General features: G+C 38.1%; 2 long non-coding RNA genes and 1 pseudogene across 4 annotated transcripts; all 3 read left to right on the plus strand.

Annotated features, from left to right (window-relative positions):
- Positions 1–314: 314 nt before the first annotated feature.
- Positions 315–1,200, plus strand: LOC109405192 (small ribosomal subunit protein eS4-like; annotated as a pseudogene).
- A 16,969-nt stretch (positions 1,201–18,169) lies between these two features.
- Positions 18,170–18,657, plus strand: LOC109429008 (uncharacterized). Of its 2 annotated transcripts, none has more exons than XR_003892319.2 (3): positions 18,170–18,264; positions 18,349–18,458; positions 18,530–18,657. It is a non-coding gene; the product is annotated as an uncharacterized LOC109429008 (long non-coding RNA). The 2 variants fall into 2 exon arrangements; XR_003892318.2 differs by having other exon boundaries at positions 18,171–18,264; positions 18,333–18,458.
- Positions 18,658–20,549: 1,892 nt separating this feature from the next.
- On the plus strand, positions 20,550–22,429 carry LOC115255769 (uncharacterized). Of its 2 annotated transcripts, none has more exons than XR_003892315.2 (3): positions 20,550–20,759; positions 20,827–20,979; positions 21,960–22,429. It is a non-coding gene; the product is annotated as an uncharacterized LOC115255769 (long non-coding RNA). The 2 variants fall into 2 exon arrangements; XR_003892316.2 differs by having other exon boundaries at positions 20,830–20,979.
- The last annotated feature ends 49,660 nt before the right edge of the window (positions 22,430–72,089 follow it).

Below are 72,089 nucleotides of genomic sequence, written 5' to 3' on the forward strand. Positions count from 1 at the left end.
GATTCTACACCAAAAATGATCATTAGCTTACCGAGTTCAAAAATCCTGTAAACTAGTGTTATCGAGGAGCTCCTGAAAAAAAATGCCCAGGAACTACTGTAAGAATTCCAGAGGAACTCCCGGAGATATTCCTGAGAAACTCCCCCTCTTTTTTAATTATTGATCTATTTCTAATACATAATTGATTGTTAATCATGTTTATATGTTTATAATGTTTATTTCCAGGATGGCTACGCAGCCATATTCGAGTCAGTGTTGTATTATCCCTGGCGCCGGCGGGAACAATCGTTTCCTTTTTCTTCTAAAGTATCAAGATGGCTCGCGTACCAAAAAAAAAACATTTGAAGCGTTTGAACGCCTCCAGGGTTACCTTTGCCCCGCGTCGATCCACTGGCCCAAACTGCTTGAGTTGTCAGAAACACGTCTTGACCGAGGTCACCAAGATCTGCAGCGTCACATCTAAATCGATGTCAAGGTTCGCATTGACCCCAACTACCCGGCCGGATTAATGGATGTCATCAATCTTTAATGTACGGCATCGTTTTAATGTTCACCGTACTACCCCGGAGGAAGCCAAGCACAAGCTCCTGAAGGTGAAATGCGTCCAGATAGGCCTAAACAAGGTGCCGTTTATCATAACCCACTTTCCGGATCTGAGCATCCACCAGAATGATTCGCTACGATATCGCCACGGGTGATGGACGTGCTCAAGCTCGAACCCGATATGTGCATGCATGGCCATCTATCCGAATTTTGTTCGTTGCGGAACTAGGATCCAGCGTGACAAGCCTTGGGATCGTGAGAAATCGTGTACTTCGAGAATGCCAACGAACACGTATTCGCCACCCGTCTGACCAACGTTTTGATCATCGACAAACCCACCAAGGCTTTCATATCGCTGCCAAGAAGCAAGGTTGTCAAGCGATTGGCCAGCAAGGCTGCTCACTATTAAGGCCGGACGGGACGGTGGTTGAATCGTCCGCCATTGCTCTGTTGCTAGTAAGATGCAAATCTCAACTTCTACTTCATATTATTGACTAGAAATTTGATCGTTCATTTGCTCACTTGTGGTGCACAATCGACTAAAGTTTTAGCTACGTCGGTGCAGTGGAAATTCATATTTGGTTCTTCAAAATCGCGAGGCAAATTGTTAGAAAGAGAGGGAAGATAGGAAAAATTACACGTCGTCCCGTGCGGCCTTAAGAAAGATGGAATACAAGTGTACAAAGGCCCGCATAACCAAAGCGAGATTCGCAATTTCCGATTGGTTTATATTTTGGATTTTCTCGAGATATATAGGTAGTGGTAGTATTGTCCTGCATGCAAAGAAAGCTCTCATTTCATTTGTAAATGCTAATAAAACATTAAGATCATGTGCAGGCTCTATCCATAGACTAATTTCTATCCCGCTTGGGACAAAAATAATAAAAAAGCAATGAACTTTATAGTTCAACGCTTAGTTGTTTTAGTGTTTATTGATTGTTCATTGCCGTCTCTTCTATTGCTGATTAAATTGTGTTTTTAACTTGAATTTAATATAGATCTAGTATCATAGATTTACTTCAGCTATATAACATTCTAAGCGAAAAAGAATGAAAATGCAATTTAATCGGCTATAGAAGGGCCTTTGAAATCGTTTCCATTTTACATCGCTTCATTCACGTCGTATAAATGTACGTCGAATAAATTACATCGCAAGATTTACATCGGATCTGTTTATTACATCAACAGCCGTCGAGCACATCAGGCTGTGTAATAATTATCAATCGATGTAACGACCTGGTTGCAGCGATTTCGATGTAATATTCAACAACTTTTTTTGCTGTGTAACAATAATTTAATTTTTGTTTTCCAAGTAAAACCACCACATTCTCTTGGTGGAACTATACTAGGGTGCACACTTGGTGACACTAGCGCCAAAAGGTAAAACAACGGCAAATTTGTACCCCGATTCGAAATTTGACAGCGCGCGTAATGGCCACATTTTCAGTTATTTCAAAACAACCGTTGCAATTCTTTACAAAACTGCACTACATGAGCTTGGACGTCTGTTCTCTGTGCTGTGGTGCAGTTGTGTAAAGAATTGCAACGGTTGTTTTGAAATGACTGGCAATGTGGCCATTACGCGGCGCTGTCACATTTCGAATCGCGGTACAAATTCTCCGACACGGTCAGAAAATTCACACAAAACTGAGCTAAAGTGGGACAACTCAAAATTGAGTAAATTTTTTTTCCAGCGCTAGCGCTGGCCCAAGTGCGAAAATCTCATAATTTTAAGGCGTATAATATTCTTGTTGATGCGAAGAATATTATACGGCTTAAACCAGTTGGATTTTTGCACTTGGGCCTGCGCTATCGCTGGAAATGCAATTTACTCGTTTTTTGAGCTGTTCCAGTTTAGCTCAGTTTTGTGTGCACGGTCAGAAAATTCACTCATTTTGGAGCTAAAGTGGGACAACTCAAAATTGAGTAAATTTTTCTTCCAGCGATAGCGCTGGCCCAAGTGCGAAAATCTCATCAGTTTAAGTCGTATAATATTCTTGCCGATGTGAAGAATATTATACGGCCTAAATTGGTTGGATTTTTACACTTGGGCCAGCGCTATCGCTGGAAATGCAATTTACTCATTTTTTGAGCTGTTCCAGTTTAGCTCAGTTTTGTGTGAATCTTACTCATTTTAGAGTAACATTTTCTTAGCGTGCACAAAACTGTGCTAAACTGGAACAGCTCAAAAAATGAGTAAATTGCATTTCCAGCGATAGCGTTGGCCCAAGTGCAAAAATCCAACTGGTTTAAGGCGTATAATATTCTTCACATCAGCAAGAATATTATACAGCTTAAACTGATGAGATTTTCGCACTTGGGCCAGCGCTAGCGCTGGAAAAAAAAATTACTCAATTTTGAGTTGTCCTACTTTAGCTCAGTTTTGTGTGAATTTTCTGACCGTGTACTCATTTTAGAGTAACTTTTTCTTAGCGTGGCCGGCAAACTTTTTGCTTTTTTCTACACCGTGTATTTTAAATGGGTGCTGGGAAAAGATATTATAGTATCTATCCGGTTGGAATCAAGACCGACATTCAAGCAAAAATTGCAATTTTCTTGGTCCACAAGTGTCGCAACTGTTTCGCATCTAGTGCGCTGTGTTGCTGACAACAACGGGAAGAATGCGCACTACATTTGACATGATTCAAAAACGTCGCGAGTTGGGTCGCGTCGCGACTTGATTGTGCGAAGTCCGGTTTGGTGGCGGCCCGACAATACATATATAAATATACATATACATATAGTACAAGATACAGATTGTCGCTCTCGTCGCTGTCCGCAACTTCCTGGGGCCACGTCTGTCAAACGATTTGTTTATCACGCTAACCCTCAGCTACCCAGATTTACGTCAAAGCGACCCAGATCGAGCAAAACTGCAGTTACTCTAAAGTGGGTAAAGGTACCTTTACTCAAATCTGGGTTATCAATATTGGCTGCCAAATCTGGGTAAAGGTTACCCTGATATTGACGTTGGTCATCAGGGTATTTTCTACCCTTTTTAAAATAAATGAGTTGCAGAGCATGAACCATATGAGATTCCCCATAACTATTTTCAAACCAAACAAAAATAAAATAAAAAAGTTTATGATTCGGAACACGTTTTTTTCAGAAATTCATTTTGAAATCACATCACAGCCGAATCACTATTTGTTTATGACTAGAAATGTTGTCCCGGCCAAAGTTCCAGCACCCTCGCCTCGCCCTGAGACGAGACCGGACAACTGGCTTCTTATTATTCTTCTTCTCTTTCAATATGTTTGCTGTTTATTTTCATTTTGCTTCGTTCGTCGCTCGGTCCAGTGTTGCCAAAAACTTTGTTTCGCTTTTTGTTTCCCATTTTTTACGATAAATATCATTTTATAATTTTTAGGCAAAGTGAGAGATAGGACAGATACATAAATACGGAGATCTCATGAAGGTCGTAACGTTTTTGGGATGACAGAGGTGCTTTGAAAAGTAAGGTAATGCGATTGAAAACAGATTCCGTTAACTGAAATATAGAAATATGTTTCAATGTACGAGCTCGCTATGGACGTGCACCATTTGTTTTTTTTTTTTATATAAAGATTTCTAGATTGAGTTTTAAGAAGACGCCGTCCACAAAATGCGTGACGCCCCTAGAGAGGGGTCAAAAATTGTCGTTTTAGCGTTACGTAATAAATAAATGCTTCTTAAGGGTGAAAGTAATATGTTCGATTCTCTCCTCTTCAAATTGAAATGACAAGATGCAAGTTTGATAGTGCTCTAAACTCAATCATGATTTATTATTGTTTGTGAAAATAGCTTAAAATGAAAATCTGAAATTTGCATAAGTTCAACTCTTCCTCTGTTTTTTTCATTATTCATTACGATTGCAATAAAACTTAAGATTTCGATGCTTTGTACTGCTGTGGAAACAGAAACGCCTTGCACTTCATGATATTCACACAGATGGAAACTACTACGGCACTTCAAAATAATTTGTGTTCGACGCAAACCGACTCGATTGAAACAAATAAACAAACAAACAAACGCGAACGAAACAAAACGCACGGCGTCTGAACAGCTGACGCCAAACCTGCTGCAGATTAGTATTTTCAATTGCTTTTGCCAACACTGCCCACACGCGCTCGGGTGCGATCGGGTGGTGGTTTCAATTCTGTGCTTTTTTTAATGTATGTAGGTAGCCACCATCCTAGCTTGAGTCTTGCTCTGCATGCAGTTCCACTTAACAGTAAAAATTGAATTGCATTACCACTTTGAATTCAACATACCGCTGTATGAAGGGCCAAAAGGGGGTGTGGCGGACCCGTAAGTAGAGTCACTTACGCGAAATCCGCGGGATAAAGAGAATCTCCTTCCAACAGTATGATCCAACAAGGTGCATAATGAAATTCCCATTACTTGTCAAGCTTTCTATGGGATGGTTTGTTTCAAGAAGGGCGCGTCAAATCCATTGCAACTGTTGGGATAGAAGAACCCATCTTCAAGGATGTAATAGTTACTTCTCACCTCACTCCGGCTGGCACTCCACTCCGTCGTACAGTTACAACTTCAATGATGCCCTGATGCACCCTCCCAACCCCATATGGTTATATAGTCAATAATCTGATTTATTATAATGATATATAATATTGAAATATGGTATAAATAATATAATGAAATAATAAAATATTTTGCAACGAAATTTAACGGAACGGAAATAAAGTATCATTGTAGATTATTTGAATTAATATTATTCGCTGGTCTGTCCTTTCACAACCTGGCTGGTAGGATAGACAATTGTTCTAGTAATAATGTATTAGTAAAAGAATACAGTATAAGGAATTGAAGGAATTAAAGTTGAAGAATCCATCTACAAGGATGTAATAGTGTCTTCTCTCACTTTACTCTGTCAGGAAATCCACTCCATCGTCTGGATGTAAGTCCAATGATGCCCTGATGCACACTTCCCACCCCACATAGTTATGTGGCTCATATTATGATTTTTTAGGATGAAATATTATATTGAAATATGTTAATATAAATACAATATGGTATAAATAAATATGGCAAATCAATGATCAATAAAATATGGTACATTCAATAATCTGTCGGACGTATAAATGTCTCATGTTACAATTCGACATTTTTAAGGTTTTTATGTCAAACATCATATTTGGATATAAACTTTTGAAATATTTTGTCAAGATAAGAATTTATATATATTTGACGTCAAACAAATGCGATAAAAGCCAAAGTTTATTTTGAAACTCCACTTGCGTTTTTAGGTGTTTTTCTATTGAAACATGCGACATTTAAGCGTCCGTAGTTAGTGTGCTGAAATAAAATATACTGTACATATACTGTAGTGAAATAAAAAAAGGTATCAATTCGTACTTAATCTGGATGTTTAAATAATATACAATTAGGGAAATATGCAACAATATATTAAATAATGAATATTAATACAAATAATTTCAAGATGCCCTGATGCACCCTCCCTACCCCATAAAACTGACATAAACAATAATGCAATGAAATATATACAACGAAGTGAAATATACACGGAGAAAAACTAGGCTGGTTTGAAACAACAAATCTGTTAGTTGTTTTTCTATCTTCACTGTTTGTTATTTCAATCTAGAAATTTGTTGTTTCGAAACTAAAAATGGCGGTTGAAACAAACTGGCTTGTTTGTTGTTTCTAATATTGGTTAGTAAAATCCTTTCCGGTAGAAACAAATTTGGAAATTTGTTGTTTTCTACAAACATCATGGTTTGTTTTTTCTAATCTTTGGGTTGACTGTTTCATGTGTTTGTAATAAAAAAACAAACCACAATTTTGGTTTGTTACAACAAACAGCCGGGTAAAATCAAACCGAGTTTTTGTTTGAGGAAAATTTAACTGGAAGTTTAGTTTGAAACAAACCGAAATAGTAGTTTGTTTCATTAGAACCATCCCAGAAGCCTCGCCACTAGCTCTTTTCGTTCAGCCATTTGAAGAGTCTTTGCGGACATCATACACTCCCTGTCTGCTCTTCTGTACTGATGCTGCCGTTGCAACCCGAAGTTTGTGATAAAAAAAAAGTCTCATTTTTACAAGGTAAGATTATTAAAAAATATTTTTCTGTGATTTTGTAAATCAAATTATGTTGCTTCTTCAAATTTCAGATACACCAGGAAAAAATCTCGAAAAACCTCGCATATTTCCAACACCAAGTAAAAGACGCAACCTTCTTGAAGGGCCACACCGTTTCTCCCGAGGTTTCACCGCACTCGGGACTGAAGAAGCTATGATGGCGGAATTGCGACCGTAGCTGAAGAAACCAAGCCAGGATGAGAAGGAACAATGGAAAAACCAAGCTGAGCACTCGGCCAGGGCTTCAACCAGGACCACAAACTAGCAATCATTTCCCGTAAAAGATTCCCACAATAGAAAACGCTTGCTAGCCGGCCGCATCACCAGCTCCTTCCAAAAGCAATGAATATCAGGTTAATTATGGAAGCCGCTCTGGAGCACCCCAAATCTCGCCGGAAATCAATCGATCGAACGGTCAGCATAAGCAGATTGTTACATCGGTATTGGGAGGAGGCTGTTCCTGGGAGTACAACTGTAAATATCGGCAATCTGGAGGTTGGTCTTCCGCTGAAAGGTTCAGTCTTGGGTAAATAAATAAAAAAATAAAAATATTGTTTATTTTTTCAAATTTTTCGTTTTTTTTTCGTAGACATATACAAATACAAAAAAGAGGGGCAAAGCAAAAGCAATTTTAACAAACCCGTTAGTTTATTTCAAACGGAAGTTCCGGTTAAATCAAACTTAAATTTGGTAAAGACAAACCGTGAGTATTAGTTGAAACAACTACCGACATCGTTTGTTTTCTAACCTGTCAAAATAAAACAACTGGCATATTGGTAATTTCAAACAAAAGTTTGTTGATAATAACGGCAAATTGACAAAATCTACAACTGCCAACTTTGGTTAGTTTCAACTACCGCGATAAGTAAATTCAAACCAATATTTGGTTTGTGCCAAATTCAACCTGAAATTCCGGTTGAATCAAACTGAAATTCGTTTGTGTTTACTAATATTTTTTCTCCGTGTAAATGTAAATGTATATAACGAAGTGAAATATAATATAGCAAAAATAAATAAGATAAATGATAATAAAGAAAAAAATAAACATTATTCGCTAACGGGTACCTATATCGGGTTGGAAGAGTAGAAATGTATTATAATAAACTATGTAGGTAGCCATCATCATAGGTCGAGTCTTGCTCTGCATGCAGTTCCACTTAACATTGAAGGTTAATTTAATTACCACTCCTAATTCAACTCACCGCTGTTTCTAAGTGATTGTTAGTAAAAAGATTGGTGCGTCAAATACATTGCAATTATTGGGAAAGAATAACATATCTACAGTAGACGTTCGCTCGGTGCAAACGCTTTAACTGCAATGCTTTTTAACTGCGAGTCCGCTAAGTGCAACAATTTTGCAGTTATCGCACCGCTATCCGTCAAAATGAAATGTCAACAGCGATGCGATGTTTTTCGCATGCACTTTTGCTGCAATGCGATGTTTTCCGTATGCACATTGACTGCATTCTGCAGTAACTGACAGTTCTTTGACGTCTGTCAGTTGTTGCAGTTATCGAATTTCATTCGGTAACTGAAACGTAAACATGTTGCAGTTAGCGAACGTCTACTGTACACGAAAAGAAATTTAATAATTTTCTTCATAAGTTTCAATTTATGTTTTTCATTAGATACGCCTTAATTACTTTTATAACATCATCTTATTGCACTCATGTTAGAACTTAATATCATTAATAACATATCCTTATACCATGTATAAGTTTTGTGTTATGGTCAAAATGTATAAGTTTTAACTAATAATTTTGTTAAGATCAGGCTTTGAAAAATAACCCCTTCATAAACAAAACGGTACCGTCGAATTTTCGAACGGAGGAAGCCATTGTGGCTCGTTTTCTTTCGGCGCAAGCAAATAAAAGTGATTTAGAGGTGTGTAGCGACATCAAAGACAAAGAGTACTTGTAGATTACGGTAGGTACTAATAATTAATTATCTTTTTCAGTGATATAGCTTATGAAATTTTCCTCTTCGACAGAGTTGAAGCCGACGGAGTTGATCCCGGCAGGAATCATGAAAGCACTGGCTGAATCGCTGCTGTCTTCCATCTCCATAGTTCCGTCTTCGTCTCGAAGAATTTCTTCAGCCGAATCCTTAAACGCTTGCGGCATTGTACGTCCGTCGCTGTCTGAGTGGATCAGGCAAGAGCTCAAACTTTCTCTTAAATTCGCCATGAGATGCCTAGAACACGATTTCAAGAAGGCTCGTTCGCTCCCCAGATGATTAGTCGGGACCAAGATCCAGACTATTTTTTTTCCAATGCTGAAGTGATTTTATCGAATAAATAAATATTACGCCAGACTCAATGCTAAATCTATTCCCTTTTATTCTTATTTTTGAAAATGAAGAAAAAAAATTAGAACCAATAATCAAAACATACGATAGTAAATTTCATTGGATATGATAAATAAATACTATAACACTTCTAATACTAGTCATTACGATTAGTGAATAACATTCATAAGCTAAACTTATAATTTTTATTTATTGTTCGTTATGCATTATATTACACTTTTCAATACACACTATTAGGAAAACGAAATGGCAAAAATGTATAACATTTTCTTATACATTCGATATGGAAATTTCTTTTCGTGTACCAGGATGTTACAGAATCTCCTCGCCATATTCTGGCTGGTAATCCACTTCGTTGTACAGTTTCAACTTCAATGATGACCTGACTCACCTTTCAAAGCCTATATAGTTATATAGTTAATGGTATAATCAATGAACAATGGTATGCATGGTATAATAAGTATGTGTGTGCTGCAATAAGCCAAACACTTGTCTAACAAAGCCTTGACCGCTACAGGTTAAGGTGAAACGGGACGCCGTGTTATTTTTCCTATCTTGCCTCTCTTTCTAACAATTTTCCTCGCGATTTTGAAGATGGTAATCTCAAGTTCTATTGCACTGAAGATGATGAAAAACAATCAGCATGTGCAGTGCAAGTGAGCATACACAATGATAGGTTTTTGTTGCAAAATATGAAGTAGAATCTGAGATTACCATCTTAGTAGCAACAGAGCAATGGCGGATATTTACCCGACCGTCCCGTCCGCCCTTAAAATGGCAGTATAGATATAGTACAATACAATAAATCGTGCTAACATACCGATAATTAGAGAAAATATACATACTAGAGTCAAGAGAAAAAATATAGGTAATTATAAGAAATATTCTTTGCCTAGAAGTAGTATTATTTCCATCGACCTGTGAATATTGTAATAGTAGTAATAAATATAGTATACAATAAGGTGAATTATCTATCTATATATATAAAAATGCAGTGGCATACGTGGGACCGCGCATAACTTGCGAACGGAAGGTCCGATTTTGATCGTCTTAGTTCTGTTCTGTTAGTTTTCACCCATGGAAGGTTTATGAGGCAAAAAACATGGGTAAATTGAGAGTTTTTGAAAATCGGGTTTTCATGCATTTTGAACGGGGACTTGGGCGCTTGGCTAGGGACTTGAAACGTCAATAAACGCAGTAGGCAAGACAAAGTTTGCCGGGTACAGCTAGTAAAATACTAAAAGAACAAATAAATAAATATGAAATGAAACATATTTTAAATAATCACGGAGCTGTAACTATCTCTATAAAAAAAATTAAATATATGTTAAAACCTGTCCATGGCATACATATAACATGGACGATACTAATATGCATTTTCAATCAATATATTAATGTCATGTATGTAAAATATTCAAGTAATCCTATATTAAATAAACATTAAATTCTTTGTTTTAAACTACTCTATTCAAGGCTGCTCACGGCGGTGATGTACTTAATGTATGTTATTTTTGAATACTCGGCTGAAAAACTAGTATGTTACTAGTATTGCAACTAAAGCAGGAGATTATTTAAGAAAAATACAGATATCGAGCTGCAAATTATAGTCACATTCTAAATAATTAAGACCAAACTAAAAACCCCCTCCCAGATGGTTCCAGTTACCTATACGTATGACAAAATTACATTTCCTCATCCATTTGTAAATCGCCCGCGAAATAAACAAACCCCGAATGCGGCTAAAAAGGAAGAAACTCCTCTATCCCAACTGCGACACGTTTTTTGTATGACCCTGAAAGAAACGGGAAACCCACCCCCCTAACGGCCAGTCAAACCCAACCACACGATCGACCATCACCCGAGAATCCCGACACCTGAGCGGGATCTCCTCCAATCAGAATTGGACAATTTCTGATTAGACACGGTTCCGCTCCAGTGTCAAAATCATGGGACCGAGCGAACTCCACTCATCGGTGGTGCACGCTAACCCTCAGTTACCCAGATTGATGTCAAAGCGACCCAGACTGAGCAAAACTGCAGTTACTCTAAACTGAGTAAAGGCACCTTTACTCAAATCTGGGTTACCGATGATGGTGGCAAAATCTGGGTAAACGATACCCAGCTCCTCCGGGGCCTCGATTTTGTTAATTTATTTCCAATTTAGATTTTGATTAAAAAGCTCTCAGTTGCCACGTGCTATTCACTTACCTGATGCTGGAAAACAGTTCCCCGGAATAATTACACTGTTTTCCCGTCATTTATCGGCATATTTATTGCGAAAATATTCATAGTTTCCAGCGTTCTCCTGACCGCTGCCATATTCTCAAGCCGAAAAGTGACAAAGTGCCGATTACCCAGATCTTTACCCAAATTCAGCGAATCTGGGTTTTCGGGTTACCCGGATTTTGACAACTGCTAACAACATGAAAATCCGGGTCGAATCGACCCAGTCGATGGGTAGTTTCAGGTTAGCGTGTGGATAAGTCCATGCTCAGCACACATGATCAAACACACACAAAGAGAGCTGCCAAGTTGCGCGGCCAGACCCAACCAACCGTCTATGCGGTGTGTACATAGTAAGACATACTGACATATCCGCTCATTTACAAACGGGCAGTATGTACGACTGCCCCACACCACCACCAAACAGCAGAGCAGACTAACCCGGTCACACTATCGAAAAATTTGTTCAGACAGACGCTATGCTTTCATACGCACCAAGATCAGATACAATACGAGGGATTCACGCGGCCAGGTCCGACCTGGCGCCTAAGCGTGTGGACAGTGCCAAACACATACTCTCCCATAAGCCCATATCATGCACACCATGTTTCATTATAATAAACTAATCCTTCATCCGCGCAACTCAAACCAGACCGGCGGCACTGTGTGTACCAAAAATGCATCTGTTTTCCATAGACGAGTGCACCGATGAACTGAATTCATCGCGGTCCGAGAATTTTGACACTACAGCGGGGTCGTTCCCAATCAGAATTGTTCAATTCTGATTGGAAATCTTTCACTTCTGATTGGAAGCGACCCCGCTCTAGTGTCAAAATTCTGGGACCGCGATGAATTCAGTTCATCGGTGCACTCGTCTATAATCAACCATCCTCCGATGAACAAAATTCACTTGGTCCGAGAACCCCGACTCCAGAGCGGGGCCGCCACCAATCAGAATCGATCAATTCTGACTGGAAACGACAACGCTCCAGCGTCAAAACTCTCGGACCGAGTAAACCCTCCTCATGATGGATAAGACCGTACGTGCTTGCACACTATCAAAGAATTCGTTCTAAGTCAAGAGGGAGACAAGATCTATAGTGGTTTCGCAGCGCGGCGTCACGAACACTAATGCAAATTTACTGGTTGAAAATATGCCCATTTGATTTTGCTGGGATCAGCTGATTTTTGTTTACTATTTTCAACCAGTAACTCAGGTAGTGTTCGTGTATTGCAACGTGTACGTACAAGCAACACCACTTAAAGCAGAAACCACTATGGGAGAGCAAGACAACACGCGATTCTAAACTGCATCTGCACAATCACTGGGAGGGGAGGTATCAACATTGTCTATGGACTTATCCACCGATGAACCAAATTCATCGCGGTCCGAGAATTTTGACACTAGAGCGGGGCCGTTTCCAATCAGAGTTTAACGATTCTGATTGGAATGGCCCCGCTCTAGTGTCAAAATTCCCGGACCGCGATGAATTTGGTTCATCGGTGGATAAGTCCATTAATGCTTTCCGACTAACACAACTGTAAACGTGGGTGAACCAAAATACCACGTAAGCACCACCAATTCATTAACGCCAATGTCTCACTTTCAAAACAAACAGATGAGCCCATGTATATGAGTTCAATAAATTATCCCCCTGCTCCTTAATCCTACTATCGCCAGAAAAATACTTAGCTGAGTTAGCAGTCAACGATCCCCATCTCCGTGTTGCAGCATAACCATTTCCATGGCTCATCATGCATTCCCTTGGTACGTATTCACTTCACACATGTCGCCATCACTTAACCAACTGCACGCTGTATCCACGGTGTTTTTATGTTTTTTTGGTATTCGTTCACTCTATCACAACATTATGACATAGGGTGTGGTATTTTCACTGAGGCATATGCAGCGTTCTTACACACACACACACACACACACACACACACACACACACACACACACACACACACACACACACACACACACACACACACACACACACACACACACACACACACACACACACACACACACACACACACACACACACACACACACACACACACACACACACACACATTGAACTAGAAAACCGCATCACGACTATGAGATCTAACATGGAACAAAATGGCTAATGGCTAACAGACCGAATCATGAAAAGAAAAAAAACAATCACTTTTGCTCTTTCACGGGCACTTTCTGGAGAAAATTTAAATTTCAGCAATCAAGGGTGACCACACTTTCACAGAAAACACTCAACTTTGCAATAATTATCACAAAAAAACGCCAAAATTCCAACGAATTATCGGACCGACCACAAAATCACGACTGCTTCTTCGCAGTGCTGCCACTCGACTATGCAATTCTGTGCTTTTTTTTAATGGCATAAAATCAACCAATCAGTTGGCCCCATATCGAGCTACGGTATTGACCGGTCTCGTTTCAGGCCTCCCCGCATAGAAAAATACAGTTTGCATTAAGGTCCAAACAGTATGTCTCCTTTAACTGTCACTGTTACTGTATCACGAACAGGTGCTTTTCTGTTGAAAACTATGAAACTCCAGCATTCGATCATAAAGAACGGTCTACGTAACGCATACCAAGTTGTAACAATATGTCATATTGTGTAGAAATTGTCAAAACATATAGCGATGAAACCTAGTGAAACATGGTGGCAAACTGGAATGACCATTTGTCAAATGGTTTGTGATTATATTTGCGCAACACACTCACACATGGGTATTACACTGTATGCCACTTAAACTCAACAGTTTGCCAAATAGTTGCACACATTGGTGTATGTACCAATCAAACGCCACAGTTTGCAGTTTTGTAGAAAAAACGAAAAAATCTTTTCTGTTATCCACGACGTTATCCACCTGAGTGAAAACAAACGAAAAACTCAAACGAATCACTTCGCGGTAAGCAATTTGAAATAACTGGAGAAAGAAAATGGTAAGTTTTGAATGATAATTCTATTTTGTTTTTTGGTGCTTTATCTCATACATGAATAATATTTTACAGAATTCACGAACTGGAATTCAAAGGAATTCAATAGCATCCTGCCCGAAATTGCAACTGCAGAATGTTTCGCACAATCCGGGAGAAGCGAAGGATTCGTCTTGATGCCGGTGGAAATTGTGTCTCTTTCCATTAGAAATCCGCTGCCGCCCAGGAATGTTCACAACTTTAATCGCCGTATGTGCTGCCGGGCGTACGATAAGATGCGTCGCGAGTCGGAGAACTTCAGCAGTCATCACTGCTTTCGGAATGACCCGGATGCGCTGGATGATGCGAGGATGTCTTTGCATGAAGGTAAATCGTCTTGTTCATCCACAATATAAATATGATGGCAAATATGTATTGTATAATAAATAAATCATCAGTTAACACATAACCGCCTTTTTATTTTTAAATGGTTCAAATGCACTAGACCCATATATCATTTGCTTAAAAAACCATGGAAAACCTTAAATCAATAGTAACACATATAGTGTGCGTTTTTCCTGCAGATTTATTGTTAAATTGTTCTCTAACCATTTGCCATGCAGTGAGTTGTCTTAAAAACTGGATAATACATTGACTGTTTCCTTTACTGTATTGCGAAAAATTTGTTCGAGAAAACGAGCGATTTTTTATGGTAACCTATCTTAACCGCCTATTCCACATACTGTAATTTGGCGGCTTACCATTTGTCAAACTGGCAAATCTGTACATGGAATGGTTATCTTACTGTTATCTCAAACAGTCTGAGAATTGGTTAAATGATAATTGTTTATGGTCATCTACAGTATGAAAAACGTTCAATTTACAGTTCGTGATTATGCGGGTCGCCGGCATCGAACTGAATCAGCTGAGCAGCAGCAAAGAATATCTGAAAATATTCATCATGTGTATAGAATCATTTTGAAAAACAAAACGAGAAAACTTACCGATTTATTAGTGTTTAGCTTTCGCCGCCCATAACATCCAGGAATTCCTCGATAGGCCGAAACATCTAATTTTTCGCAGTTAAACAGATCGCTGGAACCGCCACCACTTAGTACCTGAGACCTTAGTACCGTGACCAATGAGAATTTTTTTCGCAAGTCTGATTTACTCAGATGTTTACCCAGATTGTGACAGCGACAACCAACTGAAAAGAATGGGTATCTGGATTTTTTCAAAAACCGGTTTACCCAGAATCAGGGTGAATCTTACTCTTCTGGTGTGAGATCGATTACCCGGATTTTGACATCTGCTAATAGCATGAAAATCCGGGTAGAATAGACCCAGCCGATGGGTAGTTTCAGGTTAGCGTGTACACGATCAGCTGCTGGCGATGAAAGGCTAATGTGAAAGCGTCTGAAATAGAATATTTCAATCTCCATACTAAGTGACAAAATCTTATGAATTTTCAATACTAAAATAGATGCTGCAAGAAATCTGAACAGAGTATTAATTATGCATTTTTTAAATTGATCATTTAACAACTATTAATGAACAAATATTTTATTTAGTTTAATGAAACCACAGAGAACAGACGTCCAAGCTCATGTAGTGCTATTGTGTAAAGCATTGCAACGGTTGTTTTGAAGTAACTGGGAATGTGGCCATTACGCGGCGCTGTCAAATTTCGAATCGGGGTACAAATTTGCCGTTGTTTTACCTTTTGGCGCTAGTGTCACCAAGTGTGCACCCTAGTATAGTTCCACCAAGAGAATGTGGTGGTTTTACTTGGAAAACAAAAATTGAATTATTGTTCAACTTGTTTTTAATTGAAAATAATGAAACTAATAATCAATGAGTTGCTCAAATGTTGTAGCTGGATTGATGAAATAATCATAAACATCTTGTTATTTGAGCAAATACAGCTCAGAATTTGAGTAGGAAAATTTGAAGGTGCGCTAGTGAAATATTTCTTTAGAAAACGCCATCATGGTGTCGAAACAAGTTTTTGGGTGGGAAAGTCACCGTCGATGTCGCTACTGAACTTGTTTTTTCTTTACACAAGATTTTCAAGCAATTTTGTTCGAGCATGTTCGTCTGTTCTCTGTGGTCCAAGCTCATGTAGTGCAGTTGTGTAAAGCATTGCAACGGTTGTTTTGAAATAACGGGATGTGGCCATTACGCGGCGCTGTCAAATTTCGAATCGGGGTACAAATTTGCCGTTGTTTTACCTTTTGACGCTAGTGTCACCAAGTGTGCACCCTAGTCACAGAGAACAGACGAACATGCTCGAACAAAATTGCTTGAAAATCTTGTGTAAAGAAAAAACAAGCTCAGTAGCGACATCGACGGTGACTTTCCCACACGCTAAGAAAAAGTTACTCTAAAATGAGTAAGATTCACACAAAACTGAGCTAAACTGGAACAGCTCAAAAAATGAGTAAATTGCATTTCCAGCGATAGCGCTAGCCCAAGTGCAAAAATCCAACTGGTTTAAGCCGTATAATATTCTTCACATCAGCAAGAATATTATACAGCTTAAACTGATGAGATTTTCGCACTTGGGCCAGCGCTAGCGCTGGAAAAAAAATTTACTCAATTTTGAGTTGTCCCACTTTAGCTCAGTTTTGTGTGAATTTTCTGACCGTGCACTCAAAAACTTGTTTTGACACCATGATGGTGCTTTCTGAAGAAATATTTCACTAGCGCACCTTTAAATTTTCCTACTCAGATTCTGAGCTATATTTGCTTAAATAACAAGATGTTTATGATTATTTCACTACTCCAGCAACAAAATTTGAGCAACCCATTGATAATTAGCACAGAGAACAGACGAACATGCTCGAACAAAATTGCTTGAAAATCTTGTGTAAAGAAAAAAACAAGCTCAGTAGCGACATCGACGGTGACTTTCCCACTCAAAAACTTGTTTCGACACCATGATGGCGTTTTCTAAAGAAATATTTCACTAGCGCACCTTTAAATTTTCCTACCCAGATTCTGAGCTGTATTTGCTCAAATAACAAGATGTTTATGATTATTTCATTAATCCAGCTACAAAATTTGAGCAACCCATTGATAATTTGTTTCATTATTTTCAATTAGAAACAAGTTGAACAATAATTTAATTTTTGTTTTCCAAGTAAAACCACCACATTCTCTTGGTGGAACTATACTAGGGTGCACACTTGGTGACACTAGCGCCAAAAGGTAAAACAACGGCAAATTTGTACCCCGATTCGAAATTTGACAGCGCCGCGTAATGGCCACATTCCCAGTTATTTCAAAACAACCGTTGCAATGCTTTACACAATAGCACTACATGAGCTTGGACGTCTGTTCTCTGTGACTCAGATGAGTTGCATTGACTGATTTTGGGTAGCACTCACGCATTTAAGTGTTCTGATTTTTAAGCGTGTTTGTTGTGATCGCAGCGGCACCCGTTCGGAAGGAAGTCTACTTGTCGAGTTCATATCTACCTCGCTAAGACGCACACCCTAAATTTCTTTAGGATTTTTGTCTGGTTCTGGCCTTGACTACACCACAGAGAACAGACGTCCAAGCTCATGTAGTGCTATTGTGTAAAGCATTGCAACGGTTGTTTTGAAATAACTGGGAATGTGGCCATTACGCGGCGCTGTCAATTTTCGAATCGGGGTACAAATTTGCCGTTGTTTTACCTTTTGGCGCTAGTGTCACCAAGTGTGCACCCTAGTATAGTTCCACCAAGAGAATGTGGTGGTTTTACTTGGAAAACAAAAATTGAATTATTGTTCAACTTGTTTCTAATTGAAAATAATGAAACTAATAATCAATGAGTTGCTCAAATGTTGTAGCTGGATTGATGAAATAATCATAAACATCTTGTTATTTGAGCAAATACAGCTCAGAATTTGAGTAAGAAAATTTGAAGGTGCGCTAGTGAAATATTTCTTTAGAAAACGCCATCATGGTGTCGAAACAAGTTTTTGAGTGGGAAAGTCACCGTCAATGCCGCTACTGAGCTTGTTTTTTCTTTACACAAGATTTTCAAGCAATTTTGTTCGAGCATGTTCGTCTGTTCTCTGTGACTACACCCATGACATTTGACCATGTGCACGATTGTCAGGAAAAAAACGCGCCGAAAAACTTTCGTGTCATGTTTTATCAAGTTCTGTGAGAAAGTGAGTTTGTTGAAGAATTTGGACCAATTTTGCCGAGTTCAGTGATTTTTAACTAAAAATAATCTTAGAATGTATTCGTTGCAGCTGTGAGCGATCAATCTCCGATGGAGTTATAGAGTTTCCTGATGGAATTTTGAAACTGCCGGACATCGAATAATTGTTGCTGCTACCGTCTATTCTGCCTGCTTCTGCTGGTAAGTTCTTTGCTCTTACGTGAAGGTCGAGCTGAAAATCTAGAATTTCACCAGAAATCTTTAATTTGTAGGAAATTACGCAAGCATCTGTCGGAACCCCTTGATGTCGAAACTGCCGGATGAAGCAAGCTGCCGTAGATCCCGAAGTTTCTAGAGCTTCCGTTTGCTGTAAGAATTTCCGGCTTTTGTTATGTTTTAACCCTTTATAAGGCAGTGGCAACTATATTGCCACCTACTGCTTGGATTTTTTCTGTTTTATAACAATTTATTTCGAACTTTTTTTTTGTTTACGCGAAATTGGGACTACTAACAACGTCTGGTATTTTTTTGGTACTAAACAAAGGTTTAACAACCATTTAGGAGCCATTTGTAGTCTCAAAAATGGCTAATTTTGACCGCGTGAAGAAAATTAGCTCAAACTTATTGTAAAATTATAGATTTGGTAAATATTTTAAGAAATAATCATATTCTGGGTTAACATGAGCTGAACTACATAGTTTATATTATGGGTTAAGCCCCAATCCACTCTAAAATCTCTTTTCCGGCTTTTTGTCGAAGTCAAAAGAAGAAAAGTACCCTAAACGGGCAGTGGCAAGAATATTGCCACCAGCGCTGGTGGCCTAAACGGGCAGTGGCAGTTTATTGCCACCTCAAAAGCTCGTTTTTGGGGTTAACGGGCAGTGGCAACTATATTGCCACCAGCGTTTTTGGCCTAAACGGGCAGTGGCAACTATATTGCCACCTAGATTTTTGAGAGTTTCTTTCAAACAAAAATTATTTTGTACATGTAATCATGTATATAATCATTTCCATAATAGTATGCGATGACAACTCTTTTAGTTTTCTCGGCCTTATAAAGGGTTAAGTTATAATCGTGGATGTTTTCGTTTCTGATAAATAAATAAGGGGGAAGGGTTAGGGATTGAGGCACAGTTTCAGCGGCGTCGTACAGAGATCCTCCCGCGTATCGTCCGAGCTGCGTCGTAAGGTAATTCGTCCAAGAACGTCCAGGAATTTCCGGAGAGTTCACCAAGGAGATCCATCTACATGTCGTCCCTGCTGCGTCGAAAGGAGATACATCCGGGAGTTGCTGGAGAGTCCTCCAAGGAAATAAGCTCGCGTGTTTTCCCAACTGCGTCGTAAGCTGATCCATCCAGGAGTTGCTGAAGAACTCCCCAAGGAGTTCCGCTCGCGTGTCATCCCAGTTACTTTGTAATGAGATTGATTGGTCCAGGAGTTGCTGGAGCATCTTCCAATAAGATTCGCCAGTGTGTTGTCCCAGCGTCGTCGGGTGACTAGTCCACATGGGTTTATCCACATATTGAAGGATCCATCCAGGAGTTCCGTCAGTGATTTATAGAGTAAGTCATCCAGTAAAAGTAATGCGATAACACACTCCTAATGTATTTATTAATAAGTTTAGCATTTAGGTTTTGTTTTAAATATTTATTTAATTTGTAAGAAAATAAAATTTATGAACATAGCAATTTGTTCACAGAGAACAGACATCCAGGCTAGAACAAATTTCATTCAGAAAGTTGTGTAAGGCTTTGAGTCTTCACTTGAGTAAGGTTGCAAACCAATATACGATGACAACACTAACGCCGCCAAACACCATATTGCCACAGTCAGTGGTGAATTGAAACATTTCAAGTGGTGAATTAAATTAGTATGGGAAATTAACCGATTGCAGCGCCACGCTATTGCCACTTGTGTTGCCGATTTCAAATGGCCGTTAAATTCCTTACACAGTTTCGGAACTGGACTTGGATGTCTGTTCTCTGTGATTTGTTGTTGTTTCTTGCTTTTGAAAAACAAAAAAATTAAATAAAAGAAAGAAAAAGAAGATTTTTAACGTATCGATGTCTGCTAGATATCAGCTAGATGTCTAATACCCAATGTCTAGTAGATATCTGAAAGATAACTAGTAGATATCATCTGTCATCCACATTTTGAGGTAGACAAAATGTTGCATTGGAAGGAGATTTCTAGTCGACTTGTAGGAGATATCTACTTCAATATCTACTAGACATTATTTTTTATCTAGTAGACTTTTACTCGATTTCTACCAGGCATTTCCAAGCGGGCAGCAGAAAAAAAGTAGCAACCTCCGCGTAGTTATCGTCTTCCCGGGGGCCTTTCATCGAACCTGCACTGACGCCGCAGGGGATCCCTTGCAGTGGGATCCGGTGGACCAGTGATAAACGTTACCCGGTGGTATCGCACTTCCATGGGCCGAAACAGGATTGTTTCCCGTTGGAAGCAAAGGATGTGCAGTGGTGCAGTGATGGCGGGGCTTGAGTAAGTAGTGTTGACCAACTATTTTGGAGGAATTTGAAAGTGTTTAACCGATTCGATTGCTTTCTAGCAGGACGGAAAGTTTGGTGGGGATGGTGGCTGTTCGTGTTCCGGAGAAGTTGGCGAATTTTCGAGCAAAGCAACGGAAGCTTCTGTAAGGGCATAGTAGTGTTTCCAGCGGGGGAGCTGCAGGTGAAACGAACCGCAATGTCATTGCACGAAGGTAGGATCTTTTAGTTTTTGCTAGTTTATAGGAAGTAATCAGCTGCGTTTTTGCTAGAGTGCCGGTAGAGGCGCTTTTCTGATAAATGCGGTAAACGTGATAATAGTGTAAACAAGCAGAAAAGTTTGCGCTACGGAATCATAGATGGCGCTCGTGTTCCACGTGTTTTTCACATATACAGCGGCGCCGCCTGCACCTATCCACTCGGAAACATCATGCGCAGCACGGGTGGAAAATGCCAGTCAGAAAAAAAGAAGTAAACAGCTTGCAATTTGTATGGTGGCGTAATAAATTCTCTATTACTGTAAAGAATCCGGAAGAAACGCGTAGGCATAATGATTTTGTTTCTAATTTGCAACTTTTTGCCCCAGGGTACAAATCGCTGCGATGCGGAACAAGTGCAAGCCAGCGATTTGTCCATACAAGAAAAATGATTTTACTTTTAATGTGGTGGCGCCATCTCTGAGAAAAACAACCTTTGATTTCTTACTATTGGATCTGTTGAATTACTTAGGTGCCGTCCACAAATTACGTAACGCTCTAGGCCCATATAAACATTTCATACAAAAAAGCGTTACGGAGGGGGGAGGTGGTTCAAAAAATGTAGATTTTAGCGTTACGTAATGAATGGATGCTGCCTTATGCGTGAAAATGATTCACGAAGTAAATAAGATTTTGACATGTTCGAAATTTACATCTAGTTGTGCAGTTACCGTAAAATGGGGTTTGTAGGTATGTTTATAGTTTGTGTGAGCGGAAATCACTTTCCTTTTGTGATAACTTTTTAATGACCTGAAAATGTCATTGTATCTTCAAATGATTCAGGACTGTACAATTAGGGCTCGTTCAAATATTACGTAACGCAAATGGGAGAGGGAGGAGGTCTAGCGTTGTGTTACGCTTCATACAAAATTTCAAAATGTAAAATCTTCATGGTTCTTAAGTAAGTGTCCAACTAACCATCTTTTCTTATTCCTCAGCAAGGACGTGAAGCCAATGCAGGAGCAGTTAACCCAGAACTTGTTCGATCACATCCTGAGGTGACATCGACGGGAATCTTTCCGATGAAATAGAATTAGAATTAGCATTGTTTGACTCATTTATACCAAACTCTTGGTGAAGCTTGTTACTGAAATTGAATTATTGTTTTGTATTTGGCCACTTTGCTAGGTCTTCTTATATAGGTTCGCTCTTTCAGCCTGGAAAGCATGCATGCTGTTGAGTCCAATTTAATAGTTTTCTCATGAGACAACTATTAAATTTGACTCAATTGTATGGTTGTTCTCCAAGCTGCAGTTTATTTAATGTCTAGAAGTGCTAGAATAATGGTTAGGCACGCTGTAATGCTACTTTTGTACCTCATCACCCACTAAATGCAACTACATTAGTGGTCTAATAACACTTAGCGCGCTTCGGCACGGTTCCATCATGCCGCTTATAGTGTTGCCACAGAGAACAGACGAACATGCTCGAACAAAATTGCTTGAAAATCTTGTGTAAAGAAAAATCAAGCGCAGTAGCGACATCGACGGTGACTTTCCCACCTAAAAACTCCTTCCGACACCATGATGGCGCTAAATTAAGAAATATTTCACTCGCGCACCTTTGAATATTCCTACTCAGAGATTAAGCTGCATTTGCTCAAATAACAAGATGTGTATGATTATTTCATTAATTCAGCAACGAAATTTGAGCAAACTATTGAAAATCAGTTTTACCACTTTCAATTAGAAATGACTTAAACAACAATACAATTTTTATTTCCCTATAGTAAATTAGCACATTCTCTCGTTGGAACTATATTGGGGTGCACACTTGGTGACACTAGCGCCAAAAGATAAAACATCGGCGAATTTGCACCGCGATTCGAAATGTGACAGCGCCGCGTTATGGCCACATTGCCAGTTATTTCAAAACAACCGTTGCAATTCTTTACACAACTGCACTGCATGAACTAAGACGTCTGTTCTCTGTGGTGTTGCCACATATAATGCTTAGTTTGCTAAACCCAGTTATCTGGCTGGTGGGACATGGGAGCCCAAGCTTCAACCATTAATGCAATTAGACGTTTCTTGAACAATAAAATGAGCGATTCGAGTATTTGAAGAACTATTCAAACTACATAGAAGCTTGTGTCACAGAGAACAGACGTCCAAGCTCATGTAGTGCTATTGTGTAAAGCATTGCAACGGTTGTTTTGAAATAACTGGGAATGTGGCCATTACGCGGCGCTGTCAAATTTCGAATCGGGGTACAAATTTGCCGTTGTTTTACCTTTTGGCGCTAGTGTCACCAAGTGTGCACCCTAGTATAGTTCCACCAAGAGAATGTGGTGGTTTTACTTGGAAAACAAAAATTGAATTATTGTTCAACTTGTTTCTAATTGAAAATAATGAAACTAATAATCAATGAGTTGCTCAAATGTTGTAGCTGGATTGATGAAATAATCATAAACATCTTGTTATTTGAGCAAATACAGCTCAGAATTTGAGTAGGAAAATTTGAAGGTGCGCTAGTGAAATATTTCTTTAGAAAACGCCATCATGGTGTCGAAACAAGTTTTTGAGTGGGAAAGTCACCGTCGATGTCGCTACTGAGCTTGTTTTTTCTTTACACAAGATTTTCAAGCAATTTTGTTCGAGCATGTTCGTCTGTTCTCTGTGCTTGTGTATAGTCAACATTTAACGAACTTAATCTATGCAATATTTTGCATTTTAACGCTTCGAACGATCTTCAAGTATAGGTTCAAGTTGTAGTATATCAAGTATATTTAAGTTCTAGAATAATGGCGAGGCACGCTGTAATGCTACTTTTGTACCTCATCACCCACTAAATGCAACTACATTAGTGGTCTAATAACACTAGCGCGCTTCGGCACGGTTCCAACATGCCGCTTACAGTGTTGCCACATATAATGCTAAGTCTGCTAAACCCAGTTATCTGGCCAGTGGGGCATGGGAGCCTAAGCTTCAATCATTAATGCAATTAAACATTACTCGATTTATAACATGATTGATCCAAATATTAGATAATTGTTCGATCTGTGTTTTTGAAATGTAGCCTAACACAAGCTTCTAGACCAAATGCATAATGATAATTTAGTGTCGCTTTGTTCAGGATTTGTTCAAGCAGTTCAAGAATTTCCTGATTTACAATAGAAAACAATTTCCAAACCAATGGATTTGATGTAAAAATATTATGTTCTGTATCACAATAGAAAATAATTCCAAAACAATTGAATCTAACGTGGAACCAGTAATAAAATCACTACTAATACAATATGTTTACCGTACATTCCACTGTTAAGAACAATATAAAAACATAAAAATCTTCTGTATTACAGTAGAAAACAATTCCCAAGCCATTGAATCGAATGTGGGACCAGCTATAAAATCACTACCCAATACAATACGTTAACAGTGCACTGAAATAAATTTTGTTGTCGAAACTACCGATTCCATAGTGAAATTACTAACCGTACCTATGATTCTCAACCGACAACAAAATCTGTTAAGGTAACTGAAATATGCTTGAAATTACAATGCATTGTAGTAAATTCAACTAAAAGCATAGTCGTCTCAACAACAAAACATTGTTAATTTTTCCAGGACACGGATTTTACAACACAGTATGGTTAAAAATACAATGCTCATTTGTTAAATTAAGACTATTTTTGGTAATGTTAACTGCACTGCTAGTTAAGTTGACAATGTTTTAGTGGAATTAACTGGAAATTGTTGTCGGTTGAGAATCATAGGTACGGTTAGTAATTTTACTATGGAATCGGTAGTTTCCACAACAAAATTTATTTCAGTGTGCATTTCACTGTTTAATACCATTCGAAAACTTAAGAATTTTCTGTATCACAATAGAAAACTCTGTAACACAATACTCAAACCACAGAGAACAGACGTCCAAGCTCATGCACTGCAGTTGTGTAAAGCATTGCAACGGTTGTTTTGAAATAACTGGGAATGTGGCCATTACGCGGCGCTGTCAAATTTCGAATCGGGGTACAAATTTGCCGTTGTTTCACCTTTTGGCGCTAGTGTCACCAAGTGTGCACCCTAGTATAGTTCCACCAAGAGAATGTGGTGGTTTTACTTGGAAAACATTAATTGAATTTTTGTTCAACTTGTTTCTTATTGAAAATAATGAAACTAATTATCAATGGGTTCCTCAAATTTTGTAGCTGGATTAGTGAAATAATTATAAACTTCTTGTTATTTAAGCATATACAGCTTAGAATCTGAATAGGAAAATTTAAAGGTGCGCTAGTGAAATATTTCTTCAGAAAGCGCCATCATGGTGTCGAAACAAGTTTTTGAGTGGGAAAGTCACCGTCGATGTCGCTACTGAGCTTGTTTTTTCTTTACACATAATTTTCAAGCAATTTTGTTCGAGCATGTTCGTCTGTTCTCTGTGCTCAAACCATTGACTTCATTGTAAAAACAGTACAAACAGTATGCTTCACATTAGAAAACAATTTCAAAACAATTGAATCGAATGTGGAACTAGCAATAAAATCACTACTAAAACAGTACGTTTACCGTACATTTCACTGTTTGCAACAATTCGAAAGCATAAGAATCATCTGTATCACAATAGAAAACCATCCCCAAACCATTGAATCTAATGTAAATTCACGGTTCAAAACAGACAGTTCTCGGCATATTTAACTGTTCAAAACAATACAAATACATAAAAATCTACGGTATATTCCATTTCACGTATCGGCATTTACAACATTTCATTAACATTGGAATTTTCTGTTTTGTGAAAAAAGTTGTATGGAAAAAAGCCTTTTTTTGTATTGTTACGATACTTCACAACCTATACAATTCAATGTGAAATGCTCATTCACATTTGATTCTATTGTTAGAAACATTTGATTCAATTGTTTTTCTATTGTTATTTTAACATTGAATTCTATTGTAAGAGCATTGTTTTCAATGGTTCAGTTACACATTGGCGTAACTAGAGGGGGGGCCAGGGGGGCCAGGCCCCCCCCAGAATCCGCCAGGCCCCCCCCAGAAATTTTTCATGACTTTTTATATGGAAATTAGAAAAAAATCTGAAAACCACTGTCGTGGTGACGAACATAGATCTATATTCTCAATTCAGTTGAAAATCGGAGTTTTCGACTAGCGAAGTTGGATTTTTCTGCAAACAGCTATACAGCGCACCACTTCCGAAGTTAGGTCCTATGCAGGATTTGGAGAAAAATCCAACTTCGCTAGTCGAAAATTCCGGGTTTCAACTGCACGTACAGTAATAGAAATTTATTCGGCATAATATGTGCTTAAATTGACAGTTATTGGAGACAATTCTCAACTTGTCACTCCTTACAAGATCATTGTCCAAAATGGTCTATGTAATTAGTTAGTTTTGTTTGGAAATATTATATAATCAGAATTATATAAAAAGCAATACTTTGTACATCTTCGCTTGGAAATTAATTCTAAATGATAACTTCCAGGAATTCCTGGATGGGTATCTTTAAGAATCTTTGAATTTTCTAGCAGCATTACTGCAAAATATGGTTAAGTGCTTCTTTATGGAAATCAAATACCATGTGGGAAAAAACTCTGGTTGAATATGCAATGGAATTCCAGCAAAAGTTTGTGAATTCCTAGTGAGAATAGATGTACGTAAACGCGAGTGTATTCATTAAAACCATGCTGGAGGTGATTTCTAGTCGGTCACTATTAATTTCTTTTATTTCGTCCGCACAAATTCAAATGGTCATTGAGGAAGTTTTAATATATTTAAAAGCTGGTGCTGCAAGATGAAATCGTAAGTTTGAAGGTATTCATGATTGGACTTGTAAAAGACTTGGTATTCATGAGATAATTGCGAAAGAATTCCTGGATGACTTCTTGGAGAATTTCTTGGCTTCTATGTCCCTCTAAAATTATCTAAAAGAATTTCAATACAAATCGCTGGAGGAATGCCTCTAGAAATCCTTCAAATTATTCAAAAAATCTACAAGTAATTCTAAAAAAAACCCTGGGGTGAATCCCTGAAAAACATTATGAACGGAATACTGTTTTTTTTTAACTAACCGCTGAATAAATTTTCAAAAAAATCCCAAGAGAAATTTCGGTAGAAATCATTACAAGAATTCTCGGAGCAATACCTGCAGGAATCCCTGGAGTGATTTGTGAAAGTATACCTGGAGGAATCCTTGGATTAATTCCTGGAGGAATCCGAAGAGCAATTATGCTAGGAATTTCAGGAAAAAAAAAAATCTGAAGAATCCGCATCAGAAATCCCTGTAGAAATTACTAGAAATTTTTTTTAGATGAATCCTTGGAGGAATTTCTGGATGCATTCCTGGAGGAATCCTTAGAGGAATTCTTCAAGAAATCATAGGAGGAGTTCCTAGATGTATTTCTGGAGGATATCTGGGAGAACCTTCTGGAAAAATTCCATGCTGAATCTCTGGAAAATTTCTTGGGCTAATGCCTGGAGCATTAGGGGATTTTTTTTTATTATCGTACAAATTGATATGAAGTTTCTGAAGGTTAATGAAATTAGGTAGGGATTATATATATTTGAAAAACTAATTTGAAAAAAATCAGGGTCGCTTGATTTTCCGGAAAACTCCAGTAAAATCAAACATTTTCCACAGACACCACCTACTTTGAAAAATCATAGAACGAAGCATCATAGGCACATTTTTTTTTGTGAAATCATAAGCAAATTTTCTCAGCAATTCCAAGATGGATTTCTTGAGGAAATCCTAGAAAGTTTTTTGGACGCATTCCTGACGGATTCCCTGGAAAAGTTAATGGATTGATTGATTGATTTGTCTTTTTTAAAGAGACTTTCAGCCCTTGGCTCCAAAGTTAATGGATACATTTCTGAAGGAGGCATCCCTGGAGAAGTTCCTAGAGTAATGCCTGGCGCATTAGACAAATTTCTGATAAAATTCCAAGATAAATTTCTAGAAGAATTCCCAGAGGAATTTCTGGAGGAATTCCAGGAGGAATTCTTGGAGGAATCTCATGGAAGAATCCTTAAAGGAATCCCTGCAGGAATTTCTGGTATATTGTTGGAGGAATTCCTGGTGGAATTTCTAGAAGAATCCGTGAAATAACTCCTGGACGGATATCTAGAGGAATCCCTGGAGTTGAAATTCAAGGATTAATTCCTAGAGGAAACCTGAAAGAATTTCCGGAGGAATCTCTTGGAAAAATTCATATAGAATTTCCTGAAGAATCTCATGAAAGAATATCGGAAGCAATCTCTAAAGGATTTCCTGCAGAAATTCCTGGAGGAATGCTGTAGGAATTCCCGAAGAAATTCCTGGAGGGATTCCTGGATCAATTTCTGAAGAAATTCCTGTAGGAATTTCTGAAGAAATACCTACAGTAAATCTTGGTGGAATTTCTTGAGGAGCCCCTGGAGACACTGCGGTAGTAATTTCTGAGGAATTCCTGAAGGAATTCCTGTATGAATTCCTGAAGGACTTTCTGAAGGAATTCCTGGGGTATTTCTGAAGAAACCTCATAAGGAATTCCCGCAAAATTTCTTAGAGAAATTTCTTAGAGAAATTCTTGAAAGAATCCCTGGAGATATTCTTGGAAAGAACCCTGGAGAAATCCCTGAAACAAATTTCTGGAGGAACCTTAGGAGGGATTCCTGGAGGAACTTCCGGACAAGCTCCAGGTGGAATTTCAGGATGAATTTCTGGACAAATCTTTATAGGAAATCTTGGGGAAATTCCATGGAACTATTCATGGATGAATTCCAGGAGGAATCCTTCAATGAATTCCTGGAAGAATCTCTAGAGGAATTCTGGAAGGAATCCATGGAGAAATTTCCGAATATATTCATAGCGAAATTCCTAAAGAAATTCCTGGAAATTCCTAGAGGAATTCTGAGAGGAATTTCTAATGGAGTTCCAGGAGAAATTTCCAGAGGAACTTCTGGAGGACTTACAGGAGCAATTTCAGAAGGAATTTCTGGAAATCATCGGAGGAATTTCTGGAGGAATCCATGAAATAATTCCTGGAGGAATGTGTAGAGGAAACCGCGGAGAAGAAATTCCTGGATTAATTCTTGGGGGAAACCCTGGAAGGATTTCTGGAGGAACTCCTGGAACAATTCCTGAAGGAATTGCTGTACGAATTTCCGAAGAAATTCCTGGAGGAATTCCTGGATCCATTCCTGAATAAATTACCGAAAGTATTCCTGAAGAAATACCTGGGGTAAATTTTGGTGAAATTCGTGGTAGAACTCCTGGAGGAGTCCCTGGAGAAATGCCTGGATGAAATCCTGGAAGAATGCCAGGAGGAATACCTGGAATAATTCTTGAATAAATTCCAGAAAGAATTTGTGGGGAAATTTTTAAAAGAACCCCTTGAGGATTTCCTGGAGGATTCCTGAAAAAATATTTGAAGGAATTCCAAGAGATATCTCAGGAGGAAATTATTCAGGAATCCCAGGAAGAATTATTGGAATATTTCTTGGATAAACTCCGGGAGGAATTCTTGGGGTAATTTCTAAATAAATCCCTGGAGGATTTTCTAGATAAATTCTTGGAGAAATCGCGGTAGTAATTTCTGAAGAATCCTGGATTAATGCCTTAAGGAATCCCTATAGAAATCTCTGGAGGAATGCCTGGAGTAACCCCTGCATAAATTCCTGAAAACATGCCTGTATCAGTTCCTGGAGGAATCTCTCGAGAAATTCCTTAAGAAATCCCTGGAGGAAACCCTGGGGAATTTCCTTGAAAAATCCCTGGAGAAATTCCTGGACTAATGCCTGGAGTAATCTTTGGATACATTTCTAGATAGAGTGGAGTTTTCAGAAGAATTCTGGGAGCAATCTAGTGGAGTTTGGAGTTTTTAGAAGAACTCCCGAAGCAATCTCTAGATGATTTGCTGGAGAAATCCCGGGATGAGTCCATGGAGAAACTCCCAGGAGAAATTTCTAAAGAAACCTCTTGAAAAATTCCTAGAGGAATCCTTAGAGAAATTTCTAAAGAAATTCTTGGAAGAATCCCTGGGAAAATTCTTTGAAAAATCTCTGGAGGAATCCCTGAAGCAATTTCTGGAGAAACCTCAGGAGGAATGCCTGGAAAGTTCTGGACAAATTCCTGCAGGAAGTTCTGGATAAATTCCATGTTGAATCCCAGGAAGAATTCCTGGATTGATCTGTAAGGGATTTTTTGTGGAAATTCCTTGGAACTATTCCTGGAAGAATTATTGAATGAATTCCTGGAGGAATCTCGAAAGAAATTCTGGAAGCAGTTAATGGAGGAATTTCGGAAGAAATTCCAAAAGAAATTTCTGAAGAAATTCCAAGAGAAATTTCTGAAGAAACTCCAAAAGAAATTTCTGAAGAAAATCCAAGAGAAATTTCTAGAGGAATTCCTAGAGGAATTTTTGGAGGAATTCCAGGAGGAATTCCTGAAGGAATTGCGGTAGTAATTTCTGAGGGAATTCTTATGGGAGCTCCTGGATCAATTCCTGGAGGACTTTCTGAAGGGATTCTTGGGGTAATACTTAAGTAACCTCTTGAGGAATTCGTGGAGGCATCCTTAGAGGAATTTCTAGAGAATTACTTGGAAGAATCCCTGGGGGAATTCTTGCAAAAAAAACCTGAAGGAATCCCTGAAACAATTTCTGGGAGAACCTCAGGAGGAATTCCTGGACAAATCTCTATAGGAAATCTTGGAAAAAATCCGTGGAACTATTCATGGAAGAACTGTAGGAGGAATCCCTAAATGAATATCTTGAGAATCTCTGAATGAATTCCTGGAAGAATCTCTAGAGGAATTCTGAAAGGAATCCATGGAGAAATTTCAGAAGGAATTACTGCTGGAATCATCGGTGGAATTCCTGGAGGGATCCATGAAATAAATCCTGGAGGAATGTGCAGAGGAAACCCTAGAGAAGAAATTCCTGGAAGAATTTTCGGATGAATTCATAGAAGAATTCCTGGATCCAAACTTGAATAAATTCCTGGAGTAATTCCTGAGGAAATACCTGGAGAAATTCTTGGTAGAACTCTTGCAGAAGTCTCTGGAGAAATGCCTGCATGAAATCCTTGAGGCACGCCAGGAGGAATAACTGGAATAATTCTTGAAAAAAAAAATCCTGGAGGAGTTTCCGAAGGAGTTCCTGGAGGAATCTCAAGATTCATTCCTGATGAAATACAAAGTTCAATTTCTGAGGGAATTCCAGGAGGATTTTCTGAAGAATTCTCAGGGGAAATACTGAAGAAACCGCTGAAATTCCTGAGGAAATCCTGAAATCCTGGATTAATTCCTGCGGGAGTTTCTGAAGGAATCCCTATAAGAGTTCTTCTAGAAATGTTTAAAATAATCTCGGAATTCGTTTTTGTAAGAATAACAGAAGAAATTTCCGGTGAATCCCTGGAGAAACTCTTGAAGTAATTTCTGAAGAAACCCTATGAGGAATCCCGGAAGCAAGCCCCATTAGGAACTCTTCATGGAATCTCAGGAGAACTTTCTTAGCGAATACCTGGAAGAATTTTTGTAGGAATATTCCTGGATAAAAAAATGAAGAAATCAATGTCTGCAGTAATTGTTGAAGGAATACAAGGATCCCTAGTGGAGCGGACCTGGTGGGATGGTTAGAACACTTGACTATCACGCCGAGGACCTGGGATCGAATCCCACTCCCGATAAACTCGCAAAATGTGAGTTCTTCCTTCGGAAGGGAACTAAAGCGTGGGTCCAGAGATGAACTAGCCTAGGGCTCAAAATCTCGTTAATACAGATAAAAAAAACTAGGATCCCTAAAGGTTTTTTGTACAAATTTTTCAAGCAATTCTTGGAGTGTTTTTCAAGAATCTGTAAGTAAAATTTTCTAAAAGAATTTCTGGAGTACATTCCTGCAGAAATACTTCGAATCATTCCAGATGTAATAATTAGAGCAATCTCTAGTGGATTTTTGGAAGGCATATATGGAGATATCCCTGTAGAAATCTCTGAATACCTGCAGAAATACCTTAAAGGATCTCTGGAGAAATTCCTGAAGGAAACTTCGAAAAAAGCACTGGAACAATTACTAGAGGAACCTCTAAAGATATCCCAGGACAAATCCCCGGAAAAATGTCTAGTGGAATCCCTAGATGAATTCTTGATTGAATTTCTGGAAGAAGCCAAGGTTCATTTTTTTTTCATTTATTTAGTTAACATCAAATTCATGATAATACTGAAGCCAAGGTGGAATCACTGAATTAAGCTATGGAAAAAAAATCTAGGAGGAATTGTTCGTACTCAAATAGTTTACAAAACTATGAACAAATCTGAAACAGTCATTTTGATTACTCAAAATTACAATACTGATTTGCATATTTACATATCGGGCGCCCATCCCGCTTAAAATTCATCTCAGGTCAGGGCCCCCCCTGGGCCCCCTCCAGGAAAAAATCCTAGTTACGCCAATGCAGTTACATTAGAATCCTATGTTTTTCTATTGTATTTTTTATCCGGGCACCCAGCGAATGTGTGAATTTACTAGGGAAATAATAATTGTATTATTGTTCAACTAATTTCTAATTGAAGCAGTGAAATTAATTTTCAATGGTTTGCTCAAATTTTGTTGCTAACTAAATGAAATAATCATACACATCTTGTTATTTGAGCAAATACAGCATAATCTCTCAGTAGGAATATTTAAAGATGCGCCAGTGAAATATTTCTTAATTTAGCGTCATCATGGTGTCGGAAGGAGCTTTTAGGTGGGAAAATCACCGTCGATGTCGCTACTGCGCTTGATTTTTCTTTACACAAAATTTTCAAGCAATTTTGTTCGAGCATGTTCGTCTGTTCTCTGTGATTTAGCTTTGACAGATATGTACCTGGCATGTTGCGACGCCGGAACAATGGGTACGCTAGCTGTGTGGGTGTGAAACAGCCCTTATATCAAAGTGTATACTTTGCTGAGCATTCTGTATTCACGCCTGTCACGAGCGGACGGCGACAGCACACGAAACCATCTAAGCAGGCGACGCCACTCTCGTCCTCTTGTTCGTCGACAGCCGGTCAGGTAAGACGTGCCACTGCGTGGTTCCTTTCCAGTGGATATTTAGTGTCACACACTAGCGACAATCTTTATCTTGTACTATAATATCTTTTGTGCTGGGTACCCAGGTACCCTGCCGGCCACATAAGGGTTAATCACAGAGAACAGACGTCCAAGCTCATGTAGTGCTATTGTGTAAAGCATTGCAACGGTTGTTTTGAAATAACTGGGAATGTGGCCATTACGCGGCGCTGTCAAATTTCGAATCGGGGTAAAAATTTGCCGTTGTTTTACCTTTTGGCGCTAGTGTCACCAAGTGTGCACCCTAGTATAGTTCCACCAAGAGAATGTGGTGATTTTACTTGGAAAACGAAAATTAAATTATTGTTCAACTTGTTTCTAATTGAAAATAATGAAACTAATTATCAATGGATTGCTCAAATTTTGTAGCTGGATTAATGAAATAATCATAAACATCTTGTTATTTGAGCAAATACAGCTCAGAATCTGGGTAGGAAAATTTAAAGGTGCGCTAGTGAAATATTTCTTTAGAAAACGCCATCACAGAGAACAGACGAACATGCTCGAACAAAATTGCTTGAAAATCTTGTGTAAAGAAAAAACAAGCTCAGTAGCGACATCGACGGTGACTTTCCCACTCAAAAACTTGTTTCGACACCATGATGGCGTTTTCTAAAGAAATATTTCACTAGCGCACCTTCAAATTTTCCTACTCAAATTCTGAGCTGTATTTGCTCAAATAACAAGATGTTTATGATTATTTCATCAATCCAGCTACAACATTTGAGCAACTCATTGATTATTAGTTTCATTATTTTCAATTAGAAACAAGTTGAACAATAATTCAATTTTTGTTTTCCAAGTAAAACCACCACATTCTCTTGGTGGAACTATACTAGGGTGCACACTTGGTGACACTAGCGCCAAAAGGTAAAACAACGGCAAATTTGTACCCCGATTCGAAATTTGACAGCGCCGCGTAATGGCCACATTCCCAGTTATTTCAAAACAACCGTTGCAATGCTTTACACAATAGCACTACATGAGCTTGGACGTCTGTTCTCTGTGACGCCATCTTGGTGTCGAAACAAGTTATTGAGTGGGAAAGTCACCGTCGATGTCGCTACTGAGCTTGTTTTTTTATTTACACAAGATTTGCAAGCAATTTTGTTCGAGCATGTTCGTCTGTTCTCTGTGGGTTAATTAAACACGCCGAAACAAGTTGAAACGCATCAATGTTTCATATTTCTTCGAAATTGTTAATCCAAATCTAGCATTGTATACTTATCGTAAATATTTAGATAAAGTAGATAAGATATTGTGAACCCCCGAGGAATTGACCGCTTTTAATCTGAACGGTTTTAAACTTCTTCGAATTCTTCCTGAAGCAGGGAGGGTGCAGCCACGTCAAACTCGAACAAACTACGCCTACCTACCATGCATCGAGCGGGCCTTCCCAAGCAACACAATGCGATTTCGTGGGCCATCCCCATCGGCAAAATAAACCGATTTCCAAGCTAACACTAACACACTCGCAAAAGATGAGCAGTAGGCCTACCTTGCCGCTTGCGGGTCCCCTGTCCTGAAGCAACCTCAAAAAGAATGTTATTTAAATAACATCAAAAATGATAAAGACAGACGAAGAACCGGAATGTACGTTGCCCATAAAAAAACCATATTTCGCTAAAACTGATAAGTTCAGCCACGTCCGGGTCATGCAGGGTGACCGTTCCAGCTGTTCAGCGAAAATGAAGCGTTGTTTGTGTTGATCGTTTATTTTTGTACTTTTTGAACAGAGAACAGACGTCCAAGCTGATGATGCACAGTTGTGTAAACAATTATTGTCTATCCGGTTGGAATCAAGACCGACATTCAATCGAAAATTGCCATTTTCTTGGTCCACAAGTGTCGCAACTGTTTCGCATCTAGTGCGTTGTGTTGCTGACAACAACGGGAAGGATGCGCACTACTGACATGATTAAAAAACGTCGCGAGTTGGGTCGCATCGCGACTTGATTGTGCGAAGTCCGGTTTGGTGGCGGCCCGACAATACAACGATGGAAGAGACGAACCAGCCAGTTCTTGAAAATTCGAGCTGTGGCTTCGTTATATATTCACCTTAAAGTCTTTCTCAAAGAGGAACATAATAGGTAGCTACAAGTTTTCAACATTGTTTTAATTGAGCATGAACGTGGGAGTGTGGGTTCGATTCCCGCTCCAGTCGGTAAAAATTTTCGTCAAACGGAAAATTCCCCACTGGATCATTGGGTGTTTCGTGTGATGTCCATCGCCTATGTTAATGATTGCTCAGTCTGTTCAATCGGACAGCAAGCAATAGCTCGGTAAATTGCAATCATAGTTACGCAAGTTTTTCAGTCGTTTCAGTCATATAAGCACAGATAACAGACGTCTAAGCTCATGAAGTGCAGTTGTGTAAAGAATTGCAACGGTTGTTTTGAAATAACTGGCAATGTGGCCATTACGCGGCGCTGTCACATTTCGAATCGCGGTATAAATTCTCCGATGTTTCACCTTTTGGCGCTAGTGTCACCAAGTGTGCACCCCAATATAGTTTCACCCAGAGAATGTATGAATTTACTAGGGATATAATTATTGTATTTTCGTGCTACTCATTTCTAATTGAAAGTGGTGAAACTAATTTTCAATGGTTTGCTCAAATTTTGTTGCTGACTTAGTGAAATAATCATACACATCTTGTTATTTGAGCAAATACAGCTCAATCTCTCAGTAGGAATATTCAAAGGTGCACTAGTGAAATATTTCCTAATTTAGCGCCATCATGGTGTCGGAAGGAGTTTTTAGGTGGGAAAGTCACCGTCGATGTCGCTACTGCGCTTGATTTTTCTTTACACAAGATTTTCAAGCAATTTTGTACGAGCATGTTCGTCTGTTCTCTGTGATATAAGTGCGATTCAGCATTTCACCCAGCCAACAAATTGATTCACATAACTCAGTTACAACTGTGCTGAGTCACAGATAACAGACGTCTATGCTCATGAAGTGCAGATGTGTAAAGATTTGCAACGGTTGTTTTGAAATAACTGGCAATGTGGCCATTACGCGGCGCTGTCACATTTCGAATCGCGGTATAAATTCTCCGATGTTTCACCTTTTGGCGCTAGTGTCACCAAGTGTGCATCGCAATATAGTTCCACCCAGAGAATGTATGAATTTACTAGGGAAATAATAATTGTATTTTCGTGCTACTCATTTCTAATTGAAAGTGGTGAAACTAATTTTCAATGGTTTGCTCAAATTTTGTTGCTGACTTAGTGAAACAATCATACACATCTTGTTATTTGAGCAAATACAGCTCAATCTCTCAGTAGGAATATTCAAAGGTGCACTAGTGAAATATTTCTTAATTTAGCGCCATCATGGTGTCGCAAGGAGTTTTTAGGTGGGAAAGTCACCGTCGATGTCGCTACTGCGCTTGATTTTTCCACAGAGAACAGACGAACATGCTCGAACAAAATTGCTTGAAAATCTTGTGTAAAGAAAAAACAAGCTCAGTAGCGACATCGACGGTGACTTTCCCACTCAAAAACTTGTTTCGACACCATGATGGCGCTTTCTGAAGAAATATTTCACTAGCGCACCTTTAAATTTTCCTACTCAGATTCTGAGCTGTATTTGCTTAAATAACAAGATGTTTATGACTATTTCACTAATCCAGCAACAAAATTTAAGCGACCTGTTGATAATTAGTTTCATTATTTTCAATAAGAAATAAGTTGAACAAGAATTCAATTAACGTTTTCCAAGCAAAACCAACATATTCTCTTGGTGCAACTATACTAGGGTGCACTCTTGGTGACACTAGCGCCAAAAGGTAAAACAACGGCAAATTTGTACCCCGATTCGAAATTTGACAGCGCCGCGTAATGGCCACATTCCCAGTTATTTCAAAACAACCGTTGCAACGCTTTACACAACTGCACTACATGAGCTTGGACGTCTGTTCTCTGTGATTTTTCTTTACACAAGATTTTCAAGCAATTTTGTACGAGCATGTTCGTCTGTTCTCTGTGGCTGAGTGAACTCTTATCCGTCCAAAATACATTGTATAAGATGCACCAAATATGCTCTATTCGCACAAATTTAGAGGCCATATATGTACGTTTTGAGAAAACCACTTTGAGTGTTACAACTTTAGACGAACTCATTTGGCATGTTACATAACTTGTTTTTATAACTTTGCTTGGCAATATATCCCTTTCGTGACGAACCAGCACAATTGTGTTGTTGAGCGGTAATAACACCACAGAGAACAGACGAACATGCTCGAACAAAATTGCTTGAAAATCTTGTGTAAAGAAAAAAACAAGCTCAGTAGCGACATCGACGGTGACTTTCCCACTCAAAAACTTGTTTCGACACCATGATGGCGTTTTCTAAAGAAATATTTCACTAGCGCACCTTCAAATTTTCCTACTCAAACTCTGAGCTGTATTTGCTCAAATAACAAGATGTTTATGATTATTTCATTAATCCAGCTACAACATTTGAGCAACTCATTGATTATTAGTTTCATTATTTTCAATTAGAAACAAGTTGAACAATAATTCAATTTTTGTTTCCCAAGTAAAACCACCACATTCTCTTGGTAGAACTATATTAGGGTGCATACTTGGTGACACTAGCGCCAAAAGGTATAACAACGGCAAATTTGTACCCCGATTCGAAAATTGACAGCGCCGCGTAATGGCCACATTCCCAGTTATTTCAAAACCGAGGGGAATGGCAGATCAGGATTTTGTGCAAGTTTTACCTCATTTCGTCCAAACCCCTGCATAATAGTTTGCAAGAAAACATATTTCTCCATATCCTTTCTAGTTTCTAATCTATCCGTCGCTATCCGCTTCCAACCGTATCCAACCTTTCGACGGTTTTCAAGCGCTCACGAAATTTTCATCGTGAACGCACTCCAATTTAATGAGGAGGACCGGAGAAACGTCAAAATAGAAAAAAAAATTATAACGAGTTTTATAATCAAAGCAGAAATCAGATTCATTGGAAGTCAGTGAAAACAGAAAAAATGGGGAATCAGATTTTCGTTTAAATTTTTTCAGTATTTGGAATTAAAAACAAGCTTGGTAAGACTCGTATAATAAAATATGTGTATCAGTTATTTACATAGTATCTTGCCTAGTCTACCACCAACCCAAACACACCACTCTTAGGCGGGTAGTGGAAGAAGCAGCGGTAGCAACAACTGCCTCAATAGGAGACAACTACCAGGACCGAGACCAGGACTTCAACTAACGAACTATTACAATAAGTAAAATGTTATAGAAGTAGGAAGAAACTGTGAGGACCTTTCCGGATCGGATGTTTTCCCATTTTTTAGACAAGACTGGGCCTGGCCTGAGAACCAATCCAGTTGTGAAAGGAAAATAAATATGACTACTAAACGAAAATATTTGGTCGTGAACGTAATATCTATTTCCCACTCTCGAACTTTCCGAAACCTCATTTGAAAATCATTGCAAACATCATAACATATTCTACACGATCATCCACAAGAAAAGTACACAATCTTGCCGTTTTCAAGGTCACAATCTTTTTTGTAATCTGTAAAAATAATTCAACAATGTCGCATTCATTATTGCTAAAAAGCGTAAGAACAATTCGCTTTTTCATTGAATGTTTGTGAACAATCGTTGTATTTTTCGACTGAACTACTTCTCGGATGGACAACAACATTATTTGCTTTCTATTTCCATCTGACAGGAAATTGACTTTTCGCTGACAGCATGAAGAGCAGTGAACGAAAATATCCGCCCATATCCGTTTCTAACCGTTCTATCCTCTTTGAAAGCGTTCACAGTCTTCTCCATCCCATACCAAATACACCGAAAGAAATCATTTCGACGATATCCTCTGAGGGCTTTTCAAAAGACATGGTAAGATTTTTGGAAAACGGCTGCTGCCATTCCCCTCGTTCAAAACAACCGTTGCAATGCTTTACACAATAGCACTACATGAGCTTGGACGTCTGTTCTCTGTGATAACACAGAGAACAGACGTCTAAGCTCATGAAGTGCAGTTGTGTAAAGAATTGCAACGGTTGTTTTGAAATAACTGGCAATGTGGCCATTACGCGGCGCTGTCACATTTCGAATCGCGATGCAAATTCTCCGATGTTTTATATTTTGGCGCTAGTGTCGCCAAGTGTTCACCCCAATATAGTTTTACCCAGAGAACCCGCTCAGACTGATTTCTACTTGTCGAGTTCAAGTCTACCTAGTCTAGACACCTCCGGTTTTTTTTACCATGGACTTTCACCTGGTGTTCAACTTGGCTAGGATATTGACGTTTGGTTTCGCCTCGACGTCCATCAGCGACACAAGCGAGAGAAACTTCATTTTTTTTTTCTTAAGAGCCGCATGGTTGTTGACTCGCTTGTTGCAGATAGTTTTCTAGTTTTTAGTGTAAAAATCACACAATTTTAATAAAATTCTGGAGTGGAACCAATGAAACTCGGCTTTGAGGTAAATATTCTCACTATAATTAAGCTGTGGGTGTGATAACTATAGTTTATAATGATAAATATTATGTTGTTGTTTTTCTAGCTGCACTTTGTTTGCCGGCAAGTTGTGCAGCTATACAGTGCGATGCGATCTATAATCCGGTGGATAAGCAGAATACGATTTCCGATTCGAAAAGGTAAGCTGTTCATCTTTTACATTTTCCGGAAGTCAGTGAGTAGCTATTGATTTGACCCGCTAGCAAAAATATCGTGCATCTCGCTGGAAACCTACACAGCACTGAATCTTGGACGATGATGAAGGTCTGGATGACGAGAAAGAAGGGCATCTTGCAAAACGACGACAATCTATGACTATTCGGAGTGCATTCGACGGATTCATACGGTCAACGAGGCAGCCAAATGAAAAAGGATACTGTTCCGCCAGGGGATACGTCGATATGCGTACGGACTGCAGGATAAATAGTATCTGGAGGAGCAAAGTACCCCTTCTTCGAAACCACCGGATCCTGTCGAACCCGCTCCATAAGATGATGATCCTGATGCCATTATGTCCGCTATTCCTTTATCAATGATAATACTTTTGGCAGCACAGCACCATCAGTCGATACTTGCTGCTACAGAAGTTTGATCTCAGCGGTCGAGTCCGGCTGCGGATCGATCGAATCAAGTTATCGTTCGATTGGGTTTTGGTAAGTTTTTGGAGAAGCTGAGAAAACAGCTGTTTCATGTTTAATTATTTTTAAGCAAATTGTTATCATTCTTCTTCTTGGCGTATCGTCCCAACTGGGACAATGCCTGCTTCTCAGCTTATGTTCTATGAGCATGCAAAGCTCCCTCTGCCAATGACCACATTTTTGCATGTGTATATCGTGTGCCAGGCACGACGATATTCTGCCCAAGGAAGTCAATGAAATTTCCTTTACGGAAAGTTCCTAGATCGAACGGGAATCAAATCCGTCACCCTCAGCATGGTCTCGCTGAACACCCGTATCGACCATATGATCCCAACAGCAAATTTGGTTGGCCACCCCTCCCCTTCCAGGAGATTGAGTCCAACGGATAGTTTATAGTACTAGCCTGGACCCAATCTTCCAGGGGAGAGATATCAACATAAGGCGGTAGCTAATGGTACCAATAGATAGTACTCATGTACGGTCCCCCCTTTTATTTTGAAGAAGTTCTTCCTGGCGTTACATCCCAACTGGAACAGAGCCAGCTTCTCTGCTGTTTTGCCAATGACCATGTTCCTTCTGTAGGTCGTGTGGCAGGTATTATTATATGATGGTGCTAAAGGAAGTCAAGAATATTCCGTAACGAAAAGATCCTGGACCGTCCGATAATCAAATCCGTCACCCGCAGCATCGTTTTGCTGAATATCCGACAAGGCTACCTATATAGGTATGCCAAGTTTTCGAAAGTGTACTTTGAATCAATGAGTTTTTCGGCTATCGTGTACAATTCCATGGATGTGTCCTTAAACTTAATGCCCTTCACCGGATTGCTACCGGACTGGTATTTTCATGGGTATTTCTGTTGATACTGCTAGTTGATTTGTATAGGAACTCCCGTGGCAATTGTCACGTTATAGCCATTATTATTGACATCAACTGCTTTCGATAAATGATTGATTTACAAAAAAACATCTCAATATTTTACGAGAAGGTACTGACTTCTAAGAATGATAGAGGACATTTTTAATAACATTTAGAATGTTATTATTACTATTACTATTTGTTAACGGAACTTCACCATTATTGTAGTATTCGTGTCAAATTTAGAATGTATCCAAGGAATTTTTGATAATCTGCGAATTTTCAAAAATCATTTAAAATATTTGAGATGTATCACAGGTAATTAGGGATTTCTGAGAATCATTATGGATGTTTAGAAAACTAAAGAATATATTGTGATGCAACTGATTTCTATGAATGATAGAGGACATTATTATATTATTTAGAATTTACCCGAAAACTATTTTATGAGTTTTCAGGAATTATATAAATATATTCTATAACGCTACGGATTCCTATAAAATTTAATGATTGAGAATATTTCTATAGCTTTCTCAGAAATTATTTCAATGTATTACTTGATACTACTGATTTCTACAAATGATTGAGAATATTTCTATAGTTTTTAGAATACATCCCAGATGTATGGAAATTTCGGAGTCTTTAGAGATTCTCACGAATTATTTAAATATATTCCATGATGCTACGGAATCCTATAAATGATCGATAATATTTCCTATAGATTTGAAAAACTTTCCTGATCATTGCAAATTTCTGATAATTTTTAAGGATTCTCAGGAACTATTTTAATATAATTACTGATGCTACGGATTCCTAATAAAGGATTGAGAATTTTTTCTATACTTTTTAGAATATTTTCCAGATTACTGAAAATTTCTGACAATCTTGGGGGATTCTCAGGAGTTATTTAAATATATTCCGTGATATTATCGATTACTTAAAATGATTGAGATTATTTTATAGTTTTAAGAATACATTCCAGATAACTGGGAATTTCTGAGAATCTTAAGAGATTCTCAGAAATTATTTAAATATATTCTGTTATTCTACGGATTCCTATAAATGATTGAGAATAGTTTCTTTAGTTTTTAGAATACTTTTCAAATCATTGGGAATTTCCAAGAATCTTTAGGTGTTCTCAGGAATTATTTAAATATATTATTTACTGATGCTACGGATTCCAGTAAAAGATTGAGAATTATTTCTATACTTTTTAAAGAATTTTCCAGATCACTCAAAGTTTTTGAGAATGTGGATGGATTTTCAGGAATTATTTCAATATATTTAGTGATGCAACGGATTCCCATAAACCATTGAAAATATTTTCTATAGTTTTTAGAATACATCCCAAATTACTGGGAATTTCTGAGAATCTTTAGGGATTCTCAGGAGCTATTTTCGTATTTTTAGTGATGCTACGGATTCACATAAATGATTGAGGAAAATTTCTATAGTTTTTATAATACGTTCCAAATCACTGGAAATTTCTGAAAATCTTTAGGGATTTTCAGGAATTATTTTAATATATTTAGTGATGCTACGGATTCACATAAAAGATTGAGAATATTTTCTATAGTTTTCAGAATATATCCCAAATCAATATCTGAAAATTTCTGATAATCTTTAGGAATTCACAGGAACTATTTTCATATATTTAGTGATGCTACCGATTCCTATAAATGATTGATAATATTTTCTATAGGTTTTAGAATACTTTCCAGATTACTGGGAATCTTAAGGAATTCTCAAGAATTATTGAAATGTATTACTGATTCCTCTCTCACTCTCTCTTCTTGGCGTAACGTCCTCATTGGGACAAAGCCTGCTTCTCAGCTTAGTGTTCTATGAGCACTTCCACAGTTATTAACTGAGAGCTTCCTCTGCCAATGACCATTTTGCATGTGTATATCGTGTGGCAGGCACGAAGATACTCTATGCCCAAGGAAGTCAAGGAAATTTCCTTTACGAAAAGATCCTGGACCGACCGGGAATCGAACCCGTCACCCTCAGCATGGTCATGCTGAATACCCGTGCGTTTACCGCCTCGGCTATATGGGCCCTTATTCCTATAAAGTTTTAAAATACTTTGCAGATCACTGGAAATTTCTGAGAATCTGTAGGGATTCTCAGAAATTATTTAAATATATTTACTGATGCTACGGATTTTTTATAAATGATGGAGAATTTTTTCTATACTTTTTTAAATATTTTCCACATTACTGAAAATTTATGAGAATCTTGAGGGATTCTCAGGAGTTATTCAAATATATTCTGTGATATTACCGATTACTATAAATAATTGAGATTATTTTATAGTTTTAAAAATACATCCCACCAAACTGGGAATTTTTGAGAATCTTAAGAGATTCTTAGAAATTATTTAAATATACATACATATTCTGTTATGCTACGGATTCCTATAAATGGTTGAGAATATGTTCTATAGTTTTTAGAATACTTTTCAGATCACTAGAAATTTCTTAGAATCTTAAGGCACAGAGAACAGACGTCTATCTTTGCTTTCTGCCTTGTGTAAAACTTTGTAACGGTCATTTTAAAGTATGTGGTTATGCTCCCGTTGCGTGGCGCTAGCGTCCCATTACTTACATTGTTGTGTTGCCATTTTTGTTACCAGTGCTCGCCGTTTTTGGCCGTTTGGCGCTAGTGTCACTTTGTGGGTTAGTGTAGTTTAACGATGAACACTGCCATCGTGTGGTCAAATCGACTTTATATGTGGGGCAGTCTCTGTTGGTGGCATTGAGGTACACTTAAATCCTTTACACACGATTTCGACGTATTTTTGTTCGAGCTTAAATGTCTGTTCTCTGTGCTTAAGGGATTCTCAGGAATTATTTAAATATATTCTGTTATGCTACGGATTCCTATAAATCATCGAGAATATTTTCTATAGTTTTCAGAAAACATCCCAAAACACTTGTAATTTCTAAGAATCTTTAGGGATTCTCAGGAGCTATTTTCATATTTTTAGTTATGCTACGGATTCCTGTAAATGATTGAGAATTATTTCTATAGTTTTTAGAATACATTCCAGCTCACTGATAATTTCTGATAATCTTTAGGGATTCTCAGGAATTATTCCAATATATTTAGTGATGCTACGGATTCCTATAAATGGTTGAGAATATTTTCTATTGTTTTCAGAATACATCCCAAATCACTGGGAATATCTGAGAATCTTTAGGGATTCTCAGAAATTATTTAAATAAATTCCGTTATATTACTGATTCCTATAAATGATTGAGAATATTTTCTATCGATTTTAAAATACTTTTCAGATCACTGAAATTTTCTGATAATCTTTAGGGATTCTCAGGAGCTATTTTCATATTTTTGGTGATGCTACGGATTCCTATAAATGATTGAGAATATTTTCTATACTTTTTAGAATTCTTTACAGATCACTGGAAATCTCTGAAAATTTTTAGGAATTCTCAAGAATTATTTAAATACATCCCAACTAACAATCACTCATTTAACAGGCACCATTATGACGAATTAATTCAGCATAATGTTGAATAACATTTGAATTATTTTCACGTACAACCTATGTTCGGGTTTTGTTCACACAAATTTGGAGAAGTTATAAAGCATCATGTTGTGCACTAACTTAATTTTTTGTTGTTCAAAGCGTTTTACAAATGTACAAGAAAGTTGTTATTCAGCTTTGGCAAAAATGACTGAAAATAAATAAAATGCAAAAATGTTGAACTCTCACGAGAGTAATTATTTGCTATCATGTCGAGAACACCTATTATGAAATAAGAATTACATATAAAATTACCTAAATCCGGATTAGAACTCGAGACCTGTCGATTGCCAGCCGCATGCCTTCCTATCTGCGCCATCCTAGAGATGGTGAGATGCAACACCCAAAGCAAAACATAATCTTCCCATGACTCAATAATGATCACTCCTGAACTTGTGTTCAGCAGTGGTGAATTAGCACAGCACGTGGTAATCAACTGAACAACGCCTCAACTTCAACAGCTGTTCAGCCCAAAACACGTGTTTTCCATTCTGATTTAGCAGTCAGTATTTTTATCGCACGGTGAGAAAACTTGTATCGAATGTGGCCAAAAAATGTTGGTCTTTATTGAAGATATTGTTTCCAGACGTACTAATTGCGATATGAATATGTTTTTAATTTTATTTTTAAAAATCGATCTTTAAAAATGTATGACAATATGTGGTGCGGTATGGCCTTGGACGTGGTGCATTCACAGCATCTGTTCAGGTAATCTACTCATGCTCAGTCGAAGATCCGTCAAGCATTTTTTTTTTATTTATGCTTTTGTCATGGAATCTTGATATTATGTTCAATAAAGAGTGCATAAGGATGTTTATCATTATTTTTTTTTTAATTTTTATTAATGTGAAAAGGATGTTCAGGGATACTTGAAATTTGTCGATTTCTGAATGCTGTTTGATTATCTAGGTGACTGTGGGGACAATATTCAGTAAACACGACAGCACTGAAATGTCAAATGCATCGATCCAAGCGTCCCGTACAATCGAACTGCTGCGGAAGATAAAAAAAATATAATAACCATTTTACAAAATATCTTGTTACATACTAATAATAATAATAAATAAATGCCTCATTTTTATGTTGATTACGTCTCTTGGCACTCAATGTTGAGCTACATAATTCTATTCTGTTTTATTTTATGTGATTCGTTTAAAATTTTGGTTCTTTAATAACTTGGTTGTCTAAACAGTTTTAGCCATGATTTATCCCATAATCCGGACAAAGTTCCGAGTCAAACTATGACGGGCTGAAGGCGTTTATTTGACAAGTGAAAAGCACATTGTTCAGGAGCATATGCTTATCGATACATCAGCTTAATAAGATGCAGACAAATGTTTTGTTAAACTCTTTTGTTAAAGAATCAATGCTTGTCGAATAAATTTCTTGTTAAACTTTTGAAAAGTGTTTTAATTTATCATTGTTGATACCGATGAGGAAAGTCGAACATTGACTATTTTCCCCATTGAAAAATCATTTAAACAGTAATGTGTTGAGCATAATTTTAGTTCAGCTATCATTACCATTATTAAGCCACAATTCAGCAAGCTTGCTTGTTTGTGACTTGCAATTGTTAGTTGGGATTACTGATTCCTATAAATAATCTATATAAATAAAAATAGAATGGTGTTTGTATGTCACGAATAGGCTCGGGAACGGGCCAACGGATTCAAAAAATTCTTTCATTATCGCATTTGTGCAAGGCTCCGACGTGCTTGTACGGAAAATAATTATAAAATTCGACCGGGAAAGTAATGGAAACGGGGAAATAAGAAACTTCATTTTCGGGGCTTTTTCCCACCGACCCACATGTCAAAAAACTTAGTAGGCAGGCAGTACGACGTTTGCCGGGACAGCTAGTTAAGAATATTTTCTATTGTTTTAAGAGTACATCCCAGATGACTGGGAATTTCTGAAATTTTCTCAGAAATTCTCAGGAATTATTTAAATATACGGATTCACATAAATGATTGAGTATATTTTCTATAGTTTTTAGAATACTTTTCAGATCACTGGGAATTAAATTTATTCTGAGAGTCTCTAGGGATGAAGAGTGAAGCTATTCACTTCTACAAATTGTTGAGAATATTTTCTATACTTGTTAGAATAAATTCCAGATGACTGGGAATTTCTGAGAATCTTAAGGGATTTTCAGGAATTATTTAAATATTTTTCTGTGAAGCTATTCACTTCTACAAATTGTTGAGAATATTTTCTATACTTGTTAGAATAAATTTCAGATGACTGGGAATTTCTGAGAATCTCTAGAGATTCTCAGGAATTATTCTAATATCTTTAGTAATTCTAATTTCTAAAAATGAATGAGAATATTTTTTGAAGTTCCTGGAATACATCTCAAATAACTGGGAATTTCTAAGAATCTCTAGGGATTCTCAGGAATTATTTTAATATTTTCCGTTATTCTTCTAGTTTCTAGAAATGATTGAGAATAGTTTCTGTAGTTCCTAGAATACATCTCAGATGACTGGGAATTTCTGAGAATCCCTAGGGATTCTCAAGAATTATTTTAATATTTTTCGTTATTCTGCTGATTTCTAAAAATGATTGAAAATGTTTTCTGCAGTTCCTAGAATACATCCCACATAACTGGGAATTTCTGAGAATCTCTAGAGATTCTCAGGAATTATTTAAATGTTTTTCTGTGAAGCTATTCACTTCTACAAATTGTTGAGGATATTTTCTATACTTATTAGAATAAATTCCAGATGACTGGGAATTTCTGAGAAGCTCTAGAGGTTCTCAGGAATTATTTTAATATTTTCCGTTATTCTTCTAGTTTCTATAAATGATTGAGAATATTTTTTGCAGTTCCTAGAATACATCTCAGATGACTGGGAATTTCTGAGAATCTTTAGGGATTTTCAGGAATTATTTAAATATTTTTTCCGTGAAGCTATTCACTTCTACAAATTGTAGAGAATATTTTCTATACTTGTTAGAATAAATTCCAGATGACTGGGAATTACTGAGAATCTCTAGAGATTCTCAGGAATTATTTTAATATCTTTCGTAATGCTTACTTCTTAAAATGATTGAGAATATTTTCTGTAGTTCCTAGAATACATCTCAGATGACTGGGAATTTCTGAGAATCTCTAGGGATTCTCAGGAATTATTTTAACATATTTCGTTATTCTAATTTCTAAAAATGTTCGAGAATAGTTTCTGTAGTTCCTAGAATACATCTCAGATGACTGGGAATTTCTGAGAATCCCTAGGGATTCTCAGGAATTATTTTAATATTTTTCGTTATTCCGCTGATTTTTAAAAATGATTGAAAATATTTTCTGCAGTTCCTAGAATACATCTCACATAACTGGGAATTTCTGAGAATCTCTAGAGATTCTCAGGAATTATTTAAATGTTTTTCTGTGAAGCTATTCACTTCTACAAATTGTTGAGGATATTTTCTATACTGGTTAGAATAAATTCCAGATGACTGGGAATTTCTGAGAATCTCTAGGGGTTCTCAGGAATTATTTTAATATTTTCCGTTGTTCTTCTAGTTTCTAAAAATGATTGAGAATATTTTCTGCAGTTCTAAGAATACATCTCAGATAACTGGGAATTTCTGAGATCTCTAGAGATTCTCAGGAATTATTTAAATATTTTTCTGTGAAGCTCAACAGTTTGTAGAAGTGAATCTACAAATTGTTGAGAATATTTTCTATACTTGTTAGAATAAATTCCAGATGACTGGGAATTTCTGAGAATCTCTAGAGATTTTCTGGAAATATTTTAATATCTTTCGTTACTCTTATTTCCAAAAATGATTGAGAATATTTTCTGCAGTTCCTAGAATACTTCTCAGATAACTGGGAATTTCTGAGACTCGATGGATTCTCAGGAATTATTTTAATATTTTTCGTTATTCTTCTGATTTCTAAAAATGGTTGAGAATATTTTCTGCAGTTCCTAGAATACGTCTCAGACTCTCAGATGACTGGGAATTTCTGAGAGTCTCTAGGGATTCTCAGGAATTGTTTTAATTTTTTCGTTATTCTTCTGATTTCTAAAAATGATTGTGGATATTTTCTGCAGTTCCTAGAATACATCCCAGATGACTGGGAATTTCTGAGAATTTTAAGGGATTTTCAGGAATCATTAAAATATTTTTCTGTAAAGCTATTCACTTCTACAAATTGTTGAGAATATTTTCTATACTTGTTAGAATAAATCTCAGATAACTAGGGATTTCTGAGAGTATAGGGATTCTCAGGATTTTTTTAATGTTTTTCGTTATTCTTCTGATTTTTAAGAATGATTGAGAATATTTTCTGCAGTTCCTAGAATACATCTCAGATAACTGGGAATTTCTGAGAGTCTTTAGGAATTCTCAGGAATTATTTAAATATTTTTCCGTAAAGCTATTCACTTCTACAGATTGTAGAGAATATTTTCTATACTTGTTAGAATAAATTCCAGATGACTGGGAATTTTTGAGAATCTCTAGAGATTCTCAGGAATTATTTTAATATTTTTCGTAATTCTAACCCTCTAATACCCAATCCCGCCTTTTGACGGGGTATTGTTTGAGCATTTTTGTAATTTTTGTTCCGTGGAAAATCATTTTTTTTATATTTTTGGCTGATATTCAGGACTGTTCTGTATATCTCAAAATGGTTTTCGGTGTATTTTAAAGCGTATTTACATTTTTTAAAAATCATTGAAAATTTGATGTTTTAGTCACCTTTTAGAAGTCATTGTTTATTTTGTATTGAATCGCTACAATTAATATATTTTAATTTTTTCCCAAATCATTCTATCCTTGTTTAATAGTTTAAGGGTACTCTAAAATTATTATCCTTAAAATTACACGGAAAATTAAATCTTCTGTGAAAAAAATTTAAAATAATAATATTTCAACAATAATCATAAAATCTCAAAATGTTTTCATCTCAAAAAATCCGTTCCCTAAATTGGCTTCTAGGGTGGGGACGTTCAAAAATAAAAATTACAAAAATCAAAAACTGAAATTCACGAAATCGAGAATTATAAAGAATCATCTTCCAAAACATGTTTAAATCGATTTTAGATGACGAAAAATGATATTTAGATCAAAATCAAAAATTTGGGTATTAGGCTAATTTCTAAAAAATGATTGAAAATATTTTCTGTAGTTCCTGGAATACATCTCAGATAACTGGGAATTTCTGAGAATCTCTAGGGATTCTCAGGAATTATTTTAATATTTTTCGTTATTCTTCTGATTTCTAAAAATGATTGGGGATATTTTCTGCAGTTCCTAGAATACATCCCAGATGACTTGGAATTTCTGAGAATCTTAAGGAATTTTCAGGAATTATTTAAATATTTTTCTGTGAAGCTATTCACTTCTACAAATTGTTGAGAATATTTTCTATACTTGTCAGAATAAATTTCAGATGACTGGGAATTTCAAAGAATCTTTAAGGATTTTCAGGAATTGTTTTAATATTTTTCGTTATTCTAGTTTCTAAAAATGATTAAGAATGTTTTCTGCAGTTCATAGAATACATCTCAGATGACTGGGAATTTCTGATAATCTCTAGAGATTCTCAGGAAGGCTTCTAATATCTTTCGTAATTCTAATTTCTAAAAATGATTAAGAATATTTTCTGTAGTTCCTGGAATACATCTCAGATAACTGGGAATTTCTAAGAATCTCTAGGGATTCTCAGAAATTGTTTTAATATTTGCCGTTATTCTTTTTTCTAAAATGATTGAGAATATTTTCTGCAGTTCCTAGAATACATCTCAGAAAACTGGGAATTTCTGAGAATCTCTAGGGATTCTCAGGAATTGTTTTAATATTATCCGTTATTCTAGTTTCTCAAAATGATTGAGAATATTTTCTGCAGTTCCTAGAATACTTCTCAGATAACTAGGAATTTCTATGAATCTTTAAGGATTCTCAGGAATTGTTTTAATATTTTTCGTTATTCTAGTTTCTAAAAATGATTGAGAATATTTTCAGCAGTTCATAGAATACATCTCAGATAACTGGGAATTTCTGAGAATCTCTAGAGATTCTCTCTAAGGAATTATTTAAATATTTTTCGTTATTCTTCTGATTTCTAAAAATGATTGAGAGTATTTTCTGTAGTTCCTGGAATACATCTGAGATAACTGGGAATTTCTGAGAGTCTCTAGGGATTCTCAGGAATTATTTTAATATTTTTCGTTATTCTTCTGATTTCTAAAAATGATTGGGGATATTTTCTAGAATACATCCCAGATGACTGGGAGTTTCTAAGAATCTTAAGGGATTTTCAGGAATTATTTAAACATTTTTCTGTGAAGCTATTCACTTCTACAAATTGTTGAGAATATTTTCTGTACTTGTTAGAATAAATCTCAGATAACTGGGAATTTCTGAGAGTCTCTAGGGATTCTCAGGAATTATTTAATTATTTTTCGTTATTCTTCTGATGTTTAAAAATGATTGAGAATATTTTCTGCAGTTCCTAGACTACATCTCAGATAACTGGGAATTTCTGAAAGTCTCTAGGGATTCTCAGGAATTATTTTAATATTTTTCCGTAAAGCTATTCACTTCTACAAATTGTAGAGAATATTTTCTATACTTGTTAGAATAAATTCCAGATGACTGGGAATTTTTGAGAATCTCTAGGGATTCTCAGGAATTATTTGAATATTTTTCGTAATTCTAATTCCCAAAAATGATTGAGAATATTTTCTGTAGTTCCTGGAATACATCTCAGATAACTGGGAATTTCTGAGAGTCTAGTGATTCTCAGGAGTTATTTTAATATTTTTCGTTATTCTTCTGATTCCTTAAAATGATTGAGGATATTTTCTGCAGTTCCTAGAATACATCCCAGATGACTGGGAATTTCTGAGAATCTTAAGGGATTTTCAGGAATCATTTAAATATTTTTCTGTGAGGCTATTCACTTCTACAAATTGTTGAGAATATTTTCTATACTTGTTAGAATAAATTTCCGAGGACTGAGAATTTCTGAGAATCTCAAGAGATTTTCAAGAATTATTTTAATATCTTTCGTTATTCTTATTTTCTGTTGTTCCTAGAATACATATCAAATAACTGGGAATTTCTATGTATCTTTAAGGATTCTCAGGAATTGTTTTAAATTTTTCGTTATTCTAGTTTCTAAAATGATTGAGAATATTTTTTGCAGTTCATAGAATACATCTCAGATGACTGGGAATTTCTGAGAATCTCTAGAGATTCTTAGGAATTATTTTAATATCTTTCGTAATTATAATTACTAAAAATAATTGTTAATATTTTCTGTAGTTCCTAGAATACATCTCAGATAACTGGGAATTTTTGAGAATCTCTAGGGATTCTCTGGAATTATTTTAATATTTTTCGTTATTTTTCTGATTTCTAAAAATGATTGAGCATATTTTCTGCAGTTCCTAGAATACATCTCTGATGATGGAACTCCTGGAGGAACCCTTGAAAGAATTCCTGGAGGAATCCCTGAAGGAACTCGTGGAGAAATCCCTGAATAAACTCCTGGAGGAACCCCTGAAGGAGCTCCTGGAGGAATCCCTGAAGGAACTCCTGGAGGAATCCCTGAAAGAACTCCTGGAGGAATCCCTGAAGGAACTCCTGGAGGAATCCCTGAAGGAACTCCTGGAGGAATCCCTGAAGGAACTCCTGGAGGAATCCCTGAAGGAACTCCTGGAGGAATCCCTGAAGGAACTCCTGGAGGAATCCCTAAAATTCCTGAAGGAAATCCTGGAGGAATCCCTGAAAGAACTCCTGGAGGAATCCCTGAAGTAACTCCTGGAGGAATCCCTGAAGGAACTCCTGGAGGAATCCCTGAAGGAACTCCTGGAGGAATCCCTGAAAGAACTCCTGGAGGAATCCCTGAAGGAACTCCTGGAGGAATCCCTGAAGGAACTCCTGGAGGAATCCCTGAAGAAACTCCTGGAGGAATCCCTGAAGGAACTTCTGGAGGAATCCCTGTAGGAACTCCTGGAGGAATCCCTGAAGGAACTCCTGGAGGAACTCCTGGAGGAATCCCTGAAGGAACTCATGAAGGATTCCCTGAAGGAATCCCTGAAGGAACTCCTGGAGGAATCCCTGAAGGATGTCCTGGAGGAATCCCTGAAGCAACTCCTGGAGGAATCCCTGAAGGAACTCCTGGAGGAATCCCTGAAGGATCTCCTGGAGGAATCCCTGAAGGATCTCTTGGAGGAATTCCTGAAGGATCTCCTGGAGGAATCCCTGAAGGATCTCCTCGAGAAATCCCTGAAGGAACTCCTCGAGGAATCCCTGAAGGATCTCCTGGAGGAATCCCTGAAGGATCTCCTGGAGGAATCCCTGAAGGAACTCCTGGAGGTATCCCTGAAGGAACTCCTGGAGGAATCCCTGAAGGAACTCCTGGAGGAATCCCTGAAGGAACTCCTGGAGGAATCCCTGAAGGAACTCCTGGAGGAATCCCTGAAGGAACTCCTGGAGGAATCCCTGAAGGAAATCCTTGAGGAATCCCTGAAAGAACTCCTAGAGAAATCCCTGAAGGAACTCCTGGAGGGATCCCTGAAGGAACTCCTGGAGGAATCCCTGAAGGAACTCCTGAAGGAATACCTGATGGAACTCCTGGAGGAATCTCTGACGGAACTCCTGGAGGAATCCCTTACGGAACTCCTGGAGGAATCCCTCCTGAAGGAACTCCTGGAGGAATCCCTCCTGACGGAACTCCTGGAGGAATCCCTCCTGACGGAACTCCTGGAGGAATCCCTCCTGACGGAACTCCTGGAGGAATCCCTCCTGACAGAACTCCTGAAGGAATCCCTCCTGACGGATCTCCTGGAGGAATCCCTGACGGAACTCCTGGAGGAATCCCTGACGGAACTCCTGGAGGAATCTCTGATGGAACTCCTGTAGGAATGCCTAATGGAACTTCTGGAGGAATATCTGATGGAAGTCCTGGAGGAATCCCTGATAGAACTTCTGAAGGAATCCCTGATGGAACTCGTGGAGGAATCCTTGATGAAATTCCTGATGGAACTCGTGGAGGAATCCCTGTTGAAACTCCTGGAGGAATTCCTGATTGAACTCCTGGAGGATTCTCCGAAGGAACTCCTGGAAGATTCCCCAAAACAACTCTTGGAAGATTCACCGAAGGAACTCCTGGAGGATTTTCCGAAGGAACTCCCGGGGAACTCCTGAAGGGACTCCTGCAGAATTCTCTGATGGAACTGCTGGAGGATTCTCCAAAGGAACTCCTGGAGGATTCCCCAAAGGAACTCCTAGAGGATTCCCCGAAGGAACTCCTGAAGAATACCTCAAAGGGAATGACATATCCTTTTCTAACCGGAAAATCCACATTTTTTCATTCCTAACCATCGCTAACCGCTGCTAACTAAGCAGCAGTTAGGCGCGGTTAACGACGGTTAGCAACGAATAAATGCGGATTTTTCCGGTTAGCAAATGAAGCATCATTCCCCCTGGAATGCCCCGAAGGAGGTCCTGGAGGAAGTCCCGAAGGAACTTCTCGAGAATTTCCTGAAGGAACTCCTGGAGAGTTCCTCGAAGGAACTCCTGGAGAATTTCCCGAAGCTACTCCTGCAGGATTCCTTGAATAAACTCCTGGGGGATTCGCCGAAGGAACTCCTAGAGGATTCCCTGAAGCAACTCCTGGAGGATACCCCGAATAAACTCCTGGAGGATTTTCCGAAGAAATACTTTCCAAAGGAATTCCTGGAGGATTCGCCGAAGAAACTTCTTGCGGGCTCCACGAAGGAATTCCTGAAGGATTCCCCCAAGGAACTCCTGGACGATGCTCAGATGGAGCTTGCTGAAGCGACTTATGGAGCAATCCCTGAAAAATCTTCTAGGAATAACCCTGAAGGAGCTCCTGGAGATACAATCCGTGGGGGAATCTCTGATGGAGTATTTTAATAAACTTCTGGAAGGATCTTCGAATTAATCCCAGAAAAATCCTAGAGAAATCCTGAAAGATATCTTGAAAGAATCTCCGATGAAACTTTTGGAGTAATCAGTGAATGAACGCCTAAAGAATTCACGAAAGAGCTCCTGGGGAGATCCCTTCAAGATGCTCCTTAAGAAATCCTTTATTATAATTCTAAAGATCTCATAGAGACCTCCTAAAGGAATCCTTGTATGGATTCCGCGAGGAATCCCTCCAAGAACTCCTTGAAGAATCGCTGAAGAACTCCTGGAAGGCTCCCTGAAGGAACTCTAAGAGGCCTTCCTGAAGTAACTTCTGTAGGAATTCGTCATGGAAATCCTATGAAAAACCCCAAATATATTATGGAATTTATTGCTTTTGCCGTAACTCTAGTTGTAGGATTTTAGCATTAAGGTCATTTATAATATATTAACTTTTGTATTCATTATTTTGTTCTGAATAAATAAAAATCAATGAGTAAAAAGGTTTTTGTTTGTCTTTTGTAAATATAAACAAAACAAGAAAAAAGAAAAATAAACAAAATTCAGCCTAGTAGAGATCTACTAGACAGCTACTCGATTTCTAGTACCCTTGTCTAGTAGATTTCTATGAGATATCGACTAGAAAGCGGGCGAAATTGTTTTCGCCCGATTTGAGGTAGACAAAAATGTTGCACTGGAGGAAGATTTCTATGCGACTGGTAGTAGATATCTGCTTAAATGTCTAGTAGATATTTTGTTTTGTCTAGTAGATACCTACTAGAGTTCTAGTTGGAATTTCCGAGCGGGAATGTGTGAATTTACTACACGCTAAGGTCAGTTTACTCATAAATAGGTAATTTATTTACCCATATTTGGGTTTCGTATGCGTTACCCATAATATGAGTAAATTTTATCAATAAATATTGGTAAAATTTACTCATATTATGAATGAAGTACATTTACTCATATATGGGTAAAGCTCTGTTACTCACATTTGGATGAAAAAATATTATCCTAGAGGCGGCGCCTAAATCGACTGTTTTCAAAAACTAAAACTATTTTTTTAGTGAAACATTGCAAAAACTTATTGCTTATTTGCAAAAAAACTGATCCTTATAAGAATTAGTTGAGTTTACATTACCTAGCAAAAAGGAAGTAAACGAGCTGTAAGTATCCTAGAAAATGTTTTAACGAAATGCAAAAAAATCATTTGTTCAATGTTTTTCAGAATCAAATTTCTATCGGAGTCATATACCGGAGGAATATACCGCCAAGCTTCCTGATGATTCGCCTGTTCGAATGATCCTCTCTGCAATCACCCGTTCAGATGATGAAATTCGCCTGGAGCAGAAGGTCTTCCCGTCTATGGCCCGGCTCCCCTTAGAAAGATGTTGAAACCCACCAGAATGTGATCAACTTCGGTGCGGAAAGAAAAAGCTGCCCATGTCCGTCTGGAACAAACCGCTGAGCAGGAGGAAATATTCCCGCTGTGTTTAACCCTTCAACAACTACGATTTCTTTGAAGTGACCAGTGATGTTCCAAACAATGAACCATCGACAACTCGAATCTCCTTGTTGAGGCCTCCGGAGTCCGAGAGGCCAGGAATGAGCCTTGGATTGAGCAACCGATCAGCTGGGAGGAGTAACTCTTGGAGCAACCAGCCGGAGCAGGAGAAAACCAGCCTGTGCGCGCGGTCCGCAACTAGAATTTCTATGTCTGATTGTTTTAATAAAAAGTGAAACGGATTTTCGTTTTTTAATATTTTCTCTGGCATTTTAAGATAATTTTCTCTCATTGAATAATATTATTTTACCCATATATGCGTAAAATTGACTCAAAATTTAAAATCATAAATATGGGTAAATGTTACCTATTTTTACAATATATCCAGCTTACCCATATATGAGTAAAGTGCCTTTACCCATAAAATGAGGTTGTGCACTTTTCGGTGATTATGGGTAAACTTTACCTATTTTTGGGTAAACTGACCTTAGCGTGTAGGGAAATTATAATATTGTATTGTTGTTCAACTCATTTCTAATTCAAAGTGGTGAAACTAATGTTCAATGGTTCACTCAAATTGTGTTGCTGAATTAATGAAACAATCATACACATCTTGTTATTTGAGCAAATAAAGCTCATTCTCTGAGTAGGAATATTTAAAAGTGCGCTAGTGAAATATTTCTTAATTTAGCGCCATCATGGTCATGGTGTCGGATGGGGTTTTTAGGTGGGAAAGTCACCGTCGATGTCGCTACTGCGCTTGATTTTTCTTTACACAAGATTTTCAAGCAATTTTGTTCGAGCATGTTCGTCTGTTCTCTGTGGTAATAGCACAGAGAACAGACGAACATGCTCGTACAAAATTGCTTGAAAATCTTGTGTAAAGAAAAATCAAGCGCAGTAGCGACATCGACGGTGACTTTCCCACCTTAAAACTCCTTCCGACACCATGATGGCGCTAAATTAAGAAATATTTCACTAGTGCACCTTTGAATATTCCTACTGAGAGATTGAGCTGTATTTGCTCAAATAACAAGATGTGTATGATTGTTTCACTAAGTCAGCAACAAAATTTGAGCAAACCATTGAAAATTAGTTTCACCACTTTCAATTAGAAATGAGTAGCACGAAAATACAATTATTATTTCCCTAGTAAATTCATACATTCTCTGGGTGGAACTATATTGCGGTGCACACTTGGTGACACTAGCGCCAAAATATAAAACATCGGAGAATTTGCATCGCGATTCGAAATGTGACAGCGCCGCGTAATGGCCACATTGCCAGTTATTTCGAAACAACCGTTGCAATTCTTTACACAACTGCACTTCATGAGCTTAGACGTCTGTTATCTGTGGTAATAGTTTCGCATACTTTTTTCATCCGTTCAGACTTTGTTTTATGTGATGTACACTGTTGCAATAATTCAGCCATTACTTATACTTGTTTGTGTGTAAACAAGCTTTTGTTTACGTTGTTTACGTTGAAAAAGTCTTATCTGTCGCATAATTTTCATTTCCGATTTGTCTAGGTAATTAAAGCTAGAAATCAAAAGATAAGGAGTAGTTCTTTCAAATGAGGTAAAATAATTGATGTTTTGTTGAGAAATTTTAGAGTTCTGGTGAGCCAAAGTTGAGCCATTTGTATGGAGATTTCAATTTTTTGCGCTCCGTCACGAAAGGGATATATGATTTCATTTTCACATGTTCAAATATAAAAAAGTTAGATTACAAGCCTAGATTTTCCGACCTGCAGCTCATTAATCAGATACCCTACCAATGTGTCAATAATTGATTGTTGTAGAACGTGAAATTTAAGCAAATATAAATAATTCGAAGACTGGACTGAATGGCCACAAGTACCGGTATTGGCTGCTAAAATTGTGCACTTGAAACCTATTACACTGTCTGAACTCAGTTATGTGGACATTTATTCGTTTTAAAAGGATTGTTTAAAATTCACATTTTTTGAGGCCATGTACGTACAAATTGATAGCATCACAATTCAAGACGAATTCATCAGGCGAATTATATAATTTCACTAATAATTTAGTTCGACGCTTTATATGATTTCTTTTTCACAAACAATAAAATAACAACAAGTCGTGTCAGTCTTTTGATCAAAAGTGTGGCAACTAAAGTATTTTGGCAAAAATGTTGGTGAAAATATTTAAAAGCAAAATGGGAAATATTTTGGTGGTTTAGTGAAATTCATTAATTATGCTGAGGTGAGGTTGTGCAGCGGCAGCTAAATGCATGAACAGTTCGAGGAACGATAGAAATATCTGCCTAGAACAGCGCAGCTGCTCATTCGCTAAACGGCTGGGCTGATACTTGCACAGAGCTGCCTTTGGAACTGCTAGTAAGAGATTTAGGTAGGTTAATCACAGAGAACAGACGTCTATGCTCATGAAGTGCAGTTGTGTAAAGATTTGCAACGGTTGTTTTGAAATAACTGGCAATCACAGAGAACAGACGAACATGCTCGAACAAAATTGCTTGAAAATCTTGTGTAAAGAAAAAACAAGCGCAGTAGCGACATCGACGGTGACTTTCCCACCTAAAAACTCCTTCTGACACCATGATGGCGCTAAATTAAGAAATATTTCACTAGCGCACCTTTAAATATTCCTACTCAGAGATTGATCTGTATTTGCTCAAATAACAAGATGTGTATGATTATTTCACGAATTCAGCAACAAAGTTTGAGCATACCATTGAAAATTAGTTTCACCACTTTCAATTAGAAATAAGTTGAACAACAATACAAATATTATTTCCCTAGTAAATTCACACATTCTCTCGGTGGAATTATATTGGGGTGCACACTTGGCGACACTAGCGCCAAAAGATAAACATCGGCGAATTTGCACCGCGATTCGAAATTTGACAGCGCCGCGTAATGGCCACATTGCCAGTTATTTCAAAACAACCGTTGCAATTCTTTACACAACTGCACTTCATGAGCATAGACGTCTGTTCTCTGTGTGGCAATGTGACCATTACGCGGCGCTGTCACATCACCGACGAACCGACGTGACAGTGGTGATTCAAAAGTGTCCCCCCCCAAATTTAACGGTCGACCACCGAAGCGAGCGATCGCTTCTGTCAAATCAGCGCAGACGCGAACCGTTTCCTATATGAACACACGGGGGTTCGGTGTCGAGCTATCAAATCATCGCGAGACGTTATAGAGGTGGCGATAGTGTTCGGCTATTTTTCATCATGGCGTCGCGGACAACAAATTTGAATTTATTTGTTCTAGCTGTCACGTCGGTTCGTCGGTGGTCACATTTCGAATCGCGGTGCAAATTCTCCGATGTTTTATCTTTTGGCGCTAGTGTCGCCATGTGTGCACCCCAATATAGTTCCACCCAGAGAATGTGTGAATTTACTGGGGAAATGATAATTGTATTGTTGTTTAATTTATTTTTAATTGAAAGTACTGAAATTAATTTTCAATGGTTTGCTCAAATTTTACTGCTAACTTAGTGAAATAATTATACACATCTTGTTATTCGAACAAATACAGCTCCATCTCTGAGTAGGAATATTTGAAGGTGCGCTAGTGAAATATTTCTTAATTAAGCGCCATCATGGTGTCGGAGGGAGTTTTTAGGTGGGAAAGTCACCGTCAATGTCGCTACTGCGCTTGATTTTTCTTTACACAAGATTTTCAAGCAATTTTGTTCGAGCATGTTCGTCTGTTCTCTGTGGGTTAATGTAATAAAACGTATCTGCATATTTACTTATTTGAGCTGAAAGATGCGGTTATTGAAATATTCCCAAAAACATGTAATTTTCATCCACCACTGTCTCTCAAACTAGATGCTTTCACCGTATAATTTTATTTTTACAAATATGACCTCATATGTAATCTCTCATTTAAGATTACAATGGAATTACAACAAGTGCATTTGAAGTTGTTTAAGAATGTCAACTTGAAGTTGTATAATTGTTGACACAAAATTGGAATTACTAATACTGCCAAATAAGATCGGATGAAATTGTGGATTTCTTATACAATTTAACCTAATCTGTTATTGCACCTTATATAATTCTAACTAAATGTGTTCATGATTATAACTTTAGACTAACATCCTTATATGACTTCTGGTTTGCTGGGCACTGTCTCATACTTTCCTGCATTTGTTTTTATGGGTAAATTCGTCATTTTTTGTTGCATTTTTTGAATTTTTTATTGCTTTTTCGATATTTTTTATTGTGAATTTTCAAATTTACTATGGAAAAATCGGATTATTTATGGAAAATTCGAAGTTATTTAGTGGGAAAAATGGCTTTTATTATTGCAAAAGTTGATTTATTCATGGCATTTTTGACGTTTCTAATTGCTCAAAAATCAATTATTTTTGAAAACTTTTAATTTATTTATGCATTTTTTTATTTGTTTATGGAACTTTTATTATTTATTACTGCTTACACCCCTATTTTGTTCTGAACAATAATTCAATTTTTGTTTTTCAAGTAAAACCACCACATTCTCTTGGTGGAACTATACTAGGGTGCACACTTGGTGACACTAGCGAAATTTGACAGCGCCGCGTAATGACCACATTCCCAGTTATTTCAAAACAACCGTTGCAATGCTTTACACAATAGCACTACATGAGCTTGGACGTCTGTTCTCTGTGTTATCTTGTTATTTCCCTCCTGTTAGTGGCATCTTAGGCTAACTAGATTTATTAGAATGCGCATGAGGAAAGTCGAACATTGACTACTCTTTCAATTGAAAAATCATTTAAACAGTAATGGATAGAGCATAATTTTAGTTCAGCTATCATTACCATTATAAAGCAACAATTCAGCAAGCTTGCTTGTTTGTGACTTACAATTGTAAGTTGGGAAGGACGTTTGAAATAGGTCACAGAGTATCTGTACGCACAAATCTCAATACGAGATTGAGAAAAGTTGGCCGTGAGCACATGAAAATTCCCTGAGCTTGAGACTCGCGATGTTAGTGCACATCACATTAGCATTGCGAGTCTCAATGAGACGTCTCAATGAGACAAGCTCCAGGTACATCTTGTTATAGGGCAACACCGCACCGCCCGGTTCGATTTATTCTCGAATCGTTCAATAGGATGACATTTCTAGATGATTTTCTGCTGGGACTGGGTTGACGTAATCCGGGAGCGGAGGACGTTCTGGTCATAGGTGTATTGGGGCAGATGGAATACAGCCGGAGATAGTTTTATCACGGGAAAGGTGGTAAAAGGATCAATTGTGACGAAGGCTTCTTTCAAATGACGTATGTCCACAATTAATTGGAAGACTGCGGACTGTACCTTCTGATTGATGATTTTCAGGGCGTGTTCTATTTGACCAACGGAGAGTGATGCAGGATCATTTGAGTGGAAGAAAAATGGCACCAACGTTTATGTTCGGATTGATTATAATCGCAAAAACTTAAGTTTCAACAAAGGTTATTTTTTCACCTTACAAATAGTGAAGCGACTAGGAACGAAACGTGTAATTGGAAGCATAAGAGATATGATTTGGGCAACATCTTTGGCTAGGGATATTGTAATCTCAATCGATGAAAACAAACCCGATATTTATTTGACCCCCAATTTGCCCCATTTCATCCACTTATCCGCGAGCCGTTATGACCGCGCTGGGTACAAGCAAGCGGTCGCTTACGACACAGAGAACAGACGTCCAAGTCCAGTTCGGAAAGTGTGTAAGGAATTTAACGGCCATTTGAAATCGGCAACACATGTGGCAATAGCGTGGCGCTGCAATCGGTTAATTCCCCATACTAATTTAATTCACCACTTGAAATGTTTCAATTCACCACTGACTGTGGCAATATGGTGTTTGGTGGCGTTAGTGTTGTCATCGTGTATTGGTTTGCAACCTTACTCGAGTGAAGATTCAAATCCTTACACAACTTTCCGAATGTAATTTGTTCTAGCCTGGATGTCTGTTCTCTGTGCTTACGATTTAGACATTTTGTGCGGATATCAACTGGTTGATTTCACCAAATAGTTGACGACCGCAGATAACCAAACCGCGATTTCCCCCTTAAGAAAACATCAAAATTCGAATCGCTTGTACTCATTGCCACCATTATCGCTCGCGGATAAACTGATTCAATCCCAGGATAACTATCGATCTCGGTATTTCTGCCTTAATTCTGGGGTGAGATCAGGTTCACAAGGTCTAATCTGGGCCGTCGCTGCAGTTCTTTTTCACTGACGAACATCTCAATGTGACGAGTCTCACGAGACGTCTCATTGAGGCACGTACACTAGATTTTTCATGAGCATGCTATGATCTCAAATCTCACAAATTTTCCTGAAACGCATTTCAAACCAGCGCATGGCATACTGTCTCATTCATGTATACATGAGCTTTCAGACACTCTGAAATAGGATGACTTTCCCACCTAAAAACTCCTTCCGACACCATGATGGCGCTATATTAAGAAATATTTCGACAATGAATTTTCATAAGGGCCTAACTGACTTGATCGATTTCTCTTCGTCGACTCTCTCTTTCGCTAATAACTTGATCAAAACAAAGTCATTATTCTTTTTGTTTCTACAGCAACATGCAGTCGTCTGCTTCGCATTTCAACCAAAAAATCTTTGGAAAACTCAATGCACATTCTGTGATAACACAAAGAGAGGATCGATGAAGAGAACTCGAAAATGTCAGTTACACGCTAAGAAAAAGTTACTCTAAAATGAGTAAGATTCACACAAAACTGAGCTAAACTGGAACAGCTAAAAAACTGAGTAAATTGCATTTCCAGCGATAGCGCTGGCCCAAGTGCAAAAATACAACTGGTTTAAGGCGTATAATATTCTTCACATCAGCAAGAATATTATACAACTTAAACTGATGAAATTTTCGCACTTGGGCCAGCGCTATCGCTGGAAATAAAATTTACTCATTTTTGAGTTGTCCCACTTTAGCTCCAAAATGAGTGAATTTTCTGACCGTGTGTATCACAGAGAACAGACGAACATGCTCGAACAAAATTGCTTGAAAAACTTGTGTAAAGAAAAAACTAGCGCAGTAGTGGCATCGACGGTGACTTTCCCACCTAAAAACTCCTTCCGACACCATGATGGCGCTTAAGGCTCAAGCATCCGCCATCATTTTTCGGAAAATAAAAAGCAGTTTTCTCGCTGCAAATCAAAGCAAGGATCATGAACATATATTCACTGCATTATTTTCCTCATGTGGAGTACAGTCACAGAGAACAGACGTCCAAGCTCATGTAGTGCTATTGTGTAAAGCATTGCAACGGTTGTTTTGAAATAACTGGGAATGTGGCCATTACGCGGCGCTGTCAAATTTCGAATCGGGGTACAAATTTGCCGTTGTTTTACCTTTTGGCGCTAGTGTCACCAAGTGTGCACCCTAGTATAGTTCCACCAAGAGAATGTGGTGGTTTTACTTGGAAAATAAAAATTAAATTATTGTTCAACTTGTTTCTAATTGAAAATAATGAAACTAATAATCAATGAGTTGCTCAAATTTTGTAGCTGGATTGAAGAAATAATCATAAACATCTTGTTATTTGAGCAAATACAGCTCAGAATTTGAGTAGGAAAATTTGAAGGTGCGCTAGTGAAATATTTCTTTAGAAAACGCCATCATGGTGTCGAAACAAGTTTTTGAGTGGGAAAGTCACCGTCGATGTCGCTACTGAGCTTGTTTTTTCTTTACACAAGATTTTCAAGCAATTTTGTTCGAGCATGTTCGTCTGTTCTCTGTGGTACAGTGAATATATTGTCATAGCAAAACCTTTTGTTTTGAAAGAAAAAAAACTGTTTTCAAATGTTTGATGATGATGATGATTTCAATGACGAAAAGTTCAACGTTAATTAAGAAATATTTCACTACACGCTAAGAAAAAGTTACTCTAAAATGAGTAAGATTCACACAAAATTGAGCTAAACTGGAACAGCTCAAAAAATGAGTAAATTGCATTTCCAGCGATAGCGCTGGCCCAAGTGCGAAAATCCAATTTAAGCCGTATAATCACAGAGAACAGACGTCCAACACAGATAACAGACGTCTAAGCTCATGAAGTGCAGTTGTGTAAAGAATTGCAACGGTTGTTTTGAAATAACTGGCAATGTGGCCATTACGCGGCGCTGTCACATTTCGAATCGCGATGCAAATTCTCCGATGTTTTATATTTTGGCGCTAGTGTCACCAAGTGTGCACCGCAATATAGTTCCACCCAGAGAATGTATGAATTTACTAGGGAAATAATAATTGTATTTTCGTGCTACTCATTTCTAACTGAAAGTGGTGAAACTAATTTTCAATGGTTTGCTCAAATTTTGTTGCTGACTTAGTGAAACAATCATACACATCTTGTTATTTGAGCAAATACAGCTCAATCTCTCAGTAGGAATATTCAAAGGTGCACTAGTGAAATATTTCTTAATTTAGCGCCATCATGGTGTCGGAAGGAGTTTTTAGGTAGGAAAGTCACCGTCGATGTCGCTACTGCGCTTGATTTTTCTTTACACAAGATTTTCAAGCAATTTTGTACGAGCATGTTCGTCTGTTCTCTGTGCGTCCAAGCTCATGTAGTGCTCTTGTGTAAAGCATTGCAACGGTTGTTTTGAAATAACTGGGAATGTGGCCATTACGCGGCGCTGTCAAATTTCGAATCGGGGTACAATTTGCCGTTGTTTTACCTTTTGGCGCTAGTGTCACCAAGTGTGCACCCTACACGGTCAGAAAATTCACACAAAACTGAGCTAAAGTGGGACAACTCAAAATTGAGTAAATTTTTTTTCCAGCGCTAGCGCTGGCCCATGTGCAAAAATCTCATCAGTTTAAGCTGTATAATATTCTTGCTAATGTGAAGAATATTATACGGCTTAACTTGGTTGGATTTTTGCAATTTTGCCAGCGCTATCGCTATTTTAGAGTAACATTTTCTTAGCGTGTAGTATAGTTCCACCCTGAGACGAGACTCGCGAAGACTGTCTTCTTTTTCTCCACTTTGTTATTTGATTCTTCTTCCTATCTGTGTTGACATTATGTTTTGGGCTGGTGGTTCAAACACGTACGTGACCGCATCACCTCACATGCAGTGTGACTGAATCCCATTCACGCACAAAATCATGTTGAGGTGAAATTTTGCATCGCCAACAATCGCCTAGCAAAGTAATCATTGGAATATTTTGTTTTCAATTTATTTTTGACAGTACAGGAGAAGAAAATGCTGCTCGGAGTGAATTTTGGCTTAAGAATATATCTCGGATACCAATACTTTCCTCGTTTTAGGTAACGTAATCAAACGGGCTACAACCACAGAGAACAGACATCCAAGTCCAGTTCCGAAACTGTGTAAGGAATTTAACGGCCATTTGAAATCGGCAACACAAGTGGCAATAGCGTGGCGCTGCAATCGGGTAATTTCCCATACTAACTTAATTCACCACTTGAAATGTTTCAATTCACCACTGACTGTGGCAATATGGTGTTTGGTGGCGTTAGTGTTGTCATCGTGTTTTGGTTTGCAACCTTATTCAAGTAAAGATTCAAATCTTTACCACTCCTTACACAACCTTCCGAATGAAATTTGTTCTAGCCTGGATGTCTGTTCTCTGTGCTACAACTGACAGCTCAGTTGGGCTGCACTTGACGTTGCTTTTTTTCCTCTTCGCGAGTCTCGTCTCAGGTTCCACCAAGAGAATGTGGTGGTTTTACTTGGAAAACAAAAATTGAATTATTGTTCAACTTGTTTCTAATTGAAAATAATGAAACTAATTATCAATGGGTTGCTTAAATTTTGTAGCTGGATTAATAAAATAATCATAAACATCTAGTTATTTGAGCAAATACAGCTCAGCAGCTGGGTAGGAAAATTTAAAGGTGCGCTAGTGAAATATTTCTTTAGAAAATGCCATCATGGTGTCGAAACAAGTTTTTGAGTGGGAAAGTCACCGTCGATGTCGCTGCTACTGAGCTTGTTTTTTCTTTACACAAGATTTTCAATCAATTTTGTTCGAGCATATTCGTCTGTTCTCTGTGGTATAATATTCTTCACATCAGCAAGAATATTATACAGCTTAAACTGATGATATTTTAGCACTTGGGCCAGCGCTAGCGCTGGAAAAAAAATACTCAATTTTGACACAGAGAACAGACGAACATGCTCGAACAAAATTGCTTGAAAATCTTGTGTAAAGAAAAATCAAGCGCAGTAGCGACATCGACGGTGACTTTCCCACATAAAAACTCCTTTCGACACCATGATGGCGCTAAATTAAGAAATATTTCACTAGCGCACCTTTAAATATTTCTACTCAGAGATTAAGCTGTATTTGCTCAAATAACAAGCTGTGTATGATTGTTTCACTAATTCAGTGAAAACGAAGTAGGCCGAGAGTTTTTGAAACGATCGTCATGTCAAATTTTTCACACTAGTACCATAGACTAATTTCAAGACCTCGATGTACCAAAGAAAACGATCAAATTTTCGGTGACCAGTCCGGTACCCAATAAATATTCATAACCGTGTATTTTTTTCCGTGTAAATTGCCTTTTGTGTAAATTTTATTTAGCGTGTTACACTGATCTGACAGCTCTGACAGTAAGGGACTAAACATAAATTACGTAAAGTGAGTACCGAGGATTGTTCACAATCTGCGAACTTGACTGCGGAAAAAAATGCGACCATGACGCCGCTGCTAGTACTTAACAATTACTCGTAGCGACCACTCGCATTTTTCGTTTTAATAAACCATTTTTCTCTGTTTAAGTTCATTCGGCGTTTTACTGCTTTTTCGGTATCCGGTCGGCCAATTCCTTTAGGTTATGGGCTCCTCGGTAAAGGAAGGTGAATTCCCCAGCTGGATGGAACCAACTTCGAAAATTGGAGGTTCAGAGTGAAGCTGTTTTTGGAAGCTGCTGAGGTTTCGGAAGTACTCGAAGCGGATGTTCCTGCCGAAGGTAATGCTAGAAGAGCAAATTTCCTGAAAATGGACCGCCGAGCAAAATCCATGCTTGTCGGATTCGTTGGGGACGAGTGCCTTGGAGTAGTTCGGGACAAGGAAACCGCTAAGGCTATGTGGAATGCCTTGGAATCTGCATTTGCGAAGAAGTCGGTGGCGAGCCAGACACTCGCAAGGCTTCGTATGAAAGAAGGAACGGCGATGCGGAGCCATTTCACCGTTTTTGATGACCTGGTGCGGCAGCTGAAGTCTGCGGGAGCAAAGCTTGAGGAGAACGACCTGGTTTCACAATTGTTCCTCACGCTTCCAGACAGCTACGATCCCCTCGAGACTGCTCTGGAAAACATTGATGAAAATGAGCTCACCTTGGAGACGGTCAAACAACGGTTGCTGGGTGAAGAATCGAAGCGTGCTGACCGAAACCACAGAGAACAGACGTCCAAGCTCATGTAGTGCTATTGTGTAAAGCATTGCAACGGTTGTTTTGAAATAACTGGGAATGTGGCCATTACGCGGCGCTGTCAAATTTCGAATCGGGGTACAAATTTGCCGTTGTTTTACCTTTTGGCGCTAGTGTCACCAAGTGTGCACCCTAGTATAGTTCCACCAAGAGAATGTGGTGGTTTTACTTGGAAAACAAAAATTGAATTATTGTTCAACTTGTTTCTAATTGAAAATAATGAAACTAATAATCAATGAGTTGCTCAAATGTTGTAGCTGGATTGATGAAATAATCATAAACATCTTGTTATTTGAGCAAATACAGCTCAGAATTTGAGTAGGAAAATTTGAAGGTGCGCTAGTGAAATATTTCTTTAGAAAACGCCATCATGGTGTCGAAACAAGTTTTTGAGTGGGAAAGTCACCGTCGATGTCGCTACTGAGCTTGTTTTTTCTTTACACAAGATTTTCAAGCAATTTTGTTCGAGCATGTTCGTCTGTTCTCTGTGCCGAAACGATTGCTATGATGATAGTGCAGCCTTCCTTGGCGGATGGGAAAAATCTCGAAAATTCTACGGAAGGTGCCATCGGTGTGGTAAGGCTGGACATATGAAAAAGGATTGTGATGCGGACAACTCTGATAGTGAAAATGAAGCGACTGGTATTCGAAAATCAGTATCATTCAATGCGAGCCAAGGTAAGGTGAATAAGAAGAAAATCGTTTTCTACGTCGATTCTGGATGTAGTGATCATTTGATCAACGACAGACGATTTTTACAATCCATCCGAAGATTGAAAGACCCGTTCGTAGTTGACGTGGCCAAAGCCGGCGTATCCCTAGAAGGAAAATTGGAAGGACTAGTGAGAGGTACGACGTTGCAGGGTACTCGATTTGAAATGAAGAACGTAGTGTACCTGCCACAGTTAAGAGGTAATTTATTGTCGGTGAAGAGATTGTCTAAGGCGGGAATTGATGTGCTATTCACCAATGACGGCGGAGAAAACGCTGTACTGAAGATTAAGGGCGATGTAATTGCCGTGGCTTACCTCAAAAACAACCTCTACGAACTTGAACTGGATGTAGAAATGGGCGAAGCAGATTCAGAAGGAGTTTTAAAGCGTTCGCCATTCAAGAAAGAGGTAAGGGAGTGCAAATCAAGAATCATACCTGTATGTTATCAGCAAGAGGGGATTGATGAAGACGACGATGCTGATAACGGAGACGACGGAGTTAAAACCGATGATGACGACGGTTCTACTGGAAGCTCTGATGAAGGTGCAGCTGGCGGCGCGAAACCTAAGGCGACAAATCATAAAATGGCTTCTTTCGTCCGACGTGATTATTTGGCGAAGTCGAAGGCAAAGCAAAGAGTCACCGTACGTGGAGTTCCGGCGGAATTCGACAGTGATGACGGCGACGAATCATGGATGGACGCGGATGACTATACTGGATCGATCAGATCTAAGGTGATGCTAGCGATCAATACCTCGAAAATATCTGGAAAGCCAACGTTGTTCAACCGCCTGGAGCATCGACATAGACCTCGTCGTGGAACTACGTTCCTGATGAACACAAGAAATCTGATGGACTCAAGAAAATGCCGATCGAGAGGGGATGAAAACGAAGTAGGCTGAGAGTTTTTGAAACGATCGTCATGTCAAATTTTTCACACTAGTACTTAACAACCACTCGTAGCGACCACTCGCATTTTTCGTTTTAATAAACCATTTTTCTCTGTTTAAGTTCATTCGGCGTTTTACTGCTTTTTCGGTATCCGGTCGGCCAATTCCTTTATTCAGCAACAAAATTTGAGCAAACTTTTGAAAATTATTTTCACCATTTTCAATTAGAAATGACTTGAACAACAATACAATTATTATTGCCCTAGTAAATTCACACATTCTCTCGATGGAACTATATTGGGGTGCACACTTGGTGACACTAGCGCCAAAAGATAAAACATCGGAGAATTTGCACCGCGATTCGGAATGTGACAGCGCCGCGTAATGGCCACTTTGCCAGTTATTTCAAAACAACCGTTGCAATTCTTTACACAACTGCACTGCATGAGCTTCGACGTCTGTTCTCTGTGATTTTGAGTTGTCCCACCACAGAGAACAGACGAACATGCTCGAACAAAATTGCTTGAAAATCTTGTGTAAGGAAAAATCAAGCGCAGTAGCGACATCGACGGTGACTTTCCCACCTAAAAACCCCATCCGACACCATGATGGCGCTAAATTAAGAAATATTTCACTGGCACACCTTTAAATATTTCTACTCAGAGGTTGCGCTGTATTTACTCAAATAACAAGATGTGTATGATTGTTTCACTAATTCAGTAACACAATTTGAGTGAACCATTGAACCACTTTGAATTAGGAATGAGTTGAACAACAATACAATTAATATTTTCCTAGTATTGTACGGGCATTCCCTTATCGAACACGACGGTTCGGAACGTTCGTGCCACGAGCCGTCCCAAAAATCTTCCGTTTTTGCCTTCACACCTGGTTTCACAGTCGAATGTGTCAAAAGTGACAGAGTGGCACGTGCTTTTTTTGCCGCCTCACTCACATTTCATCTTCGCTCTCTTTCTTTTTTCAATGATGACAGCAGTAGGTCGCATCAAAAAACAAGATAGTTTGTGCAAAATTGGCAGCAAGGAGACATCAAATTGACAAGGTTCGTAGAAAATGATGTTTGGAACAGGGTGTCGAATCGACCTTCGAATCCAGTGGCCAAGGAAAATCACAATAAATTCACACATTCTCTGGGTGGAACTATATTGAGGTGCACACTTGGTGACACTAGCGCCAAAAGGTAAAACATCGGAGAATTTGTACCGCGATTCGAAATGTGACAGCGCCGCGTAATGGCCACATTGCCAGTTATTTCAAAACAACCGTTGAAATTCTTTACACAACTGCACTTCATGAGCTTAGACGTCTGTTCTCTGTGATTCCATCCAAAACTTCACCAAGAATTTCTTCTGTAATACTTTCGGGACTTCCAGGATTTCTTCAGGAATTTCTTCCTGAATACCTCCAGCCAGCATGGGTGAAACTATCGGGGGTGCCAGGCACTGCCTAGAATTTCAATGCATTGCTGTTATATATGGGGGCGATGAATAATCAATGGATGAACTAATGAATACTTGCTTGTAATGTACCCCCAGACAAAATCCGCTGTTTCGCCAATGATATTTCCAGAATTTCGTTCCGGGATTTTTCCATGAATTCATTCCAGGATCCCTCCAGAAATTCATTCCGAGATTCCTACAGGAATTCTTTCTAAGGTTCATCAAGTTATTTTTCCTTGAGTTCCTCCAAGAATTCCGGGATTCCTCCAAGAGCTCCGGAGTAACTCTAGGAATCCCTTCTCGTAAAAAAATAAGCTCTTGGAGGAGTCCTAGAAGGAGCAATGTTCAGAAGATTTTGAAAATATCACGGCAATAAATATTGCAGGAGATAATACATCTAGAATTTTCCTATAACAAAATATAACTGATCTAGATCGAATTAATTATATCTAGACCAGTTTGGATGGTTCTAAAAGATAACTCATATTAAATCACAGAGAACAGACGAACATGCTCGAACAAAATTGCTTGAAAATCTTGTGTAAAGAAAAATCAAGCGCAGTAGCGACATCGACGGTGACTTTCCCACCTAAAAACTCCCTCCGACACCATGATGGCGCTTAATTAAGAAATATTTCACTAGCGCACCTTCAAATATTCCTACTCAGAAATGGAGCTGTATTTGTTCGAATAACAAGATGTGTATAATTATTTCACTAAGTTAGCAGTAATATTTGAGCAAACCATTGAAAATTAATTTCAGTACTTTCAATTAAAAATAAATTAAACGACAATACAATTATCATTTCCCCAGTAAATTCACACATTCTCTGGGTGGAACTATATTGGTGTGACACTAGCGCCAAAAGATAAAACATCGGAGAATTTGCACCGCGATTCGAAATGTGACAGCGCCGCGTAATGGCCACATTGCCAGTTATTTCAAAACAACCGTTGCAATTCTTTACACAACTGCACTTCATGAGCATAGACGTCTGTTCTCTGTGATTATACGTCGTTTCCAAATTTGTTGATGATTTGTTCTATTTAGTATATACATGTTTCCATATACATATACAACCTAAAATAAGAGTTAGGTCGGAATCTTGCCCCATCTTATCTTTACCAACGAGGATTTGCGTTTGTTTAAACTTTCTATCGCATTTTATCGCGCCCCCATTTTTCGTACCACTGATATCGCAATGATATAAAACTAGGTGCCCCTGGTTCAGTCTGTAGCTAGTTATCCCGAAAGCTGCACCAAGTTCAGAAAGAGCGACCAGGTTCATAGTGAAACAATTTTTTGGTGATTAGTGCAAAAACGATTTACAATTAACGAGCAACGTAAGTAATGGTTACTCAAAGTTTGTCCCAGAGTTTTTATTTGTAAAATGGATATTGGGTAAGAACCGGAGAACAGATATAGCAATTCTCTGACTTTCCCATGAAAAAAGTTTTTTTTTCTGCATTTTTGGACTATCGCGGCAGCTTTCAAGAAAGAGAGAGAGAGAGCTTTGAACTAACAAACGTCTGAAAATTTCTGTTCAACATTGAACCAGAACATCTGATGCACCAATCTCATAGCGAAAGTGAAATTTTTATTTGATTCTTGCTCATT

This window comes from Aedes albopictus, chromosome 3 (assembly GCF_035046485.1).
Source record: "Aedes albopictus strain Foshan chromosome 3, AalbF5, whole genome shotgun sequence".
NCBI classification, from domain to species: domain Eukaryota; kingdom Metazoa; phylum Arthropoda; class Insecta; order Diptera; family Culicidae; genus Aedes; species Aedes albopictus.